The sequence below is a fragment of the Rattus norvegicus genome, chromosome 14 (assembly GCF_036323735.1).
Source record: "Rattus norvegicus strain BN/NHsdMcwi chromosome 14, GRCr8, whole genome shotgun sequence".
In the NCBI taxonomy this organism is placed as follows: Eukaryota; Metazoa; Chordata; class Mammalia; order Rodentia; family Muridae; genus Rattus; species Rattus norvegicus.
The window spans coordinates 20790771-20862859 of NC_086032.1; the positions used below are offsets into that span (position 1 = coordinate 20790771).

Below are 72089 nucleotides of genomic sequence, written 5' to 3' on the forward strand. Positions count from 1 at the left end.
CTTTCGTTCAACTCTGACCAGTCTCTGTACTTAGTGGTATGGGACAAAGAGTTGGAGAACCAGCCATTCTTGGCTACCCAAACAATTTTCAGATGTCTGAAAACCTGCAGTCAAAAGCATCCGTCCTCTGAAGCTTTCTTCTCAGCACTATCTTCCTAAACATGTGCCTTGAGCGCAGGGATATGCATTCCTGCCCTTAAAAGACGGGCAGCTAATGGCAATCAATCTGTCCAAGTACTTGCTAAATGGAGACTTTTTGAGCTGTGAATGGAGCTAGGCAGGATATGGAGCCAAGGAATCCATTTGCCCTTTTGTTCTGACCTGACAACTATTACGAGTGGGTCAAATGAAGGCCATTTGCTTTGTATAAAAAGAAAAAGAAAAGAAAAAAAGTGTAAGCTATCAGTTTTTCTTACTTTTTATTTTCTCTACTGAATTATAAATTTTGCTTTCTGACAGATGAGATAGTAGGGATGGGAAGGTTAATTTATTTTAGCCTCTGTGTGTTAACATGAGCCTGAGTAAAAGGTACATGGTGTACAGTCACCAAGAGGAGAACTTAGTGCCCTTGGCACACAAACTAGAACTCTGAGTTCACATTCCAAAGAAACTCCAGCTAACCCTATGTGCACAAAGAGCTCTTGGTGCACATAGGTTAGCTGGAGTTCAGCACTCTATGGAGTTCCCCAGGTCTAGGAATCAGTTTTTGCTTAGAAGTGCATGAGAATTGTGAGGCAGGTAAAATTAAAAGTAAGTTCTACATATGATGTTCAAGTACATTTCTTGATGACCAATTTTAAAATTTTTAGTTGTACCAAATTTGAGAAAAATCAAGCTTATTACCTAAATCATATTATTAAAATAGAATTATTTAATTTGAATTCATTAATATAAAGAAACTTACTAGGAGACTGGAATATGGAACTGATTTTGGTCCCCCACATCCATTTTGTTTCCCTACTTCCTTTGAATCAAATTCAGTTTTTATAATATTCACTGTCTTCAGGTTCTCTCTTTCATGAATACTCTACAGTGAGACTCTGAGACTTCAGTCAGTTTTAATGGCAATGCACCACAAATTAGAAACCTGATAAGGGAAGAGCAACCCCGATAGTTTAAGTACGTTCAGGTTGCAATCCGTATTTTTTTGAAAGGTTTTTTTGAAAATAAAGTTTTTCTTTCCTCTTGCATTCTTTCTGTTAAGTTGATTTGCCTTGTTGCTATTGGTACTGAACCAGCATCAGTGCCTCAGAGCTTTCATCATGGAATCATCATGACCAGAAGCTCTTCAGGAACATGCGCTAAGGCACCAGCTCTGTGGACTGGGTAACTACTGGTCATCTCTTCTCAGTAATGGTCCTTATTCCGTGACTATTCCAACTTTTGAGGCACTCATTCTCAAAGACCCAGTACCAAGTTCACAGCTTCTCAGATGTGATTTGGCTGTCATTATTATTTTAAAATACCATTGAAATTCACACATACAAACACACATGCACACATACACACACACACAGACAGAGAGAGAGAGAGAGAGAGAGAGACAGAGAGACAGAGAGAGAGACAGAGACAGAGACAGAGAGAGAGAGACAGAGAGAGACAGAGAGAGACAGAGAGACAGAGACAGAGAGAGACAGAGAGACCCAAACATGGTTAGAACAAGGTTTTACTATCTTTTCATATGGTTCTAGGAAATTCCTGTAAAAGTCTTCTTTTTTTTTTTCATACATTGCAAGCAAATCTTTATTGTTTCAACACCTCCTTCTTATCCTTGAGAGAAAATTTTGGTTGTTTAAGGAAAATGAAACAAACAAAATCAGAATTGTTTCCAATAACTTCTGAACTTCGAAGCATTTTCTTTTGTGCATAAAATGTCCACCTATTCACATGGATTTACCAATGGACTAAAGACTGCCAAACACTGTAGTGCTTGCAGAGAGGGTTGGTGTGGAGTTACCTGTGCTCTCTATTATCTACCCTCAGTCTAGCAACCAGAAATGTGTAGCTCCATGCTAACACTTGAAGGAAACTGCCCTTCATCCAGAGTCAACACCAACGTTTTCTCAATAGCTACAGGAGAGTCCAAGCCATCTCCTTTTCTCTTACTTCTTACTGCCTTGTCATCCCCAACCCTTTCTGTCTAGTGAGTGTTCTTAACACATCTGCAGTGGGATCCTGACTCAGAGTTAGCCATTCTCTCTGCTATGACAGACTTCCCTCAGATATGTAAATGACTCATTTCATAATATTTTCCTGATCGCCCTATGAAACCTAAAACCTCCTCCTGATCCATTTTCCCTTTTCTGATCTTTTACTCTTTTCCATCACATTTTCCAAAGCATACATTTATTTCATTGTTTATCCACCAGGATGGATTTCTTAAATAAAATAAATACCATCATTAAAGTTGAGAAAATGGTGTGGTTTTTTTTTTTTTTGACTTAGTCTTTAGCCACGATTTCAGAGTGACTTCCTTGGTCTTTATGAATGTAATCAGAGTGACCTAATTCCAACAGAAAGTAATTTCCAATGAAAATTATTCATTCATTTGTTTATTTATATATATGGGGCATGGTGCACACGTGGAGGTCAGAAGACAAGGTGTGAGTGTCTGTTCTGTCCTTCCACCTTGTGAATCCTGGAGATTGAATTCACACTGTTTGTCTAGGCAGAGAAGCAGTTTTACCTGCGGGGCAGTCGCACCAGCCTATGCGTATTCATTTTCTTCTGTGTATGCAAAGCTTTTAATCATGGTCCATATTTCTCAACAATGACGATGCAGTAGAAAAAATTAATCATGTCTGCTCACGCTTTTGGAAGTACCTTTTCATAGTCCAAAAAGGTAGTGAAATGAGAAATGTATGAATAGTAGAATTTTCTGTAATTGAACCTTTCAGTTCCCTAGAAATTCTCAACTTCTGTAGTCTTTCCTTTCTCATTCCAGAACTTTTGTCTTCACAAAAAGTTCACTCAAGGAAAAGGACAAGAACTTTCAAAGTCCTAATTCAAACACGTATCCATCCTGTCAGAGATGGAACATTAAGTGTCCTTGTTTATCTGTTTTTGCTATGTGCTGCCCCCAGGTGGATGTTGTAGATATAAACCCTATGGTGTTGAGTAGGGAACACCATACTCGAGTTCCGATCCAAGTGAAGCCTTATTATGTTCAGTAGTTGACTAGCTTATAATGGACTCACCTCTCTCTCTCTCTCTCTCTCTCTCTCTCTCTCTCTCTCTCTCTCTCTCTCTCTCCCCCCCTCTCTCTCTCTCTCTCTGCTGTTTTTTTTTTTATTATTTTGTTACAGTTTCTTTTTTTTTTTCTGTTCCTGTGTTGCTTTATTTTCTTTCCTTTGGGTGAGCCTCCCCTCCCTTTGATGCCAGATAAGGTCATCCTCTGCTACCTACGTATCTGGAGCCATGGTCCCACCTATATATACTCTTTGGTTGCTGGTTTAGTCCCTGGGAGCTCTGAGGTGTCCTGGTTATTGATACTTTTGTTCTTCCTATAGGGTTGCAATTGCCTTCAGCTCCTTCAGACCTTCCCCTGATCTTCCATTGGGGTCCCTGGGCTCAATTCAATGGTTGGCTGTGAGTATCTGCATCTGTCTTAGGTGCTGGCACAATGTTTCAAAGGACAGTCATACCAGGCTTCTGTCTGCAAGCACATCTTGGTATCTGCAGTAATGTTGAGGTTTGGTGTCTGTGGATGGTTCACACCATGGGGCGGTCTCTGGATGGCCTCTCCCTGAGGCTGGGTGGGTCAGTAGAAGAAGAAGATCTGAAAGGACTTAGGGAAGGGGAAGAATAGGATAAAATATATTTACATTTAAAAACTTTTAAACAGGATTCTCGGGGGGGGGGCAGAAGGCGGTAATGGGGAGAGGATTGGGAGGGGAACACCCATATAGAATGGGAGGGGGAGGGATTAGGGGGATGTTAGCGTGGAAACCAGGAAAGGGAATAACATTTGAAATGTAAATAAGAAATACCCAATTTAATAAAGATGAAAAAAAACTGTTTTAAACAATAACAATAGAATGTTTTAAACAATAGAATGAAAAGGAAAAGATAAAAGGTGTATCTGGTAGGCTTTAGAGGGAGGAAATGGAAGAAGAAATTATGAAATTTCTTTATAATCTCAAAAAGGGAAAGAAAGTTTTTTAAAAATTAATCAATATAGCAATATTTTACACACATGAATCGATATATTTTATAAAAACACACTACACACACACAAGCACACATGCAACCATGAGGAACACTACTAAAAGAAAAAAATTATTAAAAAATAAATTTCATGTTAAAATCATATAAGTGCATTAAAAGTTAGTTGCATTTCATTAACAATACATCTGATCATTTAATAATATATCAATTAAATTAATTTTAAACAGCAATAACCTCTACTCAAATTTCGGGTTTACAGTGCCCTATCAGATTGCATTATCTATCAAGTTAAATTGCACAATTGAGATTGTGTGTTTTTCCTGGCTGAAGCTATAATTATAGATTTTTGGAAGCTTTACCATGATCTTATTTTAATCATATGGTTTTATGGAAGGCAGATGCCTGTCTTTCAACTATCATTTAGCATTATTACACAAGACTTGAGTGTCAGTATTTTACATAGAGAAGGAATAAAAATGCAATTATTAGAAAATATTTTTGTCTCTCTTTAGATGTATTAGAAACTGATGAGGCTTTCATTCTTTTGTATTTTTTGATATAATTGGATGGAGAGTCTTCCCATGGCAGCATTGATGTTGTAAGAGAAAGGGGCTGCCAGCTTCACTGGGTTAAGTGAGAGCACTTCAGAAAATCTCTGTGGAGCTGATCAGTCTGGCTTTAACACAGAGGGATCAACATGATTTTAAGCCACATGGGTTATGTCTAAGTGATCAGCAGAAATGCCTGACCAAGCCCAGAACCCTCACCCACACAACTGACAGTGGGTGAAATGATTCCTTTTGCTTTGAAACTTTTAATGTTTGTATAATTTGTTCAGGACAACTGATAATCAATAAAGAAGCTAATTGTGTAATAATGACACTCAAATTTTCTATATGAAGTTATCAAACACTGATGAACAGCATATGAGTTGAAAATCAATGTAGAGGCACCCAAAGTATTTTTAAAAGATTTACATTTTTTATTTTATGAATGAATATTTTGCCTACTTTAATGTATGTGGAACACAACACATGTGTGCCTGGTGCTTGTTGAAGCGAGGGCATCTGGATTTCACAGAGCTGGAGTTACAGAAGGTCGTATTTTGCTATGTGGTGTTGGGTACAAGCCCCAAGTCCTCTACTACAGCAGCAACTACTCTTAACTGCTGAGGCATTTCTCCAGGTCATCAAAACATTTACAATCAAAGTTACTATTTTTCCTAAATAAATAGGATGCATGTACACTGAATGAGCTTATTATGTATAGCTCCCATAACATAGGCAAATGATTGTTAGAAATAATGTAAGTCAAATGCACACAGATTTGGGAGAAACAAGGTGTTGACTTCAGTGTTATATTTGATGACAAATATGGAATATGCTTTGACAGATCTTCCATGAAAACGGAAGAGAATAAAGAAATTGATTCTTGCTCATGCTGTCTTCTATGAACAGATGTGCACAGTGAGGAGATTTTAATTTGACAGTTCATGGGAATGTTTTCTTGAACTTTTTCTGGTTGAAAAGCAGCATATACTAGCAGTTCAAGAGTGAAGAAACATGTCCGTAGAACACGCATGAATTCTAGCTGGAACTCATCCCATGACGGCAGCATCATGAAGCAGGTGTGTGCAATTCATGCACAGTTGAACTTGAAGAAAGCATGTGCTTCTCTTACTCTACCTTTCTGCCTCCAACATCACCATGGAACGTCTCTTAGAGAAAAAGTTGTTTCCCATGAAATCTGTATGAAATCTATTGCCAGATTTGGATAAAAGCTAAATAAAACAATGAGTGATGACATTCTTAGCTGCACTTGTTATTAATAAGTATTTAGGAAACCATATCTAAACAATGTTCAGCATGTTATCTTTATAAAATCAAAATATTTGAATAATCAATAATCTTTTTAGAGATAGGATAAGACTAATAAGATCATTCGCTATCATCATAAAGTTTGAGAAAATTAGTCAGGTGATACATTAGGGACTCTTCAACTGAAATAGTTTTATAACTAATTACAAAAACTGTATTATGTTACATGAATTTGAGAATATTAATATTCTATTATTCTCGATAATAATTCCAAGATCACTAATGGTTGTCATCATTCAAAATGTACTTATAGTAGACATAAGTAGACATAGCATAGGCAGCAGTCACTGTAAATAGTTATAAAGCTACGGAAAGATATACTTCAACAAAAGGTATAATGGGTAGGCTTGTTGGGTGTAAGCAGATCTACTTAATCTCTTTACCATCAGGATCATATTCCACATCCTATTGCCTTGTCTAGCTAGACTTTATTTAAATTCCACTTTTTCATATTGGCAAATGAGTCCTGCCGACACTGCTGTGAGGACTGGTAAGAGATTTATAAACACAATAATAATCAACAGATAATGACCTATTAAAGAAAGAGATTTTTAAAAATTTGTCTTGTGAGGAGGAGTTTTGTAACTTGAATTTTTTATTTGTTCTTTGAAAATATATTAAATTCGCTTATTATACTGTGTAATATATGTTGGACTTGTCCCACAATTTTTTAAAAGACAATCACCAATAACAAGATTTTTATACTGAGACCGAAGAATATGCTTTTAAACTGCTTCCTCTTGAAAATATTAAGTTCAGTAATAACCTAAGCCTTTTTCTATGTTTTGTTTCTGTTTGTTTGTTTGTACTATTGAGTTTGTGCCTTTCAGATTGATTTAGAGCTTTAAAGGAGATGTGTAAGGGGCAAGTTAATGTAGTTTGGCTTATTTGAGGAATTTTCTCAGATCCCTGGCTATTTGCAGCAGAGCCATTAACTTGCCTCTTTGTTGGGGAAACATACTGTAATTAGTAAGGTTCACATGAGCTTATGACAAAAGGCAGGTGAGCCTCACAAAGGCCCACCTAGTCCTGAAGACACACCTGCACAAATGGGGCACAATATCTGCCTACTATGGCCAATTAATTTTAATTTTTACGTGTTTCAAATATAAATGTAATATACTCCATGAAAAGATAATTAAAATGAGAAATGAATACAATTTCTATATAGAAATCTCAGGTGTAAGAAGGATAACTGATGTATTCCAGTAGATGCTATAGTTAATCCCACAGTGAGCATATTATCCAAGTGTTTAATTTATTTCCATTGCCTAAGATACAATTTAAATATTGTAGCTTATTTTTCAATTATATTAGCTTTCCTGGCACATGCCAGATGGCATAAGCACAGAAACCATTGTTTTGGATTTGGTATTGCTCTGCATAAGTCTTTTCTTATATTTTTAATTTTAGACATTGACAAGACTGACTTTGACCTAGGATATTCCCACTCCAGTCTCCTTAGTGCTGGAGGAGTAGGAAAATACTACCATGCTCAGTTGTATCCTTTGTCATAATTTCCTACGAAAGAGAAATTTAGGTTTACAATGAGCTTTAGGTCAGAACAAATAAAATGTCATTCTTCTTGTTTGTGGCAATACTTACTTTTAATTTCTTTACATATTTATCAGTACAATGTCTGGTTTAGTCTCCAGTTTAATTCAGGAAAAAACGTTAATCTAAAGCTTAATCTCCACGTTTGAGAAATTTCTTAATATTTGCCATATTCCTGAAATGTGTATATGAACATCAAAGTTTATTTTGTGGCATGATACAGATCATTCTTGCGTACCCTGCTAATTTCACACATCAAGTATCCCAGAACACAAAATAACGCTGAAAATCAGAACCCCCATGAGACCATAGCGATTCTCTGCTCCTCCAGTAATCCTTTCTCAAAAACAACGTCCTGTGAACAATCCCTGTCCTGAATGGGTGCGAAATGGTGACATATGTCATTCTATCTCAAAGTAATCGGGGCTCTCAGAATCTGAACCACCAATCAAAGAGCATACACAGCTGCACCTAGGCCTGCCTGCTCATGTGTAGAAGATGTGCTGCTTGTCCTTCATGTGGGTTCTGAGCAATGGGGCTGCCCCCAAAGCTGTTGCCTGTACATGGGATATGTTCTACTAGCTGGACTGCCATGTCTGGCCTCTGTGGGAGAGGAAGCACCTAGCCTAGCAGAGGCTTGAAGTGCAAGGGTGGAAGGAATACTGAGGAAGATCCCCACCTTGTCAGAGGAGAAAGGGAGGAGGAAGGGGAAGAATTGTGGAAGGAGGTGAACAGGAGGGGGGCAGTAAGAGAGATATAAAGTGAATAAGTTAAAAAAAACAGAGAAGGGGAAAAGGATTCTAAGAGAAACAGATTGTCTGACATGATCTGTTAATTAATAAATATGGCTTTATTTTTTACGTATTTATTCAGGCTGTACATGTGACTATATACATATCAATTCTATGTTATATAATTATACATTAATTATAAACGTAGTAACACGTTTTATGTACTTTATTTTCATATTTTATTTAGTATAAAATAAATGTGAAAACAAACTTTGCATTAATTTTCTAACTAATGAAGCATTTTACCTGATTTTTTAAAAAAAATAGCTAGAAGTTACTATATGAAACTGGGACAGACTTCTTGCTAAAAAAAAAAAATAAGTGAAGTGAATCACAATCAATTGTCCAGTCCAGTGAAGTATGAGATTAATTTATGCCAAGCACTCTCCGTGGGATTTCATAGTAGCAACTGTTAGCAAGTATTAGAGGCTGACTTCAGAGTGAAGACAGCTGTTCCTGGCCTGGGTTAACTTGATTTCCAATGTAACTTTGTCAGGTTGTTCTTGAATAAGCAATTACCTCTTCAAATAGAGCCTGTTCCCCAGAGACCATTCATTGCCCATTGCATATCTTTTAGTGCATATTTTATTCACTTATATTTCTCTCAGTAATTGTAAAAATATTTCTCCAATGTTATGGTAGAATATTAATAAATATGAATGTACCATGTGCATTTGACTTTAATATTATGCTTTTGTCATAAACATGATTATATCATTAAAACAAGAGCTTTATCATTAGTAATGTAAGCATATGAACTTACTAAGGCCAGTAAATAAATAAATAAATAAATAAACAAATAAATGACACTTACTGTTAGGGTCCTTACATATGTGAGTAGATTCTAGCGCTTCCCCACTGACATTATCTAGGCTTGAAGGTAGCGTCAAGAGTACGAGGAGTTAATCAGTTTAAGGAGAAAATATCAACAAGAGGATATGTTTTTAAAAAATGGTTAAAAGATCAAATTCAGAAGGATCAAAAAGTAGGAATCACAACGAAAGGCCGGACACCTTACTTTAAACCTGATTCCATTAAACACGAATCTATCACTGCTAATAACATATGGAAGAGAAGGGATTACTAAAATATCAATTATGTAAGTTAAAGAAGAGTCCTATTTTTGTGTTTTTTTTTTCTTCAGGAAAGTAGAGAAATTTGTTTGTTCCACATTTTCAGAAGTTTACATCAAACCAGTCATGTTGAAGAACATTCTACTGTGGTCTCTTCAGCTAAGTCTCCTAGGAATGAGTCTTGGCGGGAATGTTCTCATCTGGCCAATGGAAGGCAGTCACTGGCTAAATGTTAAGATCATAATAGACGAACTCCTAAGGAAAGAGCATAACGTGACTGTCCTTGTTGCATCCGGGGCCCTTTTCATCACACCGTCGGTCAGCCCATCTCTGACATTCGAAATATATCCAGTGCCCTTCGGCAAGGAAAAAATCGAAAGCGTGATCAAGGACTTTGTTTTGACGTGGCTGGAAAACAGGCCGTCTCCTTCAACTATCTGGACTTTCTATAAGGAAATGGCCAAAGTCATCGAGGAGTTCCACTTGGTGTCCAGAGGGATCTGTGATGGCGTTCTTAAGAATGAAAAGCTGATGACCAAGCTGCAGAGAGGAAAGTTTGAAGTACTGTTGTCAGACCCAGTATTTCCGTGTGGCGATATCGTAGCTTTAAAACTGGGGATTCCATTTATCTATTCCTTGCGGTTTTCTCCTGCCTCCACAGTGGAAAAGCACTGTGGAAAAGTCCCGTTTCCTCCTTCCTATGTTCCTGCAATCTTGTCAGAACTCACAGACCAGATGTCCTTCGCTGACCGAGTAAGGAACTTTATCTCCTACCGAATGCAGGACTACATGTTTGAAACTCTTTGGAAGCAATGGGATTCCTATTACAGTAAAGCCTTAGGTATGTAGTCATTTTCATTTTATCATTTGAACTGAAGCAAGGCTTCCAATAGACTCATCTTTGATTGTGTAAGTCTATAATTTAAAGTCTGCATAGGAGTCTAGTTTTTTCACATACAAGAGGGAGAAACTATTTTTAAACAAGCTTAGGCTGTAGAATTATCAGACCAATTTGCTAATTTTATGGGTTTAATGTTTCAACTATTAGATGGATAAAATCTTTGACAAATAAATTGGATTGTTAAGTAAAACTAAACCTTGGTTTAGCACTAACACAAGAATAAAGTTTCCCTAGAAATTTCGGTTTTGTGCCAATGTATCTGGAAGAAATTACTTTTTTTCAGAAGTCTTCTGTTCTATAGTCCAACATCTATACATTTTCCTTATGTACACATAGTCTCTAACTAGCATTTAATAAAGTATAGGGTATTCGGTGAGCACCTACGGAATCTGTTTATTCACAACCTGTTTATGATAGCATCACTGCACCAACAGATAGTCTCAGAGTCAAGAAGTCATTGACTTCTCTCTGATGTTTAGGCTTACTCTCCATGGGTTTCCTAACATTCATCAAACACTGACTTAGAACAGAGACTACCACTGGAATGAGGTAAGGTGGGAGGCGTCAAGCACAGATGTCGCAGATGAAAAATGAATGTTTATGAAGTGAATTATCTCTTACTTAGGCTGGCAAATATATGCTCAAGTTAGAAATCAAAACTAACCTAACATTTTCTAGGTTTCACATGTGATATATTATCAGTGTAGGTCGATATGAGAGGTGGGAGATAAGAAAAAAATTGGTGTGTTGTTAGGGTTGTTAATTGTGTGTGTGTGTGTGTGTGTGTGTGTGTGTGTGTGTGCATTGGCATATGTGTCCATATGCAAAAGTATGTGCCTGTTCATGTCAGAGTCTGGAAGAAGATATTGGCCTTGCTGCTCTGTCACCCTGTGCCTTATCCATTTATCTCTGAACACTTTCTTTGAACAGCAAGCTCTGACGACACTCTTGTTCGGAAGTTTTGGGGTTACTGACATATGTGGTCCTATTCATAAATGTTATCAAAGTGAGTGAACTCAGGCCTTTATGATTCTTCATCAAATCATCTTACCTAATGAACAGTCTCTCCCAATCCTCAATATATATTTTAATAGTTTTTTGTACATTATACTAAACTTCAGCTTGGAAGTGTTTAGAGGGGTTTGTTTTGACAAAATTTATGTTTTACCAAAATGTCTGGATAGATGCAGAGACCAAGTAGACAGTCTTAAATATGTATCACTTCCATCCTCCAAAAAAAGTATGACAAGAGCATGTGTTGAGAAGATGACTAAAACAGGAGAAAAAAATCATATACAAAGATAGTATATAATAACACTGTTAACAGTTTGTTGACACACAGTACAAGCCTACAATTGTGTGACGTCAGAAAAGTAACATTGTCCATTTTTGCCCACATTTCATTTATCTCATTTCTAGCAGGCATGTTTGAAGAAATAATAAAAAATCATAAATATGCAGTTGTTACAAACTGAAAGATACTACATATCCAATTTGTATTAGCTTACTAGATACAACTACTTAAGCTTGGTGGATTCTTTGGGAAGACTCATAAAAGATGTAAGATTAAATAGGTTCAGTATTTCTGGTCTCAGGAAGTTATAAATGGCATGGCTAATTGAGATAATTATCATAAAAGAAAGAAAATTTGGTAGTGGTAATAATGTATTTCCTTTTTATGTATGTATTGCTTTGTAGAAGATCTGGCAAAAGAGCAATACATAATGACTAAAACAGAATAATATTTCAGAAAGAAGGCAATGGTTAGAGTTTGGAGTACCACTCATATAAAAATAATATTTGTTTTTTGACACTATATTTTTTCCATGTTTCCTGATTTCCCATCACATGTAGGTTGCTTGCTATTTTTCTTTTTTGTTACATAACATATTTCTGGATTTGCCAAAAAAAAAAAAAAAAAAAAAAACAAATGATTTAAAATCAAGCAGTGGGTTTTCGTGCTGAAAATATATTTGAAGGTGCCTAAAATACTTTCGAAATATGTAATGTTGGTGATTCGTTTTATAGGTAGTAGATGCTAGATGTCGATATTTTATTCTGTTATCCTGATACAATGCACCAAATAGAACAGTTATCAGTGAGAATGAGACAAACAAGGAATGAATCACACATTCGATGAGACATGTGTCTTGTTGCTGTGTTCTGAAGTTTATGATCTCTTTTGGAACATCAAATTTGAGTTTGTGCTTTCATCTTTATTAGTAATGAACATCATTGTGTCCAAATGGAGAAGTGGCAGTGTTTGCCAGTTAGTTCTTGTATGGTCTAGCAAAGCTCACTTGCTAATGAATGAAAGTATTGGTTGACATCAAGTATCCTTTGAAAATGACAAAATAGAGAGAGCAAGCCAATGGTTCACAGGAACCTCAGAAAGAAAAGTAGAGGTTTCTTTGTAATCACACCTTGAGCCCTGAGTTCTTTCAAATACCTGATCTAAAATACTTGTAAATGTATACCTATTAGTCAGAATAAATATTCACAAATGACTTCTGAATGCAAATAGAAGGTACTAAAGGTCGATGAACATGACTGAAAACTGGGGTGCCATTTTTAACTTTTTATCCTGTATTAACTAAAGGTATCAACTTCTTCTTTGTTTACCTTTGACCCATGGTTTGTAAAGTGTTGATCTATTTTAGCCTGTATATGCCAACTTAGTCCTTCTAGAGACAGTTAGAGAAAACAAGGATAGAACTGATGCCTACATTGGGAAGCTATGAAGACTCAAGGAGATGGGCCACATAGCACAGACAAAATAAGTGCTTAAAAAATGAAGAGGGGCGAAAAAAGGCAGAGAGTTCTTGGAGAAATGAAGCTCTGAAGTTGGTCAAAGCTCCAGTGTGTCTTCAGACCTGTAGAAAACAAGGAATCTTCATGTGCACGACAGCTCATTTAATGCGAGAGAAGAATGTACTCTTTAATATCTTCTGGGTCACGCCATCTTTATACCATCACTCCTATTATTGAAAGTATTTCACAATCATAATTCTCAAAATTCCTATACTGTCTATTATACCTGTGAGATCATTTGTCACGTAACCTTTCCCAGGATGGAGTTTCAGAATCACAAAGACCATTATTCTTTGCTTTCAAGTTAGTGCTAATTATAGAATCACACAATTCTAGACTTGAGGCAGGAGAGACTAATCTTTCTTAACAATTTGCTCAGTGAGAAAATAATGAGGCTTTATGTAGATGTTCTTAAATGTGATCTTGATATACAGCATCATGTTGCTAGCTGAATTACCCTTGTTCTGATGAAGAATGTCTATATAAGTTCGTATTTTTCACCCAGACATAGTAATCTGGTGATCTGAGGGACATGAACACTCCATTTTAAAAGATCAGGTAAGAATTAAAAATACTAGCACTCTGGCACAAGTAACTCATTTTAGTGAACAGTAATGAAAATGACGGAGGCCGTGGATGTGACCAAAGGGTCACGTGCATTTGTTATCTGCTCTAAGCTCCTGTGCTCCAATTGAAGTTTCTTTAAGAGCTCCTGTTCGGGTCTCAAGTTGTCACAGCTGAGAAAATAAATGTGCCAAATTTCCCAGATATTACTTCTCTGTGGAGGGATGTAATGAAAACCACAGAGTGGGTCCTTAATCTCTGTTAATTGCTAGGAATTGGATCTCCCCATGTCAAAACTACCCGTTTCTCCCTGTCATGACTCTTTCATTAAACCTCATTGATCTGTATAGTAATCGTAGCTAGCAATAATCAACTTAGCAGTTCCTAGGTGTGGTAGCAAAGGCTTCATATCTATTTTTGTCTTTGCAACGTATCTCTCAAACTAATTTACTCCACTTCGAAGCAATATAATAATATCATTATTATAGGTGAAAGTACTAAGGTTTCAAAATACCAGGCAGATTAACATAAAGTCAAATAGTAATAGCTTAAAAGTAGTATTCAAATTAAAGACTCCCATGCCATCTTACTTTTAAACTTTTGTTTTAATTTGTTTTTGATAACTCTACATGCTTTTATTGTATTATCCCCTCCTCTCTCTTGCCCTTCTACTCCTTCTGACTGCCCTCTCCTTTTCAAAGTCAGTTGTTATTATTATATGTATATGTACATATATGTATTTAAGTATATAAAAAGGTGACTTAGTTTACTTAGCTCTGCTTATATGTGCACGTGTCCAGAGATCAATACTTGGGATTTGTAAACCAAGGCAGATGATCCTCACTGAAGGAAACTAGTTCTTCTCCTAGGAGCTGTTGGCCACATCTTCATCTAATGAAAGAACATAAAGAATTATCCCTGTCTGTATTACTGGCATGTCAGTTGAAGTTGTTGAAATTCTGTTTTTGTTTAAGCAACGATATTGGTGAGATTTCATGGGTGCATTTTTCTTGTTGTGTCTAGGGGACAATGTCTAGCAGGAGGTGTCCTCGAACCCCTGCTCTGGCAACCTTCCCCTTCCCCTCTCTCTTCCTTGATTTTCACTGAGTCTTGGTTGTAGATTGCATTGCAGTTGTTTCAGTTGAGGCTGGAATATCTCAACATAATAAACCCATGGCCAACACCATTCTAAATGGACAAAAATAAAACTAAAACTAAAACCAAAACTCACTAAAATCAGGATAAATAGAGGCCTGTCCACTATCTCTGCTTCTTTTCAATGTTGTGTTTGAAGCCCTAGCTAGAGCAAAAAAAAAAAAAAAAAAAAAAAAAAAAAAAAAAAAAAAAAAAAAAAAAACCAATGAAGAAATTTAAGAATACAAATAGGAAAATGAGCCAAGTTATGGCTATTTGCAGATGATATAATAAATAAAAGTTCCTAAAAATTCCTGCAGAAAACATAAAAATGATCAGCAATTTCAGCATTAAAGAAAACCAACTTACAAAAATAAATAGCCTCATGTGTCTAGTGTATTCCGATAACTAGCATGCTGTGAAAGGAGTCACACTACAGTTCATAGTGGCTTCAAAAATATACCAAAAAAAGAACTTAACTTAGGAACTGAAAGAACTTTTCAATGAAAACTTTGAATATCTAAAGAAAGAGATAAATGAAAACACCAAAGGATGAGACTTCCTATGCTCATGGATTAGCAGAATTAATGTTGAGTAAAGGACCATGATACCAAGAAAAAATTAGAGATTGAATGCAGTCCTAGTCAAACTCCACATGAAATTCTACTCAGAAATAGAAAGAAAAAAACTAAAATTTATATGAAATCACAAAGAGCCTGACTAGCTAAAGCAATCTTAAGCAAAAAGAAGCCCACTGGAGGTATTACCATACCAGATTCCAGAAATTTTTTTCTTCCAATTTAAATTTAAGATAGAAATTTATTAGTCAACATAGTTTTATTTGGACATTCTTAGTTTTTTTAACTTTGTAACTCTGTCTTTTGCCTATTCTTAATTTGCTGCATGCAATTTAATTGTCTGCACTGTTACTATGTTATTCATTATTCCCTAAGGTATAGCTCTCTGATGTATAAGGCTTGTTGTCTAGGATAATTTTCTGGCTCTAAGTGACTTCTGTGAACAGTTTCTAGCTGCAAATAAGAAAAAGCATCTACGTAATTCAAGTATGATTGCTCAAACTTAAAGCAGGTAATTTTTATTTTTATAGTATTTTCTAAAACACCACCCAAACTGTGTAATATTTTAAAAAGAAAATAATATAAAATTTCACATCAGTAGAATATATGAAATCTACTATAAACTGTTATGAGTTTTACATTCTGAGCACCAGGAAACAAACAGGAATTTAAAGGAACATCTTTTATATATTTAGGATTATATACTATATATAATTATATAATACAGTACAACATATATAAATAATCTAAGAAATATGAAATAATAATAAGCTATTTAACTAAATTCTATATTCAGATGTTTATTTGAACTAGGTACTCATGGAGAGTAAATAATTAATGTAAAATAAATTATTAGAAATTAATAAATAATTTTATCTGCCAAATGCCACTTTCATTATTAAATCAGACAAATTAGATGTGCTCTTCTTTTGCCATTTATGGAAATTTAAGTTCATAAGTTAATACTTGCAAGCTTCCACAAATATAACATACTTCCATGTTTTGAATATGCAATATTGTTAAATATTTTGGCAATATCTGAAATTAGGAAACAAATATCTCAAATGCCCAAAACAACACTCATGAAGATAAACTCTTTACCACCCATGTATGATATCTAGAAAAACCAATGTCGGCTTCCATGTTAACCAAAGCAACAGCTCTTCATCGCAGAGTAATTCAATTATTGTTTTGTCTGTCAGGGATCCCCTGACTCTGAAAATTCCCTATTTTAAACTCCCAAGTACTTTAGCAGCACTGCAAATGACATTCTTTATGGCCAGCAATGTCAAATGCTTCAAACTATCCTCTGGCTTCTGTGTAACGAAGCTGAACTGGCTGCAAAATCACGACAGCTGTCTCTAAGTTGGAGGTGTCTCCGCAGAGATTATAAAAATGACAATTCTGACATATCTTTCCCAAGTTTCCCTTTCTCTTTGTTCCTGGTCAGAGAAGGGTCCGGAAATTCAGGAGTAACTGACCTTGAATGTTCAATTTTTAATTTTGCTTTTTATCCTTTCTAAGCTGTTTGTTCTCGCGGCTTAATTTCTGGCGTCTTGATGATGCTCACATTTCATCGTTATGTAATTGCCTTTGCTCAGTTTAGAGACTTTCAGAACTGCAGGTGGTACCTCTAAACCTCGGTTCACCTGTGTCTAAAGCTAGATCTTTAATTTAATCATGGGACTTTTTAATCTCTTAACCCTGGGCAAATCTGTAAAACTATTAAGAGTATCATGCCATTGCTCTGAGGGAGGCAGGTTTCGTGATCGCTCTGCAGAGAAGGGCTAATTTACAAAGCAATCCAATCTTAGTTTTGTGGTCTTAATTTACACCGAAGAAAAGTGAGAACCGAGGTAGCCCAGACATTTCCCCAGCATCTCAAAACCTTCAAAGGATATACTGGTTTCGGTTGGGACTTAACTGTACTCCTGAGTTCCTCTCGCTTAGTCTCCAAACAGATCGTGTGAAACAGACCCTACTTCAAAAGCCTTCAAGGGACTGTGTTGTGAATTGTTTTAAAAGATGCTATATGGAGGAAAAAACGGTTGTAACAAGGAAGCAGTAAGAAAGATGAATCACTCAGAACAGAAGGGCCGTTCTCTTTATAAAGTGAATTAATGTACTCCCTTCGCCATCCAGTCATTCTAAAACTTCTAAAAGTAGTTGGAGGAAGTCTACAGTATGTGGATGTTATTTTCAGTTTTTTTAATAAATGTGAGTGAGAATGCCAGTTCAGCAGTGAGCCAAATGAATTTGAAAATATGATCCCAGTTGAACAACTTTGCATATTAGTTTTAGGATATGTAGTAAAACTCGACTGTAGTTCTCAATGAAAAGAAAGAAATAACATCGGACACACAATGTGAAAGGGTCAAGTGGACAGGAATGCCTTATAATGAGGACATATAATTTTACAAAGCGGATCTGGTGTCACAGAATACACGGATGCATCTTTCATAGCTTCACCTTTACATTCGGACAAGATTCTATCCAAACTATAATCATTGATGTATATTACGCTTATAAGTTCCTTCTTATATAACAATGGGCCTATGAATGGGTGTAACTGATTTATCTGAAATCTACCTAAATACATTGAATTTTTCTTTTTCCATATTAAAAGAGCCACAGTAGCCAGTCATTTACAGTGGATGTCACCATGATTAAGAAGGTTTTGCAGCTGCTTATTTTTCCTTTGGCTCTGACTGAAATCGTTCTCAGCGGGAATGTGGTAATTTGGCCTTCAGACGGCAGCCATTGGCTAAATATTAAGATCCTTCTTGAGGAGTTGGTTCAAAGAAATCACAGTGTGACCGTACTGGCTGCATCAGAAACTTTATTCATCAACTCCAGTCCTGATGCCTTTATAAGTTTTGAAGAGATACCGGTCTCCTACACAAGAAGCAAGATAGATGAAATGATTGAGCATATGATAGCACTGTGGCTGGATCACAGGCCAACCCCTCTCACGATGTGGGCTTTCTACAAAGAACTAGGAAAGCTCTTTGCTGCTTTCTACAAAATCAATAAGCAGATCTGTGATGGCGTACTAAAGAATGCCACTCTAATGGCAAGACTTCAAAAAGGTGGCTTCGATGTGTTAATATCTGACCCAGTAACAATGTGTGGAGAGCTGGTGGCTCTGAAATTGGGAATTCCCTTTGTGTATACCCTGCGCTTCTCTCCGGCCTTTACAGTGGAGAGGCATTGTGGGAAAATTCCCACACCGGTCTCGTACGTACCTGCAGCCCTGTCAGAGCTCACTGACCAGATGACTTTTGGTGAAAGGGTTAAGAACACCATTTCTTATTCTCTGCAAGACTATATATTTAAGTCCTACTGGGGAGAATGGAATTCATACTACAGCAGAGTTCTAGGTGAGTCTTAACATCTCTTCCCATTGATGACCACAGATACCTTCCCTGTTATTCAGCTAAAGTTATCTATACCACCAGACAAACCGGAATAGATTGAACATACTTCGTAGATCTCTACAAGTCTTTAGTTACTGCTTTTGTTTAAGAAAGTTCCTCAAAAATGATTTGGTGTTATACATTTGTATTCAGTGATCATTCCCCAGAAAGAAACTATTCTTATTTTAATTAGTAGCTTACCCGTGTTTAAATAAACTTTCTATACCAATAAAACGCACTTTACTAAGGTAAAATATGATAGTAGCCATATGAACAAAATGGTCAGTATTGCGATAATATATATTCTCTGTCTTTATCCTCGGACTTTATCTGCAAAAATATATCAGAAACATAAAAGGTCATCACTGGGAAACTCAAATGTACATCCTACATATCTCAGGGGTGCTCACCCTCTCTCCTCGCAATGCTTCCCTGTCTTCTATGTGTCTAGCCTTAAAGCTTCTGTATAGAACCAATCCCGTAAACCAATGCTAACTGAGAAGACAGTTCTGGATGATGGTTTCTGTTGCTTCTCTTTCTGACTCTTGTGAGATTTACTTCCATATTTCTTTTCTTTCCTGAATGACTTTCCTCCAGCTCTGTTAATACTCAGGAGGATTAATTAGTACACAGAGTAACACTAGAGGAGGCCAGTGAGATTTTCTTGAAGAAATTAGGTGCAAAACATTTTCCTCTACCCAGTTTTTCATCCTTTCTACCTCCTTTTCGTTTTCTTCCTTTCCTCTCCTTTTCTTTCTCTAAAGGAATGTTTACTGAATATGAAATAGGTGGCTAATAAATTCCTGCGTATAGAAAATACAACCAGCACAGCAGACAAAGATCACCCCTTTAGAGCTTGCATTCGAAGTTAATAATTCATCACATATATAACAATGTATATTTATACAAAACAACCAAATATTTACTTATATGTCACCTATATGCACATATGTTAACCCATGCCATATGCTATGTAGTAGAACAAGAAAACTGATGTTTTCCTGTACTTATTCAGAGAGGCTATGTGGGGGGGTATCAAAATTAAGAGTAACATTTGAACAGGGGTCCAAGGATGCTGAGTGTTTTGCTTGTGTTGAAAGTGTTTCTGGCTTAAAAGGAATTGTTGGCCACAGCATGATATAAGTCCTGAAATTCTACTTGACTTTAACTCCTCCTCTCACAGGCAAAATCATTTATGTTGTGCTTTTCTGTGTGTCTGTTGGAAGCCCTCTATCCAATTTCCATGCGAATTTGCTTTGATTTCTTCATAAAATTTTATAGAGTGAAGGCATTCTACATGTCCTGTATACTAGGTAAAATATGAAGGCTAATTAAAAGTTTCACATGATCTCTGATGATTTGGTAACTAGAAAATCGTGAGTAAAAGTATTCATTTTTATATTTCATACAATGCAATTTAGGATTTGTTTTGAAGGCATTTTAAACACATTATGCCTTAGAACTGCTTCATTAGATGTTTTTCATTTTCAAGTTAATGTGTGTGTGTGTGTGTATGTATAGTTAAATGGAAGGGTGTGTGTGTGTGTGTGTGTGTGTGTGTGTGTGTGTGTCCATGTATGCTAGAATAGTATGCCCCTGGGGCTGGAGTTATAAGAGATTGCGAGCTACATGACATCGATGCTGGGTACTGAGGTTGGGCATTCTGAGAGAACACTGTAAGTTACTACCTGCTGAGCCATCTCTCAAGTTCCTCAAACACACATTTTGATTTAGATTTAAGCATAGTCCACATGGTCATTTCTCAGCCTTTGATACACGCTGTATAGTAAATGCCGTTCATCGTTCATGTTCGCAGGACACACTGTATACTGTAAGTACTGTATAAAGTGACTGTGCACCTCCCTTAATGTAGACGTTTAAACCGTATGATACTGAAGGTTTCGGAAATGATGTTAGTTTTGGGGTAGAGATCCATCTTGTGTGGTCTGGAATGAGGCATTTGATTTAATGAAGCTTTCAGTCAGCATCCTTTATTCTCCCTCTGTAAATTGATAATAATTTAGTAATTGTAATAATTTCACTGGACTCCAGAAGTATATGTGTGTGAATGCACTCTATCACTTGTAAAAAGTTAGTTTAAATATTTTTTTTACATCACACTGTTCATTAACTCTTTAATGGCAGAGCCATGATCTTACTCTGGTGAGGATCTGGACATAAAAATTTGCTAATAAATATCTGCAAAAGAAGGTGTAACACCATATAGGTAAAGTGATTGCCTAGAAAATAAGAAAATTTTTAGTTCAATTCCCAGTACACATATTTCAAAAACAAAAACAAGGCAAACAAAACCATAAAACAAACCAAATAACCAAACAATAAAAACAGCGAGGCATGGTTGTGTCTACTTGTAATACCAGTTCCCTCAAGGTTGTTGGTCACCCAGCCTAGTCCATTTGGAAAATTGAAACAACAACAATAAAAACTAAATTTTACCTAGGAAGTAACAGCTGAAACCGGCCTCATAGGTACACACATATGCAGAGGAAGTGCATGACCTCATATATAAATAGAGATAGGAACACAGGGACTGTGATAACATCATATGTACATACACAGAGACATATGGATGACTACATGGAAAAGCATCTTCTGGACACAGAAGGGCACCTACACATAGGAACGCAAAGTAATTGCAACAATATGAACAAAACCCGTGCAAGCAAAAACTGAATGAAATTTGTGCATGATAGTGGTCATGAAATCATACCTATAACCCAGAGCCATTGACGATTATTAGCTACTAGGAAAGGGAGAAACAGTTTTTGCTGAGGATGTAGTAACTCTTCAAGCTCTCCTGGAAGGCTAGACATTTAAGAATATTAAGGATATTGATCTTGAAAATTGAAAAAACAAAATACGACAAAAGGTTGGGATAGCGTTGGCGAGGGTATATCTGGGAAGAGTTAGGTAAGAGGTAAATCTGATCAAAATGAGTCATAAAAAACTTTCAAAAGACGGACACAAAGACTCACTCTGTGAGTGTAAGACATATAGAGGTCATGAGGGGATTCACTCAGTTGACCAAGAAGGTTAACCATGGAGTTTTTATATATCTTTGGAAGTAGTAAATTGGTAAGTTGTAATCCTCCTTGATATAATAACTGCGTGTTTTATTGACAAATAAAGCATGAGGTTAGTTGAAGATAATTAAAACTTTTTTCTCAAACTATTACCCTCTGTTATGATAAGAGTTAAATATAAAAGCAAAAATCTTCAAAGTATGTGACTTATGGCAGGTACTAAGTCTTTCCTCTCAAGGTAAGCCATAACAGTCATATAATGCCTGTGAACATCTTTGCAAATAATGGTTCTCAACTTCTTACATAATGGGATAATGATATAGATTTACAAATCCTACCATTTGAGATGCTGATTGTTAAATACTTAAGTCCATTGTGGTTCCCTATGTTACTAAACATCCTCTCTCTCTCTCTCTCTCTCTCTCTCTCTATATATATATATATATATATATATATATGAATTAGTGAGTGTGTGTATGAGTGATTGAGTGTGTGTATGAGTGAGTGTGTGTGTTATGTGTATGTGTGTGTACGTATGTGTGTGTGTGTGTGTGTGTGTGTGTGTAGACATATGCCATGGAGTGCAGGTGGAGGTTGTAATTTAGGTTAGGGATCTGTTTCTCCGTGGGTAAGTCCTTGGGATTGAATTCACATCCATAAGCTGGAAGGAGAATTCATGTACCCACAGAGCCCACCCACTCGCCCAGTAAACATCTTTGGATAGAAATAGTTTGATTGGGAGTACACTGTCTGAAACTGGTGATCCGCGATGCCTTTTCTTGGGAATCATGTGGTTTTCTTTATAGTGGTAGAGATGTCCAGTGTGAATCAACTCATAGCGGAAGAACGTAAATGCACTTTTTTAATATTATTATTCTGAAAATAAGAGGTTTCCTACAGAGTTCCCATGATAATGTTTTCCTTCTATTCTTTATGGGAAAAGTAGAGAGCTGGACTGCAGTTAAAGACTACCATACATGCTTTAAAGGGACAGAGTGGGTATAAGGATACATCCAAGAGAACTCATCCCAAAGCCTGTATCATCAGGATGCCATCTTACAAAGGAAGATGATCACCTCTATTCACCTAACAGGCAATGGGACAGGAATATCAGGAATATGGCAGTACCATCCCTTTCCAGCAGTTCACATGGCAACTGTTCTTCATTGCCATACCTACCTTCCTAGAGTGGCTGCTTTCTCACATTCGCATGAGTCAGTCATCCAAACATCTTCTGTGTTCTGATGTAGCCAGAAGTCCCTCATCCTAAAACCCATGTTGCTGCCTGATTTTAACCTCCCAAAGTGAGCCAACCTGATTTACTTCATATATATATATATATATATATATATATATATATATATATATACTTATATATACTTATATATACTTATACTTATATACTTATATATATATATATATATGAACTTTGTTATGGGAGCTGAACACAAAATAAAGCATAACTTTAAAGAAAGGCTTTTATTTTTCGTAAGAACTCAAGTCATCTCTCTTACTCCCTGTTATCCTCTCACCCTCTTTTCCCCATCTTGCTCTTTGTTCTTTGATCTTGCCTCCACCCCACCCCCACATGCCCATGGCTGGCCACTTTTCCTCTCTTGTTCTACTCTTCTCTCATTAAACCTTCCATGTGGAAAAAAAAAAAAGAACTCAAGTCATATTTTCAATGTTATTAAAATACCTTGTCCTTTCAGTCATATCTTTAAATTCATTGTGTACTGTCTTTGCATTTTCTGAGACTACTAACTAGTTTATTCTGATAAACACCATGGACTAACACGTTTACCTGTCATCTTAGAAATCCTTCTACAAATGAACACGATCACAATAGGGCTGGTGCGATTGCTTAGTAATAAGTCAGGGGGGTTAATACTGATCACCAGACTCCACATGAATACACAAGGTTCAGTGGCAGACACTTCCAATACCAGAGCTCTGGAGGAAGAGACAATTGGATGCACAGCATCACAGAAGAAATTTAAATGTCTATTGGTCCAATTTCATGAGCCTAAAGCTGCCTATAAGGCCTATAGGTGCTGTACATAGACAACAACTGACAGATTTCTCCCCGTTTGTGGGCTTTTGCAACTCTGGAAGTTAGTGTGTGATTTGCTTCATATTTTAAATTGCCACTTCAATTCAGCACTCAACCTCTGCAGAATGGGGTAGGGAGCCACAGAAGCGGCTTCTCAGAAAGGACCATGAAGATTGTCTGCTGTGGCTCTGCTGTGCTGATCGCAGCTTCTGTGACAAAGCCCTGCAGTGTCACCAGGATATGGGCTATTGCTTCAACCTAAAGCTTCTTCTCAAGGATCTTGCATAGAGTGGACAGGGCTGACAGTTCTGACATCAGAGTATCTTCTCAGATCACAGCACTTCAAGTGTACTGTATTGAACTTTGAAAAAATGCATGTGCCCAGTGAGAATGAGATCACTGAGAATTTACTAGATGAGATGATGGAATCTATAATATAGACCTACCTATAAATGACATGGCAATACTGCCACTTTGCAAGCAGCATGACAAAGCACAACATTTCATTCTTCTAGCAACTGGGAAGTATGAGGTTCCCACCAGACAGCTTTGTGATAACTTGAAATAGAATAGATGTTGTCAACACACACAAAAGCTATGAATGAATGCCAAATCTACTAGAAAATATTTTTAATCACAATATTTTAATTCTTAAATGTCAACTTGGTATATCATAATTATTAATTTGTATGTGGTAAACTATTTCTTATACATATAGATAAATTCAATTTAGAGTACTTATGACTGTTAAAATTTATTTCTTTTTGTTATTATTATATTATTTCTCAGTTTCCCAGTTCTACTTTTCCTTAAATTTCTTCCATATATGTCCTCCTAGTCTCCTTCAAATTGATGGCATTTTTTTATTCATTATAATACACACACAATGTACACACACACACACACACACACACACACACACACACAATGTGTTCGTTCTGCATAATATTACTTGAATATATGTTTTCATGGATGACCACTTGTTCAAGGATAACCCATTGGTGTGTTTCTCTCTGGCAAAGACTGTTTCTCCTACTTTTAATATGACCTACAGTTGTTTAAGGTTGAGGCCTCTGGGTCATTCCACTGCCCAGTTTGATGTGTCTGTTGTCCTTGTTCAACTCATGTTGGTGAGACCTATGGTGCAGCTTCTAACATTGCTAGTAGACACAATATCACAGCAAACTCCCTGATCTTCTCATATGTACAATTATTCTTCACCCCTAGGACTTTAAACATATACATTAAGAAAGTATTTGCCAATAAGTGTAAATATTTGATCAATTTTCTTTACAAGAACTTCATATTTATAACCCCTCTTCACTGCTTTGGGTCTGTGCGCGTATATGTGTGCCTGTGTGTGAGGTTATGTGTACGGAGGCTTGAGGGTATCAGCTGTCTTCTCATATTGCTATTGCTTTACTTACTAAGAGAGAGTCCACTGAGCTTGGATTCCACCAATTTTGCTAATCTGGCTAGCAAATGAATTCCAAGTATTCATGTTGTTGCAAAATTATAAAAATAAAATGCCATCTTTTATTCCACTTTAGGCCTGGCACTGCAGTGCCCCACGATATCTGGTAGATATCTTTTTTTTGGTGGGGGGAGCTGGGGACCGAACCCAGGGCCTTGCGCTTCCTAGGCAAGCGCTCTACCACTGAGCTAAATCCCTGACCCATCTGGTAGATATCTTGCCAGAAGCACACATCCCAATTCTGGGGCAGCCCAGACTAGCCATCACACACTCTTTTACACTTAAATCTGCACCTGAAAGAACACACAACATAATAACCTCTGATCCAATTGATAAGATATAATTGCCCATCTAGACATAAAAAGCCCTGTACACATCCATCCCTTAAGAACATTCATAATGACCTGTAAAGGTACAGCATGGAATCTTAACATCAGCCTCCATGTTCATTCTCTGCAGTGGCTTCTCTGCCCTCCCTCCTGTCTTCCGTTCCTGTCTCTGCCTCTTCCTTCAAACTTTTCTCCCGCCCTTCCTTCCTTCTCTTCCAATGACAGGCCTTGTTCTATCCTGTACCTGCCTCACCTGTATGATGACATCATCCTACATATTAATTTCTGTTTAAATCCCCCAAACTGAGGTTATAAGCATTTACCACTTATATAGAATTCTAGGCATAAAATCTCAAAAATTCTAGATGTAAGATAAACATGTTACCAACTACATCATCTCCAAGATCGATGTATGGATGCTTTAACATAGAATTAAACAACTATTTGTAAATAATTGTTTGTTAAATCTAAAATGTATGAATATAAAATTCATCTACTAAACTTCTCTAAAGTTTGAACGAAGCACATATAATGAAAAGTAGTAAGTAAGGGATACGAACACTTTAATGGGTGAGATTTGACATGGTTTTAATGCACTGCATGCAAATTTCAAGCTCAGTATCCTCAGCCAGTGAACCTGACTATGCCATGCAAGTGTCAAAACTACTAAATGACAACCTTTAAAAATGATATCTACCCTGCCTGCACAAGATCAACAGATTCACATAAAAAGATTCTCATTGAGTGTTTCTTTTCTCACCTGCAGCTCATGCTTTTTTTGTGTAGAATCACCTAATAATAGTATTTCAATATAGTTGTCTTCTCTATCTTTTGAAAGTATAATTTGATATTTTTCTTGTTTCAGTTTTTTTCTTAAAGGTAAGTTGAAAGACATGTATTGGTGATCCTTACATTTGTATCTCATATCCCAAAGTGTATTGCATTCAGAAAATTAATCAGAGTGCCCCACCCCATGAAATGATGAATTATTTACATAATGGAAATCTTCCAGCATAATTCTGAAACCAAAATAACAGTGTTTAGTAGAAATTTGTTCCTAACTGGAGATTGGAGAGCAATGAAAGGTGGCAAGTTATTAGAGAGAAGAAACTGTGAAATTCATCAGTCAATTGTTACACTACACCGTTACCCTCTTTCACCGTCTTTAAATGCTCTAGTTTTCACTGTCCTCCTCTTTTGGCATAAGTCGTGATAAGCATCTCAGGGGGTCTACATTTTCTTCCAATAGCTTATGAGGAAATGAATGATACCTTTTCACTTGGCAAATACGAGTACTAATTTCCTCCAATCAATATTCTGTGCACTCTCCAGGAAGACCCACCACACTGTGCGAGACTATGGGGAAAGCTGAGATTTGGCTAATGCGAACATATTGGGATTTTGAATTTCCTCGTCCATATTTGCCTAATTTTGAGTTTGTGGGAGGACTGCACTGCAAACCTGCCAAGCCTTTGCCTAAGGTAGGCTTATGACAGAGACGATATTAATTATTTGATGGTGTAAGAACTGATTTTCCTTTAAGGTTAATGTCTTTAATAGCAAAGATATATTACTGAGTAACTCCACCCTGCCAGGAGAATGCCTGCTCTCATATTTACTTTTCTATTAACTGTAGTGGATCATTTGAACTTGAGAATTTAAGCTAAAGAGTGTATCTGTGGAGAGGGAACCTGGAGGGGGAGTTGGGAGAAGTAGGGGAGGGGGCGATTAACTGTGGTCAGGATGTATTTTATGTGAAAAGAATATTTTCAGTACAAAAAAAATAAAATAAAAAAGAAACTAACAAAAATGGAATAAAGGGTGTATTAAAAATGTTTTTCTGTAGTGTGGATACTAGAGTGGGGTTGGAAAAAAAAGCACCATGGACCACCAGGGAAATGCTGACTCTTCCTCAGACGCCTGAGAAAGCTGTGCACAGTGACACCTTCCCTGACTGTTTGGTAGAGAAAAATGCCTCCATGAGAACTCCTGATGGATTGTTTAGGATTTGATGAGCAAGAGAAAGCACATGTTGAGAGCCTTCAGGATTAGCTATAGCTCTCAGATTTTAGTGTGTGTGTTACTAGACACAATGGTGACCTGTACTTTCATAGTAACAATTGGTATGAAACCGCTATCAGCAACTGATAATGAAGATTACTGTAAATTTTAACATGATATCATTAAGGATATATAGAGATATTTTAGATGATGTTTTTAGGGAACATCAAACAAAGAATGTTTGATGCAGACTGAGACTCATCTACATCAAGCAAAATAATAACAAGAATAGACAGAATCAAATATTATAATAGTTTTATAATGATTATATTAGGACTACTTGTGTGTTGTTACACGACATACAAGCCATGATAATAATTCCAAAAGTCCAGCTCACTGGCTTTACTAATATTCATCCAAGTCAACAAACACTTCATTTTCTTTCAGTTACATTTTGTGAATAACATGTTCACTTGCAAAGACAAATGACGTTCCTATTTTCTGCTCCCTTCTATGGTGATTTGGTGTCATATTCATTCTTGAATATACCTTATATTTTTTTCAGAAAACAATTCCTCATACAGTTCCTATCTGGTTTTACATGTCATGGGATGGAGAATATAAAAATTTCTTTGACTCGTATTTCCATGTTTTCTACCTAGAATTGTGAGTGAACTAAATTTCCTTCTAATGATTCTACACATTTTCAACCAAATGTCATGTTTGCAGGAAATGGAAGAGTTTGTCCAGACCTCAGGGGAACATGGTGTTGTGGTGTTTTCTTTGGGGTCAATGGTCAAAAACCTGACAGAAGAAAAGGCCAATCTCATTGCCTCAGCCCTTGCCCAGATTCCTCAGAAGGTCAGTAAAACCCTTGATCTTTGAGACCAGAGCAGCTTCAGACAGTAGATTGAAACTGGTAGTGGTATTTGTAGAGAAAAGCTAAAACCTGTCAGCTGCTGAACATGACTAATGATGGTTTTCAACAGTTAGTGCTATTTTTTTACATATTTGTTCATATTTGCTTTATTATCGAGTTACTATAAAAAATAGGCTTCTATAATCTATTAATAGGATAGAAAAGAAAACATTAGGCCACTTCTAGAATCATTTGATCTGGATTGACTGACACTGAATTTCTGAAATTTGGTTTACCAGCATGCTTTTAAGAAGAAAGGTGAGAGACCCTCGGGACTCAAAGGGGAGGACCCTAGATGAAATGCTCTGCAATGAGTAGAAAGGGCTTGTAGAACCCACCTCCAGCATAAGGACAGCACATCAAGAGAGGGATGGGGTTGTTATCTCACAGTTGAAACTCTGACCCATAATTGTTCCTGTCTGAAATAACTGAAGGGATGGAAATAGAGAAGAGCCTTAGGAAAAAAAGGTGCAGGGACAGGCCCAAAAGGGGATCCAGCTCAAGGGGGCGGGGTCAAGGTCTGACAACATTACTGAGGCTATGGAGTGCTCACAAAAAGAGACCAATCATGACTGCCCTGAGAAAGACCCAAGGAGCAACTGAAAGAGTCAAATGCAGATATTTGTGCCCAATCAATGAACAGAAGCTGCTGACTCCTCTGGTTGAATTAGGAAAAGGTGGAGGAAGCTGAGGAGGAGGGCGACCTTATTATAGGACCAGCAATCTCAATTAACCTGTACCCCTGAGATCTTTCGAACACTGGATCACCAACCAGGAAGCATACACCAGATGATATGAGGCTCCAACACATATACAACAGAGAACTTTTGTGTCTGGGTTTAGTCAGAGAAGATGTGTCTAACCTTCAAGAGCCTGGGGGCCCCAGGGAGTTAGAGGTCTGATGAGGTAGGTGGGGTGGGGACAGCCTAATGGAGACAGGGGGCAGGGAAGAGATATAGGATGAGGAACAGCAGGAGGGTGGACCAGGAGGGGAATAAAATCCTCAGCGTAAAAAAAAATGAGTAATAAAAAATGGAAAAAAAAGAAGATACTATACATCCTTTAGAAAGGAATCATGCTAAAAGCTATACTTCAACATTCTGAATCACATTAAAATTATATGAAAATAAAGGTGTTTTAGAAATAGAAGCCCTAGAGTATACTATTTTTTCTAAATTGGATATTCTAGAGTTGTACAAACAAAATTTGAATGTTATTTTAAAATATAATGTATTTTATAATTTATAGCACTCTGGTAATGTTAAAGTTTATCATTGTTATTCTATAATTTAACTCTATTTATTCCTATTCATGGACTAAGCCAGTGTCAGTCCTGTATCAGTTAGTTATCATATAATCGTACTAAGGTAATATATTCATAGGTATCTTAAAACTTGGGGCCTTTATACCTACACTTGTCTCTTTCAGTCTTTCTCATTTAGAAATTCAAAGCTTGTCTCATTACTCCAAAATATAAGTTTGTAAAAAATGATTTACAGGTAAGCCCAATATAGTTCTCTCTTAAAACAAAAACCAAAAGCAAACAAACAAAAAAAAAGAAAAGAAAAAAAGAAAAACCTCCTTATATGTACTCTAGTTTGTTCCTAATGGTTTCTCAGTAACAAATATCAAAGTAATAATCTATGTTTATTTGACCATTAGTAAGATCCATTAAGAGTGGCTAATTATGGACCTACCCTGCAACTCTGTGTTTGCAAACGCCCATATCTTTAACTCCCTTCTCAAATATGACCTAAAGAATGTACACTGTGCTCAGTCACTGGCTGCAAAATCAAAGCATTGTCTTCCACAGGTTTTGTGGCGATACAAAGGAAAGATACCAGCCACATTAGGATCCAATACGAGATTGTTTGACTGGATTCCTCAGAATGATCTTCTTGGTAAGACTCTGGGACCAGAAAACTGTGTAGGAAGCAAGTTAAAACTTAAAATTATTGGATGTTTCCAACTGTCTCAATGCTAAGAAATTGCTTACGTTTTTTTTTATATTACTTCAAGTTTTGCTTTTTGTGTTAGCATTGGGTATCTAGGACATTTTGCATGCAAAGCAAATACTCCACCACTGAGCTGCAGCACAGTCTTTGACCTCCAGGTTTAAGGAAGAAATAATTGAGTTGTAAACATCCATGTTTGCCCTGTGCACAAAAAGACATCTTGAGCATCTTCATTTCCCATCAGACGTTAGACATCTCTACCTCAGTAATACCTTCCCAGACAGCTAAAAAGAGTTCATTTCCCCACTCCGGGAGGATCATTTCCTAGAGTAGCAATGTCTCATGATCAACATTTGTAGAAAAGGTTGCCTTCAATGATGACAACGAGCACGGAATCTATGCTCACCCCTTCCTTTGTCCTCAAAATAGGACATCCCAAAACCAGAGCTTTTATCACCCATGGTGGAACAAATGGAATCTATGAGGCCATTTACCACGGGATCCCGATGGTGGGAGTTCCCATGTTCGCTGATCAGCCTGACAACATAGCTCACATGAAGGCTAAAGGAGCAGCTGTGGAGGTGAACATGAACACGATGACGAGTGCAGATCTGCTCAGTGCTGTGAGAGCAGTCATCAATGAGCCATTGTAAGTACTGAATCTTGTATAGCCATGGCTGACATGGTTAGGCTGTCATTGTTCTGGAATGTTCTAAAAACTCCATCCTCTTGAACTTGGTTTAATACAAGTAACAAGAAACTGATGTAAATATTGCTTGTTTCATTTTCAACTAATGAAGCTATTTCCAAAAATTGAAAATAAATGGGACTTAAATATTCAGTAAACATATTTTCCAATTATATTATAAGCATATATATTCTTGCATAGAATCATGCATAATTAACTATTAACCCTGTATTTCCACATATTAATGTTATAAGTAACCTCTAAGTATTTCTATTGCCTAAACATTATAAAAATGTCTTAATTGAGGAACTGTATATGTGTTGTGAATATCAGTAATTCTTAGTATGAGTTTTCATTTTCCATAAATATTGACCTTAAAATCTATCCAACTAAAACCATTACTAAGGTATAAATGGCTAATAATTTGATTCACTTTACTAAATATAAGAAAATCTATGATTGTTTTCAGCTCAACATCCCAGAATGTTTATTAGATTATGTTAGATTTGAAAAGCATCTTTGCGGAAAAAAAATAGAACCACAGTTACTGTCAGAAGCTCCACTCATGCACTAAAATGCATGTCATTTGAAAAAACTTCCCACTAACTCCACGCCTACTACTACTACTGATATTACCTGAAATCACAAGTATGTAATATTTGCATCACAGTCTCAGATTTCATAAAACCTTTAAAGAGTATGAAAGATTATATATTAATATGTAAATGATGTGATTTTAACTTTAATTTTAGAAAATTTTACATCATACTTCATTGCTACATATGATATGAAATGTTATGCTAACATGTTTATCAATTATGCTGTCTTATAACAAAACCTTACTGGTATCCACTAAAATATTTTCAATCAAGAATATGCAATTTTAGCTTTACATTTTGTATTGAAAAGCTTAACTTAGAATTTGATTTGTAAATAAAAAAATTATTTGCTAAAATTTGTTAGAAGGAACATGCAAACTATTATTTTTTAGGGACTATAGCTCAATGCAATTGAAAAAGAATAGGTGGTTTAATTTGTATTGATCTATTTTATTTCATAAATTTGTTTTTTATTTTAGTTTATAAACTATATTTTTATTCTTTGAGCATATATATATTTTTTTCTAACTTCTAACATGTCTAACTTCTTTTTTTAAATAAACCACTGAGTCTGATGTGTGCTGCCCCTAGCACATAGGTTTGGATTTATCCACTAGATCAGTGTTAACACACCATGACCAAAACGTTAAAGAAAACTCACTCTCCCTTCTCTATCAGCTACCACCTGCACATAGGCCCTCCACTATCACGCACAAAGAAGGACACACATGAATAAGCCCACACTGTGGCTCTGGAACACCCAGAAAGTGGTGTTAACCACTTTCCCCTAGTCCTACAGATGCCTTGGAAGCAATGGGACATCTCTTCACAAACCACATTTCTCCCATTATCTCTATGAATAAAGTCTAGATAGATGCCAGAACTATCCCTTATGACCAAACCAAAGATAAATGTATTAATTCTCCCTACTTACTATTAAACTTCAAGAGAAAGCATACTTTACCTTCCAAGTACTTAGCTCTCTCCTTGATGTTATCTGGTTTTGTCTTGCTTTGTTCTGGTTGTTTTGTTTTGTTTTGTTTTGTTTTGTTTTGTTTTGTTTTGTTTTGTTTTGTTTTGAGATAGTGTCTTACTATGTAGCCCTGGCTGGCCTGCTGAGCCCTGGATACTGGCAGAAAAGATGGTTGAGATTGTTGGGTCTGTAACAAATGCTCTTATAATAACGAACTGATTAGTTAAACATGTGCCACATACTTATTTCTAAAAAAAAAAACAACAAATTTTGTGCATTTTTCAAGTTATAAAGAGAATGCCATGAGACTATCAAGAATTCACCACGATCAGCCAGTGAAGCCCCTGGACAGAGCCGTCTTCTGGATTGAGTTTGTCATGCGTCACAAAGGAGCCAAGCACCTTCGTGTGGCAGCGCATGACCTCAGCTGGTTTCAGTACCACTCTCTAGATGTGATTGGGTTCCTGCTGGCTTGTATGGCATCTGCCATATTATTGGTTATAAAATGTTGTTTATTTGTATTTCAAAAAATTGGTAAGACAGGAAAGAAGAATAAAAGGGACTAGATGAAGGAAAGACATCTCAGGTCTCTGGGTTTGGTCAAGCACCAACTGGAGTAGCAATAGTACTTAGAAACCCAGGGAGTTGCCAGTCACCTATCCTCATCCCATTTTCAATCATTCCATTCCTGTCTTAGCTTGAGGTAAATTGGAGGATGCAACATACTTTCTTTGCTATTTCAATGACGGTCCTATCGTTTCCTTATATTCCTGGCACAGGGGCACTATTAATTTAAATATGTTCTTTCAGAATGTCATTTAACTATAAACAAGATAATAACAATGATAACAAGTCTGAATCATTTGAAAAGGCACACAGGGTATACTGAATTTTCTTTAAGGATCATGCAAGGGTCATGTATACAGGTCCTCATGGAGCACACAAATTGGGCTCTGACCATAGGGATTAGCGTATTATGAGAAGAATCATTATTTTCTTTTTAAATAAATTCTAGCTATTGTGTTTCTCTGGTGTCACAGGCATTAGAGGATCAGTTCAGAACTGGGACACCATATTATAGTAGGAAAAATACATAAATTGTTAGTACATTTAAATTATGCTGGTCTATATTTTTTGCTTTTCCCTAAAATATACATCTGCATGCTTACTCTCCAGTCAAAGGTTTTAGATAGTTTTTCCAAGAAATGAAGGCATGAATGGATCCACCATTTTTTTGCAAATAATAATATTTGAAAGTTATTTCTAGAAAAAGTAAATGTTAAAATATTGTAATAATTTCTTAAATTTTAACTGACTGCTCTTTGGATCTGTGTTAATCCATTATACTTAAAAATTGTGTAGTTCATACTCTATAATCACTATTTATAATGAAGTGCTTAATTTTCTGCCAAAATAAAAAACTTATATTGAGATCACTGTGTTTTTTCCAGTCTCTATTTTCTATAAATTTAAACTCATCATTTACTTGTAACAACAAGTATATATTAGTTTACCAGGTTTACTGAGAATATGACAATAGGTGCCCAAATTAAAGAACAGGGCACTTACCTTGATGTAGGTGAGGCCTGAAGTAATAGAATTGATGTTATAAAGAATTTACTAATAGATTTGCTTAAAAGTAATTAAATAACACTAAGTAGAACTTAGCTAAAGGAGCACTGCATCAAAAATATCCCAAGAATAAATAATGTGCTAACCAAGGCAGACCAACATAATTTTGGATGCTAGGAGGCTGTTTCTTCACCCTGATTAGGCTAATTAATGTGGATGTCTCCTGAGAGGCTCTGCCAGAGCCTTACTGATACGGATTAAGATGCTTGTAGCTAACCCTCAGACTGAGCTCTAGGACACCTGTGGAGGAGTTAGAGAAAAGACTGAAGGAGCTAGGGAGATCCCCCCAGAGCTCCCAGGGACTAAACCACCAACCGAAGAATATACATGGAGCAAAGTCATATGTAGCAGACGATGGCCTAGTCAGGCATCAATAGGATGAGAAGCCCTTGGTCCTGTGAAGGCTCTTTTCCCCAGTGTAGGAGAATGCCAAGGTGGGAGAATGAACTGGGAGTGGGTGGGAGGGAGAGGGAGCACCCTCATAGAAAGCAGGGGGAAGGAGGATGGGGGAGGAAAGAATTTTGACATGTAAATACATAAACTATCCAATAAAAAAAAGAAATGTAAATAAATAAGATATCCAATAAAAAAATTAAATGATCCATTCCCATAACAATGGAGACAGCTTTGACTTACAACCAGCAATTAGGTCCATTCTCACTTCAAGGGGAGATCATCCCTCCAAGGGGCAGCTCAGTTAGCAGGGCAGTGTGACAACCAACATTGGGTGCTGGTCTGTCCTCTAGTCTTCTGTGCTCTTTTTTTTTTTTTATTACCTTGAGTATTTCTTATATACATTTCGAGTGTTATTCCCTTTCCCGGTTTCCAGGCAAACATTCCCCTCCCCCCTCCCCTTCCTTATGGGTGTTCCCCTCCCAACCCTCCCCCCATTGCCGCCCTCCCCCCAACAGTCTAGTTCACTGGGGGTTCAGTCTTAGCAGGACCCAGGGCTTCCCCTTCCACTGGTGCTCTTACTAGGATATTCATTGCTACCTATGAGGTCAGAGTCCAGGGTCAGTCCATGTATAGTCTTTAGGTAGTGGCTTAGTCCCTGGAAGCTCTGGTTGCTTGGCATTGTTGTACATATGGGGTCTCGAGCCCCTTCGAGCTCTTCCAGTTCTTTCTCTGATTCCTTCAACGGGGGTCCTATTCTCAGTTCAGTGGTTTGCTGCTGGCATTCGCCTCTGTATTTGCTGTATTCTGGCTGTGTCTCTCAGGAGAGATCTACATCCGGCTCCTGTCAGCCTGCACTTCTTTGCTTCATCCATCTTGTCTAATTGGGTGGCTGTATATGTATGGGCCACATGTGGGGCAGGCTTTGAATGGGTGTTACTTCAGTCTCTGTTTTAATCTTTGCCTCTCTCTTCCCTGCCAAGGGTATTCTTGTTCCCCTTTTAAAGAAGGTGTGAAACATTCACATTTTGATCATCCATCTTGAGTTTCATTTGTTCTAGGCATCTAGGGTAATTCAAGCAATTGGGCTAATAGCCACTTATCAATGAGTGTATACCATGTATGTCTTTCTGTGATTGGGTTAGCTCACTCAGGATGATATTTTCCAGTTCCAACCATTTGCCTACGCATTTCATAAAGTCGTTGTTTTTGATAGCTGAGTAATAATCCACTGTGTAGATGTACCACATTTTCTGTATCCATTCCTCTGTTGAAGGGCATCTGGGTTCTTTCCAGCTTCTGGCTATTATAAATAAGGCTGCGATGAACATAGTGGAGCACGTGTCTTTTTTATATGTTGGGGCATCTTTTGGCTATATGCCCAAGAGAGGTATAGCTGGATCCTCAGGCAGTTCAATGTCCAATTTTCTGAGGAACCTCCAGACTGATTTCCAGAATGGTTGTACCAGTCTGCAATCCCACCAACAATGGAGGAGTGTTCCTCTTTCTCCGCATCCTCGCCAGCATCTGCTGTCACCTGAGTTTTTGATCTTAGCCATTCTCACTGGTGTGAGGGGAAATCTCAGGGTTGTTTTGATTTGCATTTCCCTTATGACTAAAGATGCTGAACTTTTCTTTAGGTGTTTCTCAGCCATTCGGCATTCCTCAGCTGTGAATTGTTTGTTTAGCTCTGAACCCCATTTTTAATAGGGTTATTTGTCTCCCTGCGGTCTAACTTCTTGAGTTCTTTGTATATTTTGGATATAAGGCCTCTATCTGTTGTAGGATTGGTAAAGATCTTTTCCCAACATGTTGGTTGCCATTTTGTCCTAACCACAGTGTCCTTTGCCTTACAGAAGCTTTGCAGTTTTATGAGATCCCATTTGTTGATTCTTGATCTTAGAGCATAAGCCATTGGTGTTTTGTTCAGGAAATTTTTTCCAGTGCCCATGTGTTCCAGATGCTTCCCTAGTTTTTCTTCTATTAGTTTGAGTGTGTCTGGTTTGATGTGGACGTCCTTGATCCACTTGGACTTAAGCTTTGTACAGGGTGATAAGCACGGATCGATCTGCATTCTTCTACATGTTGACCTCCAGTTGAACCAGCACCATTTGCTGAAAATGCTTTTTTCCATTGGATGGTTTTGGCACCTTTGTCAAAATCAAGTGACCGTAGGTGTGTGGGTTCATTTCTGGGTCTTCAATTCTGTTCCATTGGTCTATCTGTCTGTCTCTGTACCAATACCATGCAGTTTTTATCACTATTGCTCTGTAATACTGCTTGAGTTCAAGGATAGTGATTCCCCCTGAAGTCCTTTTATTGTTGAGGATAGTTTTAGCTATCCTGGGTTTTTTGTTATTCCAGATGAATTTGCAAATTGTTCTGTCTAACTCTTTGAAGAATTGGATTGGTACTTTGATGGGGATTGCATTGAATCTGTAGATCGCTTTTGGTAAAATGGCCATTTTTACTATATTAATCCTGCCACTCCATGAGCATGGGAGATCTTTCCATTTTCTGAGGTCTTCTTCAATTTCTTTCTTCAGTGTCTTGAAGTTCTTATTGTACAGATCTTTTACTTGCTTGGTTAAAGTCACACCGAGGTACTTTATATTATTTGGGTCTATTATGAAGGGTGTCGTTTCCCTAATTTCTTTCTCGGCTTGTTTCTCTTTTGTGTAGAGGAAGACTACTGATTTATTTGAGTTAATTTTATACCCAGCCACTTTGCTGAAGTTGTTTATCAGCTTTAGTAGTTCTCTGGTGGAACTTTTGGGATCACTTAAATATACTATCATATCATCTGCAAATAGTGATATTTTGACTTCTTCTTTTCCGATCTGTATCCCCTTGACCTCCTTTTGTTGTCTGATTGCTCTGGCTAGGATTTCAAGAACTATATTGAATAAGTAGGGAGAGAGTGGGCAGCCTTGTCTAGTCCCTGATTTTAGTGGGATTGCTTCAAGTTTCTCTCCATTTAGTTTAATATTAGCAACTGGTTTGCCGTATATAGCTTTTACTATATTTAGGTATGGGCCTTGAATTTCTATTCTTTCCAGGACTTTTATCATGAAGGGGTGTTGAATTTTGTCAAATGGTTTCTCAGCATCTAATGAAATGATCATGTGGTTTTGTTCTTTCAGTTTGTTTATATAATGGATCACGTTGATGGTTTTCCGTATATTAAACCATCCCTGCATGTCTGGGATGAAGCCTACATGATCATGGTGGATGATTGTTTTGATGTGCTCTTGGATTCGGTTTGCCAGAATTTTATTGAGTATTTTTGCGTCGATATTCATAAGGTAAATTGGTCTGAAGTTCTCTTTCTTTGTTGGGTCTTTGTGTGGTTTAGGTATAAGAGTAATTGTGGCTTCATAGAAGGAATTCGGTAGTGGTCCATCTGTTTCAATTTTGTGCAATAGTTTGGATAATATTGGTACAAGGTCTTCTATGAAGGTCTGATAGAATTCTGCACTAAACCCGTCTGGACCTGGGCTCTTTTTGGTTGGGAGACCTTTAATGACTGCTTCTATTTCCTTAGGAGTTATGGGTTTGTTTAACTGGTTTATCTGTTCCTGATTTAACTTCGGTACCTGGTATCTATCTAGGAAATTGTCCATTTCCTGCAGATTTTCAAGTTTTGTTGAATATAGGCTTTTATAGTAAGGTCTGATTATTTTTTGAATTTCCTCTGAATCTGTAGTTATGTCTCCCTTTTCATTTCTGATTTTGTTAATTTGGACACACTCTCTGTGTCCTCTCATTAGTCTGGCTAAGGGTTTATCTATCTTGTTGATTTTCTCAAAGAACCAACTTTTGGTTCTGTTGATTCTTTCTATGGCCCTTTTTGTTTCTACTTGGTTGATTTCAGCTCTGAGTTTGATTATTTCCTGCCTTCTACTCCTCCTGGGTGTATTTGCTTCTTTTTGTTCTAGAGCTTTTAGGTGTGCTGTCAAGCTGCTGACATATGCTCTTTCCTGTTTCTTTCTGCAGGCACTCAGCGCTATGAATTTTCCTCTTAGCACAGCTTTCATTGTGTCCCATAAGTTTGGGTATGTTGTACCTTCATTTTCATTCAATTCTAAAAAGTCTTTAATTTCTTTCTTTATTTCTTCCTTGACCAGGTTATCATTGAGTAGAGCATTGTTCAATTTCCACGTATATGTGGGCATTCGTCCCTTATTGTTATTGAAGACCAGTTTTAGGCCGTGGTGGTCCGATAGCACGCATGGGATTATTTCTATCTTTCTGTACCTGTTGAGGCCCGTTTTTTGACCAACTATATGGTCAATTTTGGAGAAAGTACCATGAGGAGCTGAGAAGAAGTTATATCCTTTTGCTTTAAGATAGAATGTTCTATAAATATCCGTTAAGTCCATTTGGCTCCTGACTTCTCTTAGTCTGTCTACGTCTCTGTTTAATTTCTGTTTCCATGATCTGTCCATTGATGAGAGGGGTGTTGAAATCTCCTACTCTTATTGTGTGAGGTGCAATGTGTGTTTTGAGCTTAGTAAGGTTTCTTTTATGTATGTAGCTCCCCTTGTATTTGGGGCATAGATATTTAGGATTGAGAGTTCATCTTGGTGGATTTTTCCTTTGATGAATATGAAGTGTCCTTCGTTATCTTTTTTGATGACTTTTAGTTGAAAATTGATTTTATTTGTTATTAGAATGGCTACTCCAGCTTGCTTCTTCCGACCATTTGCTTGGAAAGTTGTTTTCTAGCCTTTCACTCTGAGGTAGTGTCTGTCTTTGTCTCTGAGGTGTGTTTCCTGTAGGCAGCAGAATGCAGGGTCCTCGTTGCGTATCCAGTTTGTTAATCTATGTCTTTTTATTGTGGAGTTGAGGCCACTGATGTTGAGAGATATTAAGGAATAGTGATTATTGCTTCCTGTTATATTCATATTTGGATGTGAGGTTATGTTTGTGTGCTTTTCTTCTCATTGTTTTGTTGCCAAGACGATTAGTTTCTTGCTTCTTCTAGGGTATAGCTTGCCTCCTTATGTTGGGCTTTACCCTTTATTATCCTTTGTAGTGCTGGATTTGTAGAAAGATATTGTGTAAATTTGGTTTTGTCATGGAATATCTTGGTTTCTCCATCTATGTTAATTGAGAGTTTTGCAGGATACAGTAACCTGGGCTGGCATTTGTGTTCTCTTAGGGTCTGTATGACATCAGTCCAGGATCTTCTGGCCTTCATAGTTTCTGGCGAAAAGTCTGGTGTGATTCTGATAGGTCTGCCTTTATATGTTACTTGACCTTTTTCCCTTACTGCTTTTAATATTCTTTCTTTATTTTGTGCGTTTGGTGTTTTGACAGTTATGTGACGGGAGGTGTTTCTTTTCTGGTCCAATCTATTTGGAGTTCTGTAGGCTTCTTGTATGCCTATGGGTATCTCTTTTGTTAGGTTAGGGAAGTTTTCTTCTATGATTTTGTTGAAGATATTTACTGGTCCTTTGAGCTTGGAGTCTTCACTCTCTTCTATACCTATTATCCTTAGGTTTGATCTTCTCATTGAGTCCTGGATTTCCTGTATGTTTTGGACCAGTAGCTTTTTCTGCTTTACATTATGTTTGACAGTTGAGTCAATGATTTCTATGGAATCTTCTGCTCCTGAGATTCTCTCTTCCATCTCTTGTATTCTGTTGGTGAAGCTTGTATCTACAGCTCCTTGTCTCTTCTTTTGGTTTTCTATATCCAGGGTTGTTTCCATGTGTTCTTTCTTGATTGCTTCTATTTCCATTTTTAATTCCTTCAACTGTTTGATTGTGTTTTCCTGGAATTCTTTCAGGGATTTTTGTGTCTCCTCTCTATGGGCTTCTACTTGTTTATTTATGTTTTCCTGGCATTCTTTCAGGGATTTTTGTGTCTCCTCTCTATGGGCTTCTACTTATTTATTTATGTTTTCCTGGCATTCTTTCAGGGATTTTTGTGTCTCCTCTCTATGGGCTTCTACTTGTTTATTTATGTTTTCCTGGAATTCTTTCAGGCATTTTTGCGATTCCTGTCTGTAGGCTTCTACTTGTTCTCTAAGGGAGTTCTTCACGTCTTTCTTGAAGTCCTCCAGCATCATGATCAAATATGATTTTGAAACTAGATCTTGCTTTTGTAGTGTGTTTGGATATTCCATGTTTGTTTTGATTTGAGAATTGGGCTCCGATGGTGCCATGTAGTCTTGGTTTCTGTTGCTTGGGTTCCTGCGCTTGCCTCTCGCCACCAGATTATCTCTAGTGTTACTTTGTTCTGCTATTTCTGACAGTGGCTAGACTGCCCTATAAGCCTGTGTGTCAGGAGTACTGTAGACCTGTTTTCCTGTTTTCTTTCAGCCTGTTATGGGGATAGAGTGTTCTGCTTTCGGGCGTGTAGTTTTTCCTCTCTACAGGTCTTCAGCTGTTCCTGTGGGCCTGTGTCTTGAGTTCACGAGGCAGGTCACTTGCAGCAGAAAAGTTGGTCTTACCTGTGGTCACGGGGCTCAAGTTCGCTCGCGGGGTGCTGCCCACGAGCTCTCTGCGGCGGCAGCAACCTGGAAGATCTGTGCTGCCGTTTCCAGGACCTTCAGTGCACCAGGGTTCCAGATGGCGTTTGGTGTTTTCCTCTGGCGTCCGAGATGTGTGTGCAGAGTGCAGTCTCTTCTGGTTTCCCAGGCGTGTCTGCCTCTCTGAAGGTTTAGCTCTCCCTCCCCGTCTTCTGTGCTCTTATTATGAAAATGTGTTCTGATAGGTGAACAAATGAACATGGGTAACAGCCATCCGAAGGAACAACGCTGGTGGATGGTGTAAGAAGTAACTATACAATATTCTTGTATATGTACACAACTACAGATTCACATAAATTGCTATAATACTGTGGACATTAACAGCATTTGGTAAATGTTAACAACTTTTTCACAAAAATGACTCGTATTGATGTATTTTGATTTATTTTTTATTGGTTATTTTTTATATACATTTCAAATGTTATTCCTTTCCTTGTTCCCTGTCTGTAAGCCTTCTGTCCCACCCCCTCTCCCTTCTTCTATGAGGGTGTTCCCCCTCCCAAACTATCCCCCTTAAGCCTTTGCACCCTGCCATTCCCCTACATTGGGTGGTCCATCCATGGCAGGACCAAGGGCTTCTCCCATTGGTGCCCAACAAGGCATTCCTCTGCTACATATGTAGCTGGAGCATGGGTCTGTCCCATGTGTACTCTTTGGGTAGTGGTTTAGTCCTTGGGTTACGTTTTGAAAAGGACTTTTGGTGTTGGATGCATGGTCACCTCCCCTTTTCATTTTAATTTTTTTTCCAGGTGAGATCAAAGTATGGTAGACATACATTGAGAAGTGTCCCACTCGCACTCTCTCGCCAGCAAGAAACACGCGGGTACATAGAAATCCTTGCTGTGACCAAACTTTATTTTAATCTTAAGGAGGAAACCTCGGCGCGCCAACATGGTACGCTTATATACACCCTAGCGTGGCGCATCTACACCTGATTGGTTGTTTACCCATGATCCCATATGGCACGCCCCGGAGTGGGCAAAGACCTGGCACGAAGGCACTCTAGCACATGCGCACAGTTAACTTCCTGAAAGGGAGTCGGCTGGCGCAGCGAAGGCTAGCTCCATCTTGTAGTGGCGGAGGCTACCCTGGCCTTCCACGTGGGGCGCAGTGGAAGCCAGCGCCATCTAGTGGTGGCGAATGTTATTGCGGCCCTCTACATCTCCCCCTATTTATATATTTTATAACAAATCAATTATTTTATAACAAATCATGATCACCCTATCGCGTGCAATGAGGAAACCTCAGCAATGTGCAAGGGCTGATCAAAGGATCACTGAGTCTCTCTCATCCCAGTGCAATGGATCCACAGATCCATGGGGTGCAAGAGCAGAGAACTCAGATACCGACTAATTCCTGAGCATAGATAACCAAATTCCAGGGGAGGCCCCTTGTTCAATGGCCACAAGTGCTTGAGTGATAACGGCCTTGTCACGTTTCTGTTGAGATCTGAGTTTGCAAACCAACCATAGCATGAACACTAATCCACAGCATAGGGCTGCATCAAACAGAGCCACTCCCGATAAGTAGTGGGCACCTCATTTGGTCCTCCTCAGCTGTTACCACCAAGGGCTGTAGTCAAGCCGCTCCTATAATAAAATTTAGAATTCCCAGTTGTTAGCCACTACTCCAGAAAGTTCACCCACTGTACTTGTCTAACAATAGATTGGGGGAGGATAATTCCAGACACAGCAGACACAATGTCTGTAGCAGTAATGGCTGCTACAATAGCAACAAAAGTGTCAAGGTCTTTTCCAGGACAGTTTAGGATCAGTCATTTTTCTCTGGAAGAACCAGCACACAATGGAACCATTTCTGAGATCTGTATAACCAGGACAGAGTTCCCCAGTCCACTGTAGCTTTACGCAGGTGGCTTTCTTGTGAAGCTACAGTCTGTAAAATGACAACACCAGTTACCAGTTAAGGCAGCAAGAGTCACCAGGGAAATGAGGGGGGCAGCAACGGCTGGAGTCCAGTCTTCTCCAGCAAGCAGCAGTGCACAGAGGGTCAGAGAGCGGGCCATAGTGGGACGGGACACACGCAGTGGTAACACTGACTGCAGCAACGGCAAAGTCTCTGTGATGACAAAGGATGAAGGGGAATCTTTCATCTTCCTCTCAGGGCAGAGGGATGACTCCAGGGACCCGAACCACGAGAGCTGAATCTTCATGTAACCAGGATCAGCAAGTCTCAGCAACCACTCAGGCAGCTGGCACACTCTTGTAGCATCCTGTAGAAAAAACACAAACATTCCCTCTTCCCCATATAAAATATCTGGACAGGATCATGTCAATATGTGGATCTCTCTATTTCACCTAGGCAGAAGTATGCCTAGTTGTAGGGTGCCATAAACTTTGGCATCCAAATTTTAAAATTGAAATAAAAGGAGCATTATTTAGCATACAGGGATGACTCCCCCTATTTATTTATTAAGATATAGTAAGGATATTATTTATCAAGGTAAGTCCTCGAGGATTAAATTGAGCACACTGAGCACTTGTATTTATAAATTGTCTTGTATACCAAATTATTGTCTCCAGCATTATTGTTTTGGATATATAAAGAATGAGATTTTTTGACTAATTGTTCCTATGTAAGGCCTATAATCTGTCTGGTATCAATGTCCTCTCTTGCTAAAGAGCCCAGGCAATCCAGTTTGAGTTCTTAAATGTCCTATAAAGGAACAGTACTTAGTGCTCTTAACCACTAAGCCATTTCTCTAGTACCTCACAAACTTTATTTACCTAAACATAAGCATTAATTAGAAATGTCAAATCCTGTAAATATTATCCAATTTCAGTCTTACTAGAAATCCCTGAGCTGGCAGGGTGAGGCTGGGAGTTGAAAGTAAGCAAATGGAGTCTTCCTCTTTTCATGAGGGTGTGTTATCAACTCCATTACCATTTTTAAAGAGCTGGGTCTATGGTTTTGTTTAGTTGTCTGAGCCAGAGCACTGAAAGGACAGTGAGTTGTCAGACAATTTACACTGAAATCACTCACTGATTTCATGTAGAAAACTTGTCTCTAATAAAGCATTAAGTAATTGAAATCAATTGTAAACCACAAGCCACACATTGGCTATCAGTATGTGAATTGAAAGTTTGATTTAAAAACAGTGGCTAAACTACGGAATTTAATAATCTGTGTTGAAGCAACAGAAACTCAAGATAATAAACAAGTGATCCAATCATACATGTAGCCTTTTCATTAGATGAACCACCTATAAATAGAGTAAGCGCATTTCCTATGGGCTGTATGCACAAATATACAGGAAGTACAAAGGCATGTAAAGAGTAAAATTATCAATTTTGTCTGAAAAATTTGTATATGTAATAGGCCAAATATCAGTATTTTGTAATAACCAATTAACTGTTGTTTGGAATAATATATGTTTTACCAGGTTTCTTTTCAAAATACTTCTATGACTCCAGTCCACAACTCTGTACTAACACAGCTGAAGCTTTTTCTCCAATGTGCATAACAAAGACCTAAGTCCTCTGGTAGGGTGAGGTACTTAGCCAATTAACATATCCTAGAAGCTTAAAATTAGCTTCAAATATTCTTATCTGGAGTAGTGTAACAGCTACTCCCCAAATATTAAAGCTCATTTTGAGAGCAAAGGTTTGTAGTAAAAATTTCCATATACATTGAAAGATTTAAGTTCTAACTTCTTATACTGAAGAAGCAACAAAATTACATAATATAAGGATATTAGCCATCTTTAATGATATCACTCTATGGGCTCTCTAAAACTGTAAGCAAGCTCACGAAATGAAAACTCAAAATCAATCCTCTAAATCTATCTTGAAATGGCAGTTGGAGTAAGTAAACTGGCTGTAATGTTCTCACAAGTTCCAAAACCTCATCAATCCTTCGTAAATCTTGTAACAATCTCTACCTGTTTGATTTTTCCTTAATTAAAAATAAGTTTGAGTTAGTCAATGTAACACTGGCAATCCTTAATCACAATCTTTAAGTTCTCTTTGTAACACCAGAACACAGCCACAACTTTGGAAGGTCACCTGAGTTCTGAGTACATGACTAGGCAGCTGTCCTTAGGGCAGTGGAATTAGCATCAAAATGTAGATACAAAGTTTGACTGCCAATTCCTATATATGAACGCACGATGGCGTAGTCTCTAGTACCTCAACAAAGAGACATTGTCCTAAATTCTTTTAGAAGCCTGGTTCCTAGTATAAGAATTCCATAAAAACATTACCTCAATTTAGACCTGTTTCCCTAGGTTGGCCCATGTCACATGTTATCTAGAATGACTCCATCCAGATTACCAGCTTTATGTCAACTTTCTGTTACCAATATTATACCTTTTTAACCATATCCAATAACTAAAAAGCCAACAATCTATGACCAAGGCAATTAGAGCATATATACACTTTTAAAACCAATGAGAAACAAAATTGAAGTGGCTACACATATCTTAATATTTACACCAAAAACCATTTTCACCTTTTTAGCTATGATTTTAAGAGAAGCACCTTGTCACCTGTTGAGTCAAGTAATAAGTCAGGGATTTTTCTAAGAGAAACAGCTATCAACTCTTGTACCAAAGAAGCTGAGAAGCTGCTGGCGCCTTTAAGATCAGCTCGTGCAGACGCTTAGCCTCTGGGCAGCTTCTCCAGCTAACCTAGACACCTGGCTACAGGCACAGGGCTCCAAAGGCCTGATTGAAACTGCTTTTTATTCATTTGTTCCTTTTTGAAATGAGTTAAAACCAAGTCAAGGTGTGAACGACTGGCAGATAAAGTTTTTACCATTTTTTCTTTTGAACATGAAACATAAAACATTTAAACAACGAGAAACAAAAACCACAGACATACACTGACAGACATGGGGACATCCTGGTGCACCAGGGGCAAACAATAGACAAAGAGGGAAAAAAACAGATGGTGTTCACGGTGACTATCCACTCGAGTGGAGTTGATATGGGCGATGGATTGTCTCAATTCCTGGACTAGTCCACCAACGTGTTGAAACCCAATTCCTGTAAGATACTGAGATATATTATCTGAGCAGCACGACTGACATTCGCCAATGGTATGGAAGTGAAACACAGTCCTGAGTATTTCCACTCACAACCCAATTACATTAACTCCATCAAGCCGTGCATGGGCATTGAGATGTCCTTTTGTTTGATTCTCCTGAATAAATTTTCAGGCGGTCTGCTTCTATCAAATCTGATCAGTATGACTCTGTAAAGCTGTCGCGTCAGCGCACGGACGCCACGGCGTCCCGAGAGCCGGCGCCGGAGCTTAAGCACACCTCTTACAGGCACAAAGACAAAATTTTTCTCCCAGAATGCTGTGTTCCTTTTATCTCCTCCCTTCTCCTCACCCGGGGCGTTCTTTCCCCAACCTTTTGCCTCTGGCGGTGGTAAGACCGCAGAGGGGCCTGGTGCTTGAGATCGATCAGGATCCTTTTCTCATTGCAACCTTTCACTACCCTCTGTTTCTGACACTCCGCCGCCTCGCCCTTCCCCCAACACTCTCCGCTTTGCTGTTACAGCTGGGCAATTCCCACGCTACCTCTGACACCGTTTGGCGGTAACTAGAAACTCAAAGGTCAATAGAAAAAGCCCGAGGGCTGTCAGAGCAACCATAGAGGCTCCTGTCGCGTCCGGCAAAGGAGTGAGGCGGAACAGATCAAGGCTAAACATAGTCTCTCAGAGTCTTACCCGCATCCCAGCTTCTGGATTTCTTCCATGAAACGGAGGCTCCTCTTGGCACCGGCGATGATGAGGCTTTTTTGTCCCGGGTTCTGGGCACCAAATGTCCCACGCGCAATCTCTCGCTGGCAAGAAACACGCGGGTACATAGAAATCCTTGCTGTGACCACACTTTATTTTAATCTTAAGGAGGAAACCTCGGCGCGCCGACATGGTGCGCTTGTATACACCCTAGCGCGGCGCATCCACACCTGATTGGTTGTTTACCCATGATCTCATAAGGCACGCCCCAGAGTGGGCAAAGACCTGGCACAAAGGCACTCTAGCACATGCGCACAGTTAACTTCCTGAAAGGGAGTCGGCTGGTGCGGCGAAGGCTAGCTCAATCTTGTAATGGCGGAGGCTACCCTGGCCTTCCACATGGGGCGAGGTGGAAGCCAGCGCCATCTAGTAGTGGCGAATGTTATTGCGGCCCTCTACAGAGAAGTAGTGGACCAGCCATGCCAGCAGTGTGAGAAGCTGGGGTTGAACACCATGGAACCTAAGAACCCCTTTTGTTCTCTGGTACTTCCACCACTCAATTTCCTTCTCACTTAAGTTTTCTCACTCTTTTCTTCTGATATTTTCTTCTGCTCCTCCTTTGCCTTAGTGCTATCAGAAGTTAAGTGAAGCTGCATAAAATCCTCAGTGATATAAGCCACATTCATCGGTGCAACTTATTTTATCTGTAGATTACAAAACGAACAGCTGGGAAATGATTTCTATAGTTGCAGTACTTAGAATAGGTTTGGCCCCCATAGACTCATGTGTTTGAATGATTGGCCCACGGAGAATGGCACTATTAGGGTTTATGGCCTTGTTGGATGGGGTGAATCACTGTGGGGTTGGGCTTGAGGTCTTCTAGGTTTAAGCTCTGCCTAGAGTGGAATTCCAATCTACTCCTGGTGCCTTTTGATCAAAATGAAGAACTCTCAGCTACTGCTCCAACATTATGCCTGCTTGCATGCCTCCATGCTTCTCTCCGTGATGATAACGGATTCACAGTCTGATACTATAAGCCAGCCCCAATTAAATGTTTTTCTCTATAAGAATTGTTTTGATCATGGTATCTCCTCACAGCAATAGAACCCAAACTAAGAAAATAAATGGCATTTGTGAAATTAGGCCTATGAAGAAACTCGGGCTTCATGAAACAGAGGCCAGGCTGTATCAGCAGAGTTAGTGCTAAGTCTTATCACATAGCATTTAGATGTGTATAAGAGTAGGGAGGAGCTACAAAGTACATTGCTCAAAAGTTCTTTTAGTCTCTTCAGAGCAAAGAGCTCATTGGTTGGTTAATATTCTAAAATTTATCAACTCCAAATCAGCATGTTAAAACAATATGTCTTCATAATTTCACATTACTTTCTCCTGGCATGGTTGTTGAATGGTGGATGTTATAAATTTTGTTTATTCTAAACCTGTTTTAAGAATTGAGTCAGTTGCAGACTACAAGAGAATATTGAATTAAAAATTACTAGCTCAAAGTGATAACAGAACCCTAAACGTTTCCAACTAAAATGAATCATAGCAGTTATCACTGCCCAATTCAAAATATCACCTCTAAATTACACCATTATGAATTAATTATTAAAAATTTTAAAGGAAATAAAGAAGGCTACTTTTTTAAGAAGTCTCAGTCTTACTCTAAATCCTTTGGAGCTTAGGTCTGTAAATACAAAGAAAAAGAAAAAGGCATACATTTGGCTTTAAATGTAAATATATGCTACATCCTTGAAGACTGCATCTCAAATACATGAGGTATGGTGTGGTACCTGTTGAGTCCTTCATGACATGGTTTCCCACCCTAAAGCAGAGACAGCTGGACTTGGGTTTCCATGAGTGTTGATGGTTGCTTGGGTGTGGGACTTGTTAGTAATAATGTACTATTATTACTATTGTTAGTATTTATGTTCTTTCTTTGCGGAATGCTTTCCCTGTTAAGGTTAATGACCCTATGATAATTAGAAACAGGATGAGTCTGGGAGGCAAGAATATGTTCCTCAGCAAAAGTGTAAACACTGTGGTAAAGAAATCTGAAAACATGAGTTCACGAATATATAATTTTTAACTATGTAACCTGTAGGGGTACAATATGAACTTTTTGAGTGGCTTCACAGACCTAAACGATCAGACACCTGCACTAATGAGGCAGCTTATTTAGGAAAGAGATAACAAGATTTAAGGAATGGTTATCTCAGGGCAAGATTCCACCCAGCTACATTTATTGTTTGTGCTTACACAGTTAGGCAGATACCTGTTCATGCTAGAACAGAGTGAGTTCAGGTTCAGGCATGGTAGGAATGGTAATCTCAGGATGGGATCACCTGTAGCTAAACTTACAATTTGTGCTTATAAAAGACTGAATCCCCTGTGAACACGATTGTTGGTGGAAGGGCGGTAATGGAGGGAGGATGGGGAGGGGAACACCTATATTGAAGGTGAGGGGTAGGGGCTAGGGGGATGTTGGCCTGGAAACTGGGAAAGGGAATAACAATCGAAATGTAAATAAGAAATACCCAAGTTAATAAAGATGGAAAAAAAAAAAAGCAGGCAGATCTCTGAGTTCATTTGCTTTGTTTAAAAAAAAAAAAGAAAAAGAAAAAGTGATTTCTGTCCTTTTCTCAGAATCAAGCTGCTATCATCATAAAATGCTGATTTGTGAAATAATCAAATGGAAATCTGGGATAATGATTGAATAGACATGTAAATGAAAGACTGGGCTTTGATCTGCAAGAGATGAACCATCTACACAGCTGTCTGGAGAGCCAGCTAAAGCAGAACACAGAGCTTTCTGCTTGTACCAGTCTTCCATTACTACTCCCACGCATCCCTTTCTAGGAAGCCCTCTCCAAGCCAAGGCTAATCCTTGGCAGTGTCCTAACCAAAACCTTAAACACTCAACATTAAATAATGCACCTTTGAAATTGCAACCGTTAACATCATTGCCATCCCTTTGCTATGAATTTGTCACTATGTTCAATGTTAAAGTCAAGATTGTGATTTTGGTGAACACTTTATGAAGATGATTGGAAATTAGAACTATTTTACTGCAAACCAACAAATGCATCATCCAGTATTTGGCTGCCTTGCTGTAGGAATCAGTGTCTGTAGGGAGCTGCGCGGTAAAGCAAAGATGGCGCCGACATCCAACCCCGTCTGAATGTAAACAACTTACCGAGCATGCGCAGGCTTGTCCCCTTGCTAGGGCAGCCATAGGATAATGAGGTGATCCGGCGCCCTCCTGTGGTGAACAACAGTACTGCGCATGCGTGGGTTTGCACCTGGCGCCAATCTGGCTATGCTAATGGGGTGGTTCATACTGCGCCAATCTCTGGAGGACAAGTAGCTGGGGTGATAGTGGGGTGATTCGTGCTCCGCCAATCCCTGGAAGATATTTGACATATGACCACAGCCTGTTGTGTATATAAGGTGAGCGCCTTTGCCACTCGTGGTCCCCATATCAACAATGAGGTGGTCCTACAATAAAGGCTGTTGAGAAGAATCCAACTGTGTTGCGTCTTCCTTTCTGTCTAAGGTGGGCACGACAAGTGTCATATTAGGTTGTTGCTTGAATGTAGCTGCTATTAACACAGTAGTTGTACACCAGTTTCAATGACACTACTTGCCTTGGTAAGATGATCTAATGTTGTGGAGTAAGCAAATTCTCCATTCCAGCCCTCATAGCTCTATTGTGCATGAAATATACAATTTTCTGGAAGACCAGAAAAAGAGATTGACAGCAAATAGGCAAATAATTTGTCTAACCTGCTTTATAGTAGATACAACTGTCAACTTATGAAATGCATATCAGGACAAACAAGAGCCTTGTGTATTGTGTTTGTTGGCAAATTTCTTTTTCCTAGGCTTGTTAGACATACTGATTATATCTAACATTATAATTTTTAAAGGCCTGTGTATACTTTCTGGACAGCCAAGGCTCTTCTGAGACAGAGAAAGAACATATAGGAGGCCTAGGTACCCAGTAGGCAGTTGATGACAAAGTTAATGTAAAAATTAAGAACATGAACATATACTGGACAGATGATAATCTTAGATGAGAGAGAATCCAAACGCTACTGCAAAACCCTGTGACTATAGTGAGTCAGAAACACACATCATCATTTCAATAGATGAAGTAGAACTATACTGAAGAGGAAGAAATATTGCATAAAATGTGCTTTATCTGATTTGGAAATTTTCTTGTTAATGCTGTCTTGAACAATTTTAATGAAATTGGGAAGCAAACCAAGAATTCCAACATAGGAACTACAAAGAACACATGCTGACAGCTCTAATAGAGTTATCTTGTGAGAAAGATTACAAGTGTGTAGACAATTATTGTACACGTTCCTTCTCCGTGCCACTCTGATAATTCTCAATATTTTTTCTCTTAGTTTTCTCAAACAATTACACTTCTGATTTCTCTGCTATTGCTCTTTTGTGATATAATAAAATCTGTCTTCACAGAAAGTGGAAGGCTTTATTCAGAGCTCTGGAGAGCATGTGGTAGTGTTTTCTCTGGGATCAATGATTAGTAACATAACAGAAAAAGTCCAATGCAATTGTATCAGCCTCTGCATAGTTTCCACAAAGTGTGAAGTAAAGTGTGCCCAAGTGAGTCCACTGCTACTTAAGAATATTAAAATATGTAAAGCTTTGATGGGAGAAACTCCCTTGTGAAAAAGTAATGTGTCTGTATTACTTTTAATTTATTTTGTAAGTGTAGAAAGAAAAATGAACACAATGGATGCTAAAATTGTAAAAACTATGCTTCTAATTGGTCATGACTTTGACAAAGGCATTAGGTCAGCATGTGCACAGTATAACACGTTAGCATTATTGTGATACTGCAAACAAGAATATAAAGAACCAGATAATCTGTCTTTTCCTTGAGGGTGATTTGAGGTCATTGTACATATTAAAGAGATTTAAAGAAGTTTGATTTTTCATCTATCACCTCACCAACACAGTAATTTTGAATGGTATCCAAAATAATTAGAAAAAAATAGCATTCATCGTATGCTAATCATACAATCTTCCTTTTCATTCTAGATTTGGAGTAAACAGAATCATTTAGAGTCAGACAAAGGTTCACCAACACTCAAGTCAAGTATTCTTTCTGCTATGTTAGCAGAGAAAAGGGGAATAAAGAATGTGCCTTGCCAACATGTGTAGTAGGGAGATGTAAAAGAGGTGGAGATAGATGGGTTCTGTCCTTACAGGGAACCTCCCAAATGATAAAATACCTATCAGAGAGACACCCTTGCCATTGGAAAAAGAAATAGAAGTAAAGATATATATTTGAATAAGCATGTGTTATGGGAACCTCAATCTTTGTAGTGTTTGCAAATAAATCATGTCTTAAACAGGTGCTATCTAACACTGACAGAATGTTTATTTAAACTCGGGTAAACTTTAGGTCTTACTGTGCTGTAAATTGTGATAGCATCCCAGCATGTACACAATTCAATCCCTTTTGAAATATATTTTGTGTTACTTAAGAAGCAATTGGCAAAATAGAAAGATGAGGAAAAAGGAGGGGGTACCTTGTTATAAACAAAGCAAAGATGGCAAGAGGAAAAGCAGTAAATAATTGCACAGAGCCATATTGGATTTGGGCCTAGCCGCTTTTGAACTGCATGGTTCAAAGTGACTAGGTGACTCTGGGCTGTTTGGCCACAGAGACTCACCCCTAAGATGACTGGCTTAAGTCTTAAGATTGTTGAATGAAAGCCTCTCCCATGAATTTATGGCACAGGAAGATAACATTCAAAGGATGCCTCAGCTCCCTTAGCAGATACCTGTTACCTCCTGAATCAACACCCGGTGTCTCCACCACCTGACCTCATCGTCTACCGCCTGACCTCTTTGCCTCCAGCTATCACTACCTATATCTGCACCTCCCCCTCCTCTGTGTTTCACAAAGGACACTCCCCCTACCTGAAAGCCTTAAAAGCTGTAACGTTCACCCCAATAAACGAGACCTTGACAACAGAATCTTGCTTGGTCTCCTTCTTCTCTTCACCCCCATTTTGGCCCACAGGTAGAAAGCCTCTTCGGGACCCTGAATAACTGGGTCCCCACTGGCGCGACAAGTGGCGGCCGAACGGGGACCCCAAAGCACGGCAGACTACAGGACGACGGAGATAAGAGAGCTGCAGCGGGAATCAAGGACTCTTCAGGCCGCATCGCTCGTGCGTCGCTGGAGAGGGAGGTAAGGACCGGTCGAATAATTGTTGTCTAATTGCCATGGGGAAGGTATGGATTTAGGAGGCTTGTTTCATAGGAGAGATCAAGCACTCACTCAGGGAGAGAGGATTAAGAGTTAAGAAGAAGGATTTAATCAAGTTCTTTTGTTTTATTGATAAAAAGTATCCCTGGTTAATTTTAAGTGAATTTTTTTTGTCTTTGTGTGAGAAACTTGTCCTTGGTTTATTATTGAAGGAGCAGAAATTAATTCCTATAGTTGGAATAAGGTTGGAAAGTGTTTAAATGTCTTATTGTAAGAAAAAGGATCCTAGGCGGTTCCGATTCAGGAGGTAGTGTCTGTGTCTTTGTGTCTTTGTGTTTTGTGCCGGCTAAACTCTGGGCCTGTATTTGCTCGCAAGTTCTGGAGTTCTGGAGTTCTGGTTTTGCAGCTGCTCCCATCTCAGGCTGAGAGGGAGGATCGTGTCTCAGGAGAGACGCAAATGTGAACTGTGTCAGGGACTCACTGATTGCGCTGCCCTGGCAGACGTCCCAGGAGGTAAGAAGGGACCCCAGGGACGCCTGGGAGATTCCCATCTGGGTGCCGGTAAGGATTCGGCGATTCTCATGGATTGGAGAAAAGATCCGCCTTTCCGGCTATCTGTATTTCCAGAGTGGTCCTGGTCTGTGTGTCCTAGGTCTTTGTTTTGTGTTACTTGTGACTTTGACAATGGGAAGATTCTGGTTGGGAAGGAGGAGTGATGTGGAATCTGCTCCTGTTCATCTGTCTTTGCTGAGCTCATGGAAGCTCCCATCTGAATCAGCTCAGTTTTGTGGCAATCTTGTGGTGGCCGCTTGTTTTTTGTTTTGTGAGCACTTTTGTTTTTTTGTCTGTTAATCTTTTGATTGTCTTTCTATGTGACTAAATGCTTTTGCCCTCTTCAGCAGACCTCTATTTTCTGGACTCTCTTCTTGTTTTCTCACCATCCCACTTGGGATGCTTGTTAGTGGCTGTTACAGGAAATCTATAATGCTCACTTGAGTGTGCTTGAGAAACAAGAATTTCAGGTTTGCCCTGGGTTCCTTTGGGATAGGTTTGGGGATAGGCTTGATTTCTATTGCAAATGATGTAACATTGCATATGTTAGTACTCCTAACACTTCTTGGGACTGTGCCTCTGGGATCACAACCTGTATAAGTTTAGAAGTTCTAAAATGCAGTCATGACCTTTGTGTATAGGTTCAGATAGTGTCTAGATTGGAATCCTGATGGTAAAGACTTAGTAAGACACAAAAGAGAGTTAAGAATTACTTAGGGCTATCTTAAGGCGGAGTCCAGCTAGGTGCCGCAAGGGCATCTGCTGTTGCCCTGCAACACAAGGCTTATGGAGATAAAGCTTCAGTTGTGTTAATACAGAATTGTAGACTAGAGTCTTGAAAGTATTTTTTTTTTTAAAAAGAAACCTGGTAAGACATATCTTATTCCAAACAGCAATTAAATTGGTTATTACAAAATACTGATATTTGGCCTATCACATATACAAATTTTTCAGGCAAAGTTGGTAATTTTACTCTTTGCATGCTTTTGTATTTCCTATAAATTTGTGCATGCAACCCATAGGAAATGAGCTTACTGTATTTATAGGTGGTTCATCTAATGAAAAGGCAACATGTATGATTGGATCACTTGTTTATTCTCTTTAGTTTCCCCTGCTTCAGCACAGGTTATTAAACTACGTGCTGTAGCCACTGTTTTTAAAATTAAAAAAAAAATCAAGCTTTTAAGTCATATACTGATAGCCAATGTATGGCTTATGGTTTACATTTGATTAAAAAGTTTCCCTTTTTAGATACTACTAGCCCTCAAATTATACAATTACTTAATGCTATATTAGAGGCAGGTTTTCTACTTGAAATCAGTGAGTGATGATTTCAGTGTAAATGTCTGACAACTCACTGTCCTTTCAGTGCTCTGGCTCAGACAACTAAACAAAACCATAGACCCAGCTCTTTTAAATGATAATAGAGTTGAGAACACACCCTCATGAAAAAGGAAGACTCCATTTGCTTACTTTCAACTCCCAGCCTCACCCTGCCGGCTCAGGGATTTCTAGTGCGACTAAGTCTGGACAATATTTATAGGATTTGGCATCTCTAATTAATGCTTATGTTTAGGTAAATAAAGCTGGTGAGGGGCTGGAGTGATGGCTTAGAGGTTAAGAGCACTAAGTACTGTTCCTTTATAGGCCATTTAAGAACTCAAACTAGATTGCCTGGACTCCTTAGCAAGGGAGGACAATGATACCAGACAGATTATAGGCCTTACATAGGAACAGTTAGTCAAAAAATCTCATTCTTTATATATCCAAAACAATAATGCTGGAGACAATAATTTGGTATAAAAGTCAATTTATAAATACAAGTGCTCAGTGTCCTCAATTTAATCCTCAAGGACCTATCTTAATAAATAATATTTTAACAATATTTTAATAAATAAAAAAGGGGAGTTATACCTGTATGCTAAAATATACTCCTTTTATTTCAATTTTAAAATTTGGATGCCAAGGAACACTCTGAGTTTATGACACCCTACAACTAGGCATACTTCTGCATAGGTGAAATAGAAAGATCCACATATTGGCATGATCCTGTTCAGGTATTTTATATGGGGAAGAGGGAATGTTTGTGTTTTTTCTACAGGATGCTACAGGAGTATGCCAGCTGCCCTAGTGGCTGGTGAGACTTGCTGATCCTGGGAGCATGAAGATTCAGCTCTCCTGGTTTGGGTTCCTGGAGTCATTCCTCTGCCCTGAGAGGAAGATGGAAGATTCCCCCTCATCTTTTGTCATCACAGAAATTTTGACGTTGCTGCAGTCATGGTGTCCCACCCCACCGCGGCCTGCGCTACAACCCTCTGTGCACTGCTGCTTGCTGGAAAAGACTGGACTCCAGCTGTTACCCCTGCCCCCCTCATTCCCCTGGTGACTCTTGCTGCCTTAATTGGTGTTGTCATTTTGCAGTCTGTAGCTTCACAGGAATGTCACCTGCGTGAAGCTGCTGTGGACTGGGGAACTCTGCCCTGGTTCTGCAGATCTCAGACATGGTTCCATTGCCTGCTGCTTGTTCCAGAGAAGAATGACCGATCCTGAACTGTCCTGGGAAAGACCTTGGCACTTTCGCTGCTATTTTAGCAGCCATTACTGCTGCAGCCATTGTGTCTGCAGTGTCTGGAGTTACCCTCCCCCAATCTATTGTTAAGCAAGCACAGTGGGTGAACTTTCTGGAGTAGTTGCTACCAATTGGGAATTCTAAATTTTATTACAGGAGAGGCTTGACTAGGCCCTTGGTGGTATGGCCATAGCAGCTGAGGAGAACCAGATGAGGTGCCCACTACTTATCGGGAGAGGCTCAATTTCCACAATCTCTTAAATTAATGCCATCTGGCCCCTGCTCTTTTGCCCCTGGGCTCAAGTAAGAGGAATGAGAAGATGATCCAATGTAGCTATCCTCAGGGACAGGCAACTTCCTCTGACTCTTGACCAATCTAAGACAGGAACCTTGGGGGCGACAAGGTGATCCTATGACGGATAAGGCTGGGGTTCGAGAGGTCGATCCTAAGACAGAGGTGGCTACACCCCGTTTAAATGTATGGGCCTGTCAAATGCTCCTCTGCCCACTTTCTCCCCCAATAAACACACACGTATAGCCCAGAACGGTGTGTTACAGCATAAGTTCATTCCTAGCCATTGGGGTGCAGTCCTAACTGCAAGAGTGGCTCACCATGGCCGAGCTGGGCACTCTGTGAGGCATGTCTGATCTCTCTTAGACCACTACTTCCACCTAATGGTCTTTTATAAAAGAAAAATGGGGGAGATGCATGGAGCCATATTGGATTTGGGCCTAGCCGCTTTTTGACTGCATGGCTCAAAGTGACTAGGTGACTCTGGGCTGTTTGGCCACAGGTATTCACCCCTAAGATGACTGCCATAAGTCTTAAGATTGTTGAATGAAAGCCTCTCCCATGAATTTACGGCACAGGAGTATAACATTCAAGGGATGCCTCAGCTCGAGCAGATACCAGTTATCTCCTCAGTCAACACCCAGTGTCTCCACCACCTAACCTCATCGCCTGACTTCTATGCCTCCAGCTATCACTGCCTACACCCTCATCTCCCCCTCCTTCATGTTTCACAAAGGTCACTCCCCCTACCTGAAAGCCTTACAAGCTGTAACGTTCATCCCAATAAATGAGACCTTGACAACAGAATCTTGCTTGGTCTCCTTCTTCTCTCGCCCCCCATTTAGGCCCAAGGGTAGTGCCCCTTCGGGACCCTGAATAACTGGGTCCCTGCTGGCGGGGACAAATAATGTAAGGCTCCAGAGCATTAAATAATCCTATTGAAAAATGGGGTACAGCTAAACAGAGAACCTCAACTGAGGAATCTCAAATGGCTGAGAAGCACATAAAGAAAAGTTCATCATCCTTAGTCATCAGGGGAAATGAAAATCAAAACAACCCTGAGATTCCACCTCACACCAGTCAAAATGGCTAAGATCAAAAACAGGTGACAGAAGATGCTGGAGAAGATGTGGATAAAGGGGAACACACCTCCTTTGCTTGTGGCATTGCAAGCTGGTACAACCACTTTGGAAATCAATCGAGAGGGCATTTCCTCAGAAAATTGAAAATAGTTCTACCATTCCTGGGCAGATACCCAAAAGATAATCCAACATATAACAAAGACACATACTCCACTATGTTCATAGCAACTTTATTTATAATAGCCAGAATCTGAAAACAACCCAGATGTCCCACAACAGAGGAATGGATACAGAAAACGTGGTACATTTGCACAATGGAGTACCACCTGGCTATTAAAAACAGTGATTTCATGAAATTCGCAGGCAAATGGATGGAACTAGAAAATATCATCCTGTGTAAGGTAACCCAGTCACAAGGGAACACACATGGTATGTACTCACTGATAAGTGGATATTAGCCAAAGAAAAAAAAATCCTGGAAAACCCATGATACAACTCACAGACTATATGAAACTCAAGAAGAAAGAAGATCACACCAAAGTGTGGATGCTACAGGACTACTCAGTAGGGGGAAGAGAATAATCTGGTAAGTAGAAGGAGAGTGGCATCTGGGAGGGAGGGAGGAGGGGGAATATAAAGGGGGAACAGTTCAGATATGGGAGGAGATGGAGGAGAAGTATAGAGGGTCAAGAATTTGATAGTAGGTATGTAGCAGTCTGGGAAGGGGAACTGGGTGTAGCCACTAGAAAGTTCTAGATGCCAGGAACCCAAGATGTCCCAAAATACCCAACAAAGAGGAGATAGAACCTGAAGAGACCATTTCCAGTGGGTAGGCATGGCTCCCAGTTAAGGGATGAGGCCACCCAGCCATCTCAAACCACCACAGCACTTAGACTTTTAAATCTATTTCAATAAAACTTACTGCACAGCCAGAGTTAGACTTTTAGTTTTTTCACAAAATCAAGCAACTTTGAATTGTTTAATGACACCTTACCTGGGTATCAGTTCCAAAATCTACAAGTGATATTATCTACCACAGTACCTCGTTTGCTTCAAATTTACCTAATATCACAAAACTTGGAAGATTGCATAAGATGATTTAAATGCCTCTGTAGCATTGATTTTATTTCATAGACTTTGTTCGCTAAGATAACAATGTTAATATTTTCTTAAAGCACTTGTTCACCCTCTCATACATTGTGACTTGTTTATGACCTTTTGAAGAGGGCTTTCAATGTGAAGCGACTAACCATTGTGCACACCAAACCTTTGTAATTTCATAGAATTCTTTGATTTTGCTGCTAGTTTGACTTTGAGTTATAAATGAATATATTCTAGGACATTATGTTAGCAAAACAAAACTTGCAAAGGAATTTGAGAAAAATAAACATAAAGGTCTTATTTTTTAACTCTCTCTCTGTCTCTCTCTGTCTCTCTGTCTCTCTGTCTCTCTCTCTCTCTGTATGTGTGTGTGTGTGTATGTGTGTGTGTATGTGTGTGTGTGTGTGTGTGTGTGTGTGTGTGTGAATCTGTCTGCCTGTCTGTCTGTCTGTCTGCTTATGGGTAGGTATCTACAAATGAGTGTGATGTCTGCAGAGAATTGAGGTATCAGTGCTCCTCTACCTAATATTTCAGACACCAGGCAATGGTGTTAGGAAATTAACTTTGATCCTCTGCAAAATCTTAAGCTTTATTTACCTCTGAGCACTGCCTCCAGCCCCAAAAATTTGAAATTTTAGTAAGCTAGTTCTCATCAAACATTGTGAATGATCACTAATCTTAATAGGTCATGCTATACAGCAACATACGCATTACTCTTCTCTTTAAGATAAGAGTGCTTTTTCACTTCACAAAGTATCCGTCTTTAGCTGAGGCATTATTGCATCCTTACTTTCTCCCAACCAGTCCATTGTTATGCCTTCTTTCCTTTCATGCCTTTGCTACAGTCATTATTCCCCAGGAACTTTTTTTAACAACTGACCACAGTTTCCTTTCCCTTCTCTCCTCCTCCTCCCTCTCCCAAACTTCCTTCCCCTGCCTCCATTTCTCTTTAGAAAAGGGTGGACATCCCATGGGTATTAACCAGTAGATCCAGTAGCAGTAAGACTAGACACCTCCTCTCCTATTAAGGCTAAATGAGACAACCCAGAAAGAGCAAGTGTCCCAAAGACAGGCAGCAGTATTACAGACAGCCTCTGTTCTCACTGCCATGAGTTCCACAGGAAGCGGAAGCTATGAAACTGTAATATATATGCAGAGGGCCCAGGTCAGACCCATGCAGGCTCCCTTGTAGGTTGTTCAGTCTCTGTGAACCCTCTAAGCCCTGGTTAGATGGTTCTGTGGGTTATCTTGTGCTGTCCTTAACCTGTGGCTCCTACAGTCCCTTCCCCCCTCTTCCACAGGATTCCCCAAGTTCCCCCTAATGTTTGAATGTGGGTCTCTGCAATGCATTGCTTTCCATCAGTTGCTGGCTGGAGCCTCTTTGAGGACAATTGGGCTAGGCACCAATCTATAAATACAGCAGAATATCATTAGGAATCATTTCATTGATCTTTTTTTTCAGCAGTGTTTGGATCTATCCTAGGTCTCTAGGCTATTCTGCCTTTGGTTCCTGACTCTCCAGGCACTGCCAAGGAAGGGGTCTCTATCATGGCATGGGTCTCATGCTGGACCAATTACTAGTTGGTCATTTCCACAGTTTCTGTACCACTTTTTTTTTAAAAAATAATGCCAATTAACTCAGTTTTCATCAGTCATATGAGTTCTAACACTATGGTTCCATCCACAGACCAAGATTATATTCTCCTGACACATTTTCATAGAGACTTAAACTCACTCACAGCATACAATTCAACATTCCACAGAGCCTTCTATTTGGACATAGTTTCTTTTTGAACACTCTGTGATTCATACACTGAACTGAGAACTCTCCACTCCAGTGGTCATAATTCCAACCTCATTTCTCTTTAGCATCTGTTCTTCTGTTCATCTTCCTTGGTAGTCTTTATCTGGCTTCCTTCCTGACACTCAACTGGTATATCTGCTCTCATTCCATTCTTAATTTTAAAATATCACATTTTGTCACAGTTCTTAATGAGCTTAAGGTAAAGTTGTTAAACAACAAGATCCAGTTCTTCATATGTAAATAGTTGTAATTTACAAACTGGTAATCTATGGGTATCTTATTAGATAGACCTCTCTTGACCTGGGTGTTCCTGTACCTGGAAAGTTAATATTTAATTTACCTTATATCGAAATTGTTACTCAACTGAACAAGCCCTCAGTCTTTGCAGAATGGCTGGGGGGAGGCACACCATGGTGTCTGTAAAATGGGCTGTGGCAATTTTTCTGTTGCAGCTTTGCTGGAGTGGCTGTGGCATCTGCAGCAAGGTCCTTGTGTGGCCCTGTGATATGAGCCACTGGCTGAATCTCAAGACTATTCTTGAGGAACTCGCAGCAAGAGGGCATGAGGTGACAGTCCTGAAATATCCCAGTATTATCATAGATCAGAGTAAACTTACTCCACTGCAGTTCGAGAATATCCCTGTGCTGTATGAAACTGAGGTTGCCGAGAATCATCTAAATGAAATTGTAAACCTAGCTGTGAACGTTATTCCAAACCTGTCACTGTGGGAAGCAGCAAGAACACTTCAAGATTTCTTTCTTCAGCTGACTGGCAATTTTGAAGATCTCTGTAGGAGTACATTGTACAACCAGACACTCATGAACAAGCTACGGGATGCAAAATATGATGTAATGGTTTTGGACCCTGTCATTCCCTGTGGAGAGCTGGTGGCAGAAGTACTTCAGATCCCTTTTGTAAACACATTGAGGTTCAGCATGGGCTACTCCATGGAGAAATACTGCGGCCAACTTCCAGTTCCACTTTCGTATGTACCGGTTGTCATGGGTGAACTAACAGACCATATGACCTTTACAGAGAGGGTGAAAAATATGATGCTTTCACTGTTTTTTGAGTTTTGGCTCCAGCAATATGACTTTGCATTCTGGGATCAGTTTTACAGTAAAACTCTAGGTAAGAGACTAGTTTTCACGCTAAGCTAGTTTTTAAGCATTACTTCAAGGCTTAATAGATGTTTTAAAACAATAAAAGGAATATGTTTTATAAATTTTGAAGTTCGTGGAAAACTCTGCAAGTGAAAGTGATAAATCATTTATTGATAAAAAATTGGAGAGGCACAATGATTTTATTTTGCTGTTATTACCATGTGATTATAATCATTAAACTAATAGTATTTTGAAATTTATTAGCCCATTATCAGTTCTAAAAGAAGGGATACGCAGATAATTATCAATGGGATACAACATGATTTTATTTGTTACATACCAGAAGACAATTAATTCCAGGATGTGGAACATTAATTTTAAAAAATTGTAGGTCTCTTAATGGTAAACAATACACTGCTGCGAAAATAAAAAACCTCTTGTGTCACTAATGATATGAAATATAAAGTAATTTTATGATGAGAAATATTTACTATGTAATGCATTGCTTCTGAATTTTATTCTACAATTATTTGCAACCACCAATTTGCCTTCGATTTATACCATTCTTCTGACAATTTAGGTACCTTATATTTTTATGTATGCTGCCAATTAAGGATGAGTCATGGAAGACTGTGGTTAAAGCAACCTTGTCAATCTAGCACAACCAAGAATTAAACTGTTAAATATCTTCTTACCATCAGCATGTCTTTCTGTTGGGTATTTAATGTATCATTAACATTCTTGATAAGAAAAAAAATAAAACTGCATAGAAACTGATGGAGTCAGTCTGAGAGTGACATCAGGCTGAAAGGCGAAAACCAGTCATTCCTAAGAAAACAGAATGAGATTTAAAAAAAAAAAAAGTAATTGCCCAGGTGAAGTGAAAACTTTTACTGTACTTTAACCTCTAGAAAACGGTATTTTAGAGATTGATACTATTTCCATGTTTCTGTATTCTACTACCTGAAATATAACCTCCTCTAGCAAAGTTGTCACCATGACAGTGTGAATGGAGACAACAGAATGCGATGGTGTGAGTGGAGACAACTGTGACGTGACAGAGTGAATGGAGAGAACGTGGTATGACAGAGTGAGGGCAGACATTGTGGTATGACAGTGTGAATGACAGTGCTCATCAGAGTCAGCCCTCAGGAAAGATGATTCCAGGTCACTTCCAGCTGAATTTCTCTACACACTGTTTCAGGATTGTAGAGTATCTTTATCAATAGGGCCTTTAAGATTTTGCGAGTACCTAAAGGCAATAGCAACAAGTTATGTTGTGTTAGGCACCTCCTGTACTCTCCGAGACCAACCACTTGAAAGAATTGTTCCCATGCCTGGACCTAGGATTTTTGTTAGACAATCTATGCTTCTTGCAGGAGTGAGAAATATTATCACTTTGTGTGCTTTGTGGCATAATTACATGTATATGTGTGCAAATATATTTTATGCATTTTTGAGTAAGCTTATAAATTAATGTTTCCCTATCACGACTTTCATTTGTTGTTTCTTGATCTTAGCCATTGCAACTGGGGTAGGATCAAATCAAAATAGCTTTAAGTTTCATTTCTTTAATTGCTAAGGATGTTAGGCACTTTTAAAGAGATTCTTTAGATGGTTTTGTGTTTCTTTGGAGAAGTCTCATTCCAGGTCCAGCACCCAGTTTTATTTGCTTTGTTTATTTCCTTGGTAGATTTTTTTTATATTTTACATATTAATGTTATCTGTTGGATAGTTTTAAACTATTCCAAATCCATGTCCTAGGTTTCTCCTTCACTCAAATTCTTCCCTCCTTTTTGCTTTATATGTCCCATTTGTCAACTGAAGTACTTAACTTCCTGTGCCTATTTTTGTAGGATTTGGCCTGTTTTATTCTCTAATAGTTTCATGTTTTATAATTTTCACATGGAGATCTTTGATACATTTGGAGAAGACTTTGTGCACAGTGATAGATACAAGTTAATTCCATTCCTTCCATACTCACCATTTGTTTAAGATGTGTATTTTTGGCATCTTCATCATAAAGGAAGATGACTGTTGTTATATGCAATCATGTTTGTGCCTTGTACTCAGCCTTTTACTTTGAATTTGCCTTTGACTAAAATCATTCTCAACAGGAATGTTGTAATTTGATCTGCAGATGGTATCATTAGTTGAAGATTGAGGTTATCTTAAAAGTTGGAGGGAAATAACGCAGTGTGAACGTTCTGGATCTATCAGAATCTGTTTTGCAATTCTGGTCCTGAACCCTCTGTGCCTTTTGATACCCGCTTACTGCAATAGAGTAACATAGATGCCTTAATTGAACATACCATGATACACTGGGTAGACTATAGACCTACTTCTCTCACACTGTGTTCCTTTCCAAGGAACTTGGAAACTTCTAAGAGAAAAATTCAATTAGTCAGCAAATCTATGTTGGTGTATCAAACAATCCTACTGTAATGGCACAGCATGAAAAGAAGCTTTAATGTTTTGGTAGCAGTCTGAGTAACAATCTGTGGAGATCTGATGATCTGAAATTTACAGTTCTTTAGGTGTACAAATTTTCATTTTAGTGTCTATCATTGAGAAACAATGTAAAAAAAAATCGATGCACAAGTCAGGGTACCTGGCACTTGTAGGAGCTCAATTACCAGATGGAGGTTGTGGGGTTTGATGGAATTTATTTATTGGAACAGCAAAATGACCAGCCAGGAATTCAGCACAGACTGGGGAGCTGATACTGTAACCAACTCTTCTGGGGGAACAGGTTTTAAGGTCGAAAATTATAAACAACATGTGTAAGACACATCATCACAAGATAAAAACCCACAAGCAGGGGGCCCACTGAAGATTTCACAGAGGGAACATTAGCAGGCTGGCTTCTTAATGACAGGTTTCTGAGTCAGGGGCTTTGCAGTTGAAATGCAGAGGTAACTGAAAAAAAAAGAAAGGAAGGAAGGAAAGGAGGGAGGGAAAGAGGGGGAAAAGAAGAAAAGAAAAGAAAGGAAAGAAAACAAAAGGAAAGGAAACAACATATCTGTATCCCATTTCTTTTTTTTTTTTTTTTTTTTTTTTCGGAGCTGGGGACCAAACCCAGGGCCTTGCGCTTGCTAGGTAAGCACTCTACCACTGAGCTAAATCCCCAACCCCTGCTGTATCCCATTTCTGCAAGATGTTTTACATTCAATCCCTAGCAATGGGGGAGCTGGCTTAAGATTTTCATACTCACTCCAGCTTCATCCTTACAATGAACTTTGTGACTTGTCCTTTGCAAGATTTTTTTTTCTAGTAGGGAGAATGCAATTCATAATACAGGAAAATACCAGATAAGTATCATCAGTTTTTGCTTGTTAAAGATTCCAGATTCTGTAATTCTTAATAATCACTGAGCAAAAATGTTTTTTGCACATACAACACTGGAGTGAACAAACTTATTACTTAATGTTTTAATTTAATTGTTTTTATTTTGAGAATTCCATACAAGACTGCTGTATTTAGAGCAAGTCTATATGTGTCTTCCCCAACTCTTCTGATGACACCCCTACTTCATCCAAGTTCCTGACCCCTTCTTTTAAAATTATTTTTGATACATACAAAAATAAATAAATATATACATATATATGTATGTACACACACAAATACAGAGAGAGAGAGAGAGAGAGAGAGAGAGAGAGAGAGAGAGAGACACTTAGTACATTTAGTATTGTTTGCTCATATAGTTATATTTAGGGTTGACCAGTTGGCAGGAAATGACATACATGGGATTCACTGCTAGAGAAAACTGATGCTCCCTCTCTCAGTTTTCATTTTAGAATGGTCATGTGAGATTTTTCCCATCCACATTGGCTTGTTCAACTGGTGTTGTCATCATGTATTTGTACTTCAGATGGCCAAATTATTGAAACTTAATGGGTACATCTTCCTTGTTGTATATAAAAAACACTATCTTACAGCAAGGGTCCTGGTTCTCTGGTTCTCACACAGTCTTTTCATCTCTGAAGTACCCTGAGCAGTAAAGAGTATGGTAGTTGTAATGTACCAATTAGTGTTGGGTCTCCAAAAGTCTGTTGATATCTACATTTTTGACTGGTAGCAGATTGCTGTACTATTCTGCTGAAAAAAAAGTTTATTTTCTAAGAGCTGAGAGTTCCATTTATCTGTAGATAGAGGAATAAAGACTTAGAATGCAATTTGAAGTCGTACAGGTTCAGGAGAGTAGCAGTAGTGGATTTTCCTCTGGTTGACCTCACTAGCCATGAATAGTTTCCTAGGCTTATAATTCAAGATCTAAGTTCCCTATTGGTGAGAGGGTCTTAAGTCCAACTAAACAGTGATTATTAACTAATAAAGTGTCATTATTGCACTATTGGGGATATCTTGAAAGAGAGATGTTGTTCATAGGCTTTATAGCTGGTTCTAATAACCCAAAGGGAGTTTTTCCATGCTTGGCACTGGTGTTTTTATTAGTCTATGGCCCTTGGTAGGAATATTACAATCCCATTTGATTTAACTTCATTTAAACTACACAAATGTGCACACACACACACACACACACACACACACACACACACACACACTTCTATTGTTGCAGTGAAACATCATGATCAAAAGAAATTTGGAAGGGAAAGAGTTTGTTTGGCTTACATATCCTGGGTCACAGCCTTTTGAGGGGAGCACTGCCTAGAGGCAATGGCTGAAGTGAAGACATGATGGAATAGTGCTTACTGTCTGTCTTAGACAAGGCTTTTATTCCTGCACAAACATCATGACCAGGAAGCAAGTTGGGGAGGAAAGGGTTTATTCAGCTTACACTTCTACATTTCTGTTCATCACTTAAGGAAGTCAGGACTGGAATTCAAGCAGGTCAGGAAGCAGGAGCTGATGCAGAGGCCATAGAGGGTTGTTACTTACTGGCTTTCTTTCCCTGGCTTGCTCAGCTTGCTCTCTTATAGAACCCAAGACCAGCAGCCCAGAGATGGCACCACCCACAATGGGCTGGGTCCTCCCACCTTGACCACTAGTTGAGACAATGCCTTACAGCTGGGTCTCATGAAGGCATTTCCACAACTGGGGCACCTTTTCTGTGATAACTCCAGCTTGTGCCAAGTTGACACATAAAACTAGACAGTACAATGTCTTGCTACCAACGGCTTGCTCAGCCCATGTCTTTATACCCTCTAAGTCTTCCTTCCTAGGAGTGACACTGCCTTCACAGTGAGCTGGGCTCTGCCACAATAATTATCAATCAAGAATAATTCCTAAATGTTTTCCTACAGACCAATTTGGTACACGTATTTGCTCAACAGAGATTCCCTCTTCCCAATTATGTCAAGATTTATGTTAAATTGATGGAAACCAGCCACTAAACTACAGCCTCCCCTGTGCCCCCACAGCAAACCTGAGTGTTGATTTTTATTCTCTCAACCTTCTGTGTGTTCAAGGAAGACCCACCACATTTTGTAAGACTGTGGGGAAAGCTGAAATTTGGCTAATCCGAACGTATTGGGATATTGAATTTCCTCGGCCATATTTACCAAATTTTGAGTTTGTGGGAGGACTGCACTGCAAACCTGCCAAGCCTTTGCCTAAGGTAGGTTTATGACAGATGATCTTAATTATTCCATCATACAACAACTTTTTTTTTCTTCATGGTCAATAACTCCAGTAACAAAGATAATTGCTATCTAGTGTTCTCTGTACAGTAGAATTTTCTCTTATCATCATAGTTACTCTTAGTTGAAACTTTTTGGATCTTCCACATTTTACTAAAGAATATAGGATTGAGAATAAAGTGCTTCGGTGGTATATTTAAAGTATCTGTGTGTCCGTATTGCGGGAATAAAGGAGCCATGAAGAACATCAAAGAGCCTTCCTACAGCCTTCTTCATGTGCTTGACAGACTTGTGAACAGGAATTTGTTGTGTCCAACAGCTTGGTAGAGGAAGATGCCTTCATGATAGAACTTGACAAATCTTTAGGACTTAATGAGTCAGAGAAAGCCTGTGTGGAAGGCCTTTAGAACCAGGGCAATTCGGACCTTAGCCTCGGGCGTTAATGGGCGTGCTAACCTTTAGTGCTATAGTAATCACTGGTATAAAAATTTGACAGAGTTGACAATTATACCTCAAAAGTGAATTGAGGTATACTGAAAAGGAAGTTGTTGAGGAATAGAAAATAATAGGTAAACAAAGCAGGAAAGAAAACTGGATCAGTTGAGAAAGAAGGGACAAATACAAATTTATCAAGCATGGAATCAGATATTAAAGATTAAATGGTGTTTCCTGGGGAGTTCTGGATCCCTGTATAGGCTGTGAAGGGAGAAATTAAATGTCAACTTTATTTTCGTAATCTTTTCTTGTAAGCTGTAGCTGTCATATTGCTGTATAAGGTTTTATTAATCAATACCTAAATGATACACAGTTAGATACAGTACATATACATTGTTTGCTAAGTGAAATCCACAGCACAGTGTTGTAGTTCACTGACTAGAGTCTCTGCGTATGGAATACTCCACAAACTGCCTAGACATATTTCATAGGAATGGGCTGGGGCACCTTCATTAAAATTCATGTCGTTTAGTAAAAGAGACTTTGACCAAATAAATGTCAGTTGTGGCTTTCACCAGTCGTGGGAATACAGATTAAGGATAAAATGTCACTCACTCAAGGAAAAGCCCAACATCATTTAGGTAGTATATGTTTATGTGTCTGTCTGTGTCTATGCCTGTGTCTTTCGGTTAACATCTGTCTATATGCATGTGCCTAGAACTAGGCCTTCCTTGAACTCACAAGAGATCTGTCTTCCTCTGCCTCTAGAGTTCTGGGATTAAAGACAGGCACCCATGTGTGAGAATTGTGCATGTTTTTAGTAAAAAGAACATTGTGTTTGCAGGAACTGGAGGAATTTGTTCAGAGCTCTGGAGAACATGGTGTTGTAGTGTTTTCGCTGGGGTCAATGATCAAAAACCTGACAGAAGAGAAAGCCAATCTCATTGCATCAGCCCTTGCCCAGATTCCCCAGAAGGTTGGTACACTATGTTGTGCAGTTCCAGTGCAGCTTAGAATGGACCCCAGCTGACAGGGTTCTCTACAAATGGAAGTTGAAATGTGTTACCCAGTGAGCACAGCTGACTTCAGCCTTTAATAAATATTGATCGCAAATGTAAGTGGTGGGTTTAGCTACGTTTGGTCATTTGCCTGCAGACTCTTAGGACTAGGGGAAATCAACAATACACAATACTTCTAAAAACTTGGGTTTATTTATTCAGTATTCTTCTACAATTTTTTTACCTTTTAGTAATATGAAATATTTTCAGTCCACAGAAATATTATGCAGTAAAATGTTAATTTTTAATCAAATAACTAGTATGAAACACAGAAAAACACAGAATAAAACAGAGAGAGAGGGGAGAGAGAGAGAGAGAGAGAGAGAGAGAGAGAGAGAGAGAGAGAGAGCAGAAAGGAATGAAGGGGATAGGACAGGAGCAGAAACAGAAAGATAAGACACCCAGTCAAATAAGGAAAACATATGAAGGGGGAGAAGAAAGTCATCACATAAATAAAAAATTTACCACAAGCATTAAACCTAGTTATATTTTTTTGGAAAAAATATACATTTTGATTAAATGGTTATGATCACTAGATCACGTGAAATAAATGGGTGAGACACTCATGTTCAGAACCCAATATTCTGATTCATTTAAAATTTAGTTCTGCCAGCTTTCCTACAATAAAAATCAAGGTGTAATGTTATGTTTATTAGAATATTGCTAGAAGCTGTTTCAAAGAGGTGGGTATGAACAGGTTTACTACATTTCTTAATTTTTCAACCTGCCACAAATATACTATCTTCTCAAGTCTCACCTAATAAGTATAGGCTATGTTTTTTGTAAATAACACTGTAACTGTTCTATGCCCTCATTGTGTGTTTTAACCTACAAAATATTGGCATTATCTTCAACAGGTTTTGTGGAGATACTCAGGCAAGAAGCCAGCCACATTAGGACCCAATACTCGGATTTTAAATTGGATTCCCCAGAATGATCTGCTTGGTAAGAACTTGGGTGAGAAAAGCCCTACAGTCAGGCAACCGACATCAAACCAGAGGATAACATTGAACAATTTAAATTTCCATATGGCATTGCCAATTGTGTAGACGAATAAAATGAAATAATTATTCATCAAGTCAGTTTTGTTTTATTTGTTTTTGCTCTGGTTCACAAAAGAGCTTGCTCAGTTAAGACTACTGAGAAGCAGTCTTTATCAGATGTCATCACTGCAGTGATTTTCACTCAGTGAAGAATGGGTTAATTCTAGGGAACTGATGCGCCATGTTCCCAACCTTTGGAGGAAGCTTACCCTCTTCAGTGACTCACAATAAGCATTTTCCTGCCAATAAGACAACTTGAAATCCACACCGACTTGTCACTCTGCCCCTCAAACAGGACATCCTAAAACCAGGGCTTTCATCACACATGGTGGAACGAACGGGATCTACGAAGCCATTTACCACGGGGTCCCTATGGTGGGCATTCCCATGTTTGGTGATCAGCCTTACAACATCGCTCACATGGAGGCCAAGGGAGCAGCCGTGAAAGTCGCCATCAACACGATGACCAGCGCAGATTTGCTCAGTGCCTTGAGAGCGGTCATTAATGAGCCTTCGTAAGTATTACAGCAGGAAAAGCTCTGTCAGCCACTGGTTAGCCTTGCCATCATTCTGGAAAATTTCCAGTGTTTTATATTTTATATTTGTCTTATTTTCAAACAGGATAACATAAAACAAATAAAAAAACAAAAAAAAAGGGAGAAGAACTTTTTTTTTCTTATTTCCTATCTACTGGAGTCAGTTCATGAAACTGGGAAAAATATTGGCTATGAAGATTATACCAATCTACATTTATAAAATATAGTATGATTATACAAATTCACTTGTAGTTTCAATTTAAAAAAATAAATATATAAGCACTTAGATACACTGCTTAAGTACAAAAATGGAACTGATAATGTTCAATATTATTTTTCAAAAATAATATACAGTGTTACATTTAACAATTACTTATTATATAATAGTTATTTCTGAGTAAGTGTGTTATAATATTTTGGCTATAAGAAAGGTATATTTCAGAAGATCACATTAGGGTTAGGACTATCGTTCTTTCTTAGGATAAGCTACTTTTTTGCATAAATGTTAATATATATATATATTACATTAGACTATTACCAAGTTTTTAGTTGATGGTAATTTGATTCAACTTTATTAACTGTCAGAGTGGCTAGATTTTATGATTATTTTAAACATTAATGCATACAATAGTCATTTAGTCCATCATTTTAAATCTATTGATATACAAAAAGATATGACGTAAATAATTTTATAAAGCTCCTGTGTATGTATGTGTGTGTGTGTATGTGTATGTGTGTTTGAATATTGTCCCATGCGCGACCTCGCCAGCAAGAAAACACGCGGGGACATACGAATCCTTGCGGCAACCAAAACCTTTTATTAAATCTTAAAGAGAGCCCCGCACACACGCATGGCGTGGCTTATATACACCCTAGCACGGCGCATCCATACCTGATTGGTCGCTTACCCATGATCTCATAAGGCACGCCCCAGAGTGGGCAAAGACCTGGCACGAAGGCACTCTTGCACATGTGCACACAGTTAACTTCCTGAAAGGAAGTTGGCTGGCGTGGCGGAGGCCAGCGCCATCTTGTAATGGCGGTGGCTATCCTGGCCTTCCACGTGGGGCACAGTGGAAGCCAGCGCCATCTTGTGGTGGCGAATGTTAAAGCGGCCCTTTACATCTCCCCCTATTTATTTTTTATCACAAATCATTTAGTTTATAACAAATCATGATCACCCTATCGCATGCAATGAGGAAACCTCAGTGATGTGGAAGGGCTGATCAAAGGATCATTGAGTCTCTCTCATCCCAGTGCAATGGATCCACAGATCCATGGGGTGCGAGAGCAGAGAACTCAGATACCGACTAATTACTGAGCATAGATAACCAAATTCCAGGGGAGGCCCCTTGTCCAATGGCCACAAGTGCTTGAGTGATAACGGCCTTGTCACGTTTCTGTTGAGATCTGAGTTTGCAAACCAACCATAGCATGAACACTAATCCACAGCATAGGGCTGCACCAAACAGAGCCACTCCCAATAAGTAGCAGGC

At 38.6% G+C, this 72089-nt stretch overlaps 2 protein-coding genes across 6 annotated transcripts in view; both read left to right on the forward strand.

Annotated features, from left to right (window-relative positions):
- Window positions 1-6491: 6491 nt before the first annotated feature.
- Ugt2a1 (UDP glucuronosyltransferase family 2 member A1) lies at window positions 6492-34341 on the forward strand. 5 transcript variants are annotated; one of them, XM_063273573.1, is made up of 8 exons: window positions 6510-6534; window positions 9534-10303; window positions 18201-18830; window positions 27099-27247; window positions 28497-28628; window positions 30500-30587; window positions 31071-31290; window positions 33188-34334. In XM_063273573.1, exons 2-8 carry the CDS (start codon window positions 9589-9591, stop codon window positions 33465-33467), a joined length of 2214 nt encoding a protein of 737 aa, XP_063129643.1. In that variant the 5' UTR covers window positions 6510-6534; window positions 9534-9588; the 3' UTR covers window positions 33468-34334. The 5 variants fall into 5 exon arrangements, with proteins under 5 accessions (XP_063129642.1, XP_063129643.1, NP_071564.2 ...); XM_063273572.1 differs by lacking the exon at window positions 18201-18830 and having other exon boundaries at window positions 6492-6534; XM_039092390.2 differs by lacking the exons at window positions 6510-6534; window positions 9534-10303 and adding an exon at window positions 13684-13732 and having other exon boundaries at window positions 18077-18830.
- Window positions 34342-61199: 26858 nt separating this feature from the next.
- Window positions 61200-72089, forward strand: part of Ugt2a3 (UDP glucuronosyltransferase family 2 member A3) — an 18005-nt gene continuing 7115 nt past the window's right edge. Inside the window, exons 1-5 of the mRNA NM_001135869.2 lie at window positions 61200-61952; window positions 67351-67499; window positions 68801-68932; window positions 69872-69959; window positions 70353-70572. Of these exons, the coding sequence (NP_001129341.1) occupies window positions 61232-61952; window positions 67351-67499; window positions 68801-68932; window positions 69872-69959; window positions 70353-70572 (1310 nt within the window). The 5' untranslated portion in view covers window positions 61200-61231. The remainder of the gene's footprint in view (window positions 61953-67350; window positions 67500-68800; window positions 68933-69871; window positions 69960-70352; window positions 70573-72089) is intronic.

Bases quoted from the DNA above. Each gene is read 5' to 3' on its own strand.
- Ugt2a1 (XM_063273573.1), top strand. From the start codon at position 9,589: ATGTTGAAGAACATTCTACTGTGGTCTCTTCAGCTAAGTCTCCTAGGA. The intron at 18,831-27,098 runs GTGAGTCTTAAC...TGCACTCTCCAG, and splicing joins ATACTACAGCAGAGTTCTAG to GAAGACCCACCACACTGTGC. The intron at 27,248-28,496 runs GTAGGCTTATGA...TCATGTTTGCAG, and splicing joins CTGCCAAGCCTTTGCCTAAG to GAAATGGAAGAGTTTGTCCA.